General features: G+C 48.1%; 6 protein-coding genes across 12 annotated transcripts in view; 4 read left to right on the forward strand and 2 right to left on the reverse strand.

The window, feature by feature from the left end:
- Positions 1-913, forward strand: part of kcnj16a (potassium inwardly rectifying channel subfamily J member 16a) — a 7,513-nt gene extending 6,600 nt beyond the window's left edge. For all 3 annotated transcript variants that reach the window (XM_029849666.1, XM_003961096.3, XM_029849683.1), the window contains exon 2: positions 1-913. This exon is cut by the window's left edge and continues 761 nt beyond it. In XM_029849666.1, coding sequence (XP_029705526.1) covers positions 1-461 — 461 coding nt within the window. In that variant the 3' untranslated portion in view covers positions 462-913.
- Positions 914-2,263: 1,350 nt separating this feature from the next.
- Positions 2,264-7,107, forward strand: kcnj2a (potassium inwardly rectifying channel subfamily J member 2a). Of its 2 annotated transcripts, none has more exons than XM_011607331.2 (2): positions 2,264-2,472; positions 4,178-7,107. In XM_011607331.2, exon 2 carries the CDS (start codon positions 4,407-4,409, stop codon positions 5,688-5,690), a length of 1,284 nt encoding a protein of 427 aa, XP_011605633.1. In that variant the 5' UTR covers positions 2,264-2,472; positions 4,178-4,406; the 3' UTR covers positions 5,691-7,107. The 2 variants fall into 2 exon arrangements, with proteins under 2 accessions (XP_011605633.1, XP_029704583.1); XM_029848723.1 differs by having other exon boundaries at positions 4,181-7,107.
- A 17,722-nt stretch (positions 7,108-24,829) lies between these two features.
- map2k6 (mitogen-activated protein kinase kinase 6) lies at positions 24,830-34,948 on the reverse strand. The gene is made up of 12 exons (XM_029843458.1): positions 34,581-34,948; positions 30,931-30,994; positions 30,587-30,635; positions 29,911-30,024; positions 29,716-29,835; positions 28,138-28,254; positions 28,014-28,065; positions 27,805-27,932; positions 27,535-27,612; positions 27,312-27,451; positions 27,177-27,222; positions 24,830-26,814 (listed from the first exon to the last, which is right to left on the reverse strand). Exons 1-12 carry the CDS (start codon positions 34,663-34,665, stop codon positions 26,737-26,739), a joined length of 1,071 nt encoding a protein of 356 aa, XP_029699318.1. The 5' UTR covers positions 34,666-34,948; the 3' UTR covers positions 24,830-26,736.
- Positions 34,949-35,355: 407 nt separating this feature from the next.
- Positions 35,356-38,450, reverse strand: btbd17a (BTB (POZ) domain containing 17a). Its single transcript, XM_029843436.1, has 3 exons — positions 38,349-38,450; positions 37,531-37,828; positions 35,356-37,373 (listed from the first exon to the last, which is right to left on the reverse strand). The coding sequence occupies exons 1-3, from the start codon at positions 38,416-38,418 to the stop codon at positions 36,299-36,301; spliced, it is 1,443 nt and encodes a 480-aa protein (XP_029699296.1). The 5' UTR covers positions 38,419-38,450; the 3' UTR covers positions 35,356-36,298.
- Positions 38,451-41,638: 3,188 nt separating this feature from the next.
- gpr142 (G protein-coupled receptor 142) lies at positions 41,639-46,038 on the forward strand. Of its 3 annotated transcripts, XM_029843444.1 has the most exons (4): positions 41,639-42,177; positions 42,378-43,019; positions 44,200-44,425; positions 44,838-46,038. In XM_029843444.1, the coding sequence occupies exons 3-4, from the start codon at positions 44,200-44,202 to the stop codon at positions 45,791-45,793; spliced, it is 1,182 nt and encodes a 393-aa protein (XP_029699304.1). In that variant the 5' UTR covers positions 41,639-42,177; positions 42,378-43,019; the 3' UTR covers positions 45,794-46,038. The 3 variants fall into 3 exon arrangements, with proteins under 3 accessions (XP_029699304.1, XP_029699300.1, XP_029699308.1); XM_029843440.1 differs by having other exon boundaries at positions 41,639-43,019; XM_029843448.1 differs by having other exon boundaries at positions 41,694-43,019; positions 44,271-44,425.
- Positions 46,039-48,044: 2,006 nt separating this feature from the next.
- Positions 48,045-53,704, forward strand: gprc5c (G protein-coupled receptor, class C, group 5, member C). Of its 2 annotated transcripts, none has more exons than XM_029843763.1 (5): positions 48,045-48,413; positions 49,730-50,752; positions 51,565-51,710; positions 51,943-52,074; positions 52,629-53,704. In XM_029843763.1, exons 2-5 carry the CDS (start codon positions 49,765-49,767, stop codon positions 52,653-52,655), a joined length of 1,293 nt encoding a protein of 430 aa, XP_029699623.1. In that variant the 5' UTR covers positions 48,045-48,413; positions 49,730-49,764; the 3' UTR covers positions 52,656-53,704. The 2 variants fall into 2 exon arrangements, with proteins under 2 accessions (XP_029699623.1, XP_011605518.1); XM_011607216.2 differs by having other exon boundaries at positions 51,565-51,665.
- Positions 53,705-61,366: the final 7,662 nt, after the last annotated feature.

A 61,366-nucleotide genomic window follows, 5' to 3' on the forward strand; every position in this document is an offset into this window, starting at 1 on the left:
CTGGCAGCCCTTTTTACAAGATGAGGTTAGTGGATCTACGGAAAGAGGACTTTGAGCTGGTGGTGTCGTTCACCTACACAGACGATTACACGGGTACGCTGCATCAGACCCGGACTTCCTACACTCCCAGTGACATTCTCTGGGGTCAGCTGTTCCAGGAGATGATCCGAACCAGCAGGAGGTACTATCGGGTGGATTACGCCTTGTTCAATCACACCGCCAGAGTGCTGGTGCCCGAGGGCAGCGCTGAGGAATACGAACTGAAGAAGCAAGTACGGGCCACTCCGAGACAATCGCCACGACATTCACTGAGAGCTTCTCCGCGCCCGTCTCCAAGACCGCAAAAAAAAGATCATCACGGGAACCTTCTGAAGTCCCCCACAATTACTGTGGAGCTCATGAAGGACAGTCGCCCAGAACCAACAAATGAGCAACGGTCTGCCAGCCAAAGAGAAGAATAATAGGTGGAACATCAGAAGCTGCGCACTCGACCACTTCAGCTAAAGTCAGACGCTGACAGAGCAGGGGAGCTCCAGCTGAAGATGAAGGGCAGAGATGGGGGCGGAGCTAAATTAGCATAGAAGTAGACTGATTAAATAGACTGCGATTGCACAACCAACCATCTGAAAAAAAACAAAAAACGCCGCCAACAGTATGACAGAAGTCTCACGGCTGATTAAACAAAAGTATAAAGATAATATTACACATTTTGTGATGCTTCTGGTGGTGGAATCCTTTCTTTCCTTCTTTTCTATGACCAGGTTGTTTTCAAGCATGTTTCAGGTTGTTTTGCAGTGATTATGATATTACTATTATTGAGAGATGTAACAAAGATAGTAGTTAAAAACAATAAAGTTATGTCTGACTGTCAAGTTGACACTCAGATTATTATTTCACAAATTCTTCAAACAGATTCAGGTTTCAATGCTTCGATTTCTGTGTTTAAAGATGTGGCTGGGAAAAAAAATGAGAAGAATCCAAAGAAGAAAATGGAGGGTTGACAGAAATAAGAGTGTTTGTCTTTCAGTGGGATTAAGACAAATTGCAACATGGATATGGATGAAAAGGTCTTGACTCATAAGATCCTGGATCCAAGGACTTTTAAAGGATCCTTTAACATTTGGCTTCATTTTGATCATCTGGCTTCTGTGATGTTTAAAGATCGTAAAACTAAACGTAAAGTTACATACAACATCTCCCTAAAAATAGTGTAAGGTTGACAGTTCCACCATTTAATGAAAGTCAGGTCTGCAGGTCTCTGATGTTGACCAACAGTAACAGCAGGGAGCTGCGATGAGCCTTAAATGTCCCGGAACACTGCACACACTTTTCCTCCAGAGGCTGCAGTCAGACAAGTTTAACCAGCACTTCAGATTCACTGAACTCCTCCTTTTCCCTCGGCTGCTTGCCGTGCGTGCGTGCGTGCGTGTTGCTTATTCCTGTCAGCAGCTACCACGCAGCATGCAACACACTTATTGCTGGAAATTGGGCATGGAAAAGCAAACACACACACACACACAGGTGGTTCAGTCTAAATATATGTGCAGCTATAAATATTCAACACTAAAAATAAAAGCCGGCGCAGTTTGATGGGCAGACTAAGAAACGTGCAGCCGGAGGTTCATGTTTGTCACGCAGGAAGATGATTTAGTCAAGAGGTTTTAGGGACCCGAGCATGACCTAAAATTATAGAGCAACAGATGCATAGTCCAAACATCCGAAGCAACCTGATAGCTCAGTGGAGAAAGACAGTCATATCATAATACAGGCATGTCGGGCTCTTACCGAGTGAGTCATTTTTTCCGATAGAACACATTTTCCATACCCACATAAAAAATAATAATAATAACATGTATAAAAACAACAAACATCTCTATACATGGCAGAGGGCGCAGGTGATGAAGAGCACAAAATTGGTGTTATTAAAAAAAGTTAATTTCAACCTACATATTCCAGAGTTGTTCATTTCTTCACCCCTCCTGACATTTGCAATCAAACCCCACGTGGTCCAGAGTGAATATTTCTGATAGGTTTGCATCTGAATTTTGGGAACTCTTTGACCCCCAACAGCACTATTTTTACGCGTCCCTCCTGTGAACACCCTATGGATGAAACGCGTAGACACAATGCGGCCGCCGTCCCGTTGTGTCTACTTGACACGCGCTCCCCCCTCCTCCCACTATTGGCCAGAGGCGGAGGGCGTGGGCGGGGCGTGCCGGCGCGTAACCTTTTAAAGTGGTTTGCGAGGAGCCAGCGCGCGGCACATGAGCGAGACCGGTCCGCCGGAGCGCGAGGGAAGTTTCTCACCTGAACCCGATCCGTCAAAACAAATAAAAGTGACGAATAATTACAAGAGACACGCGCGTGGAAAGGACGCGGAGAGTAACGGAGGTCAAAAACAAAAAAAAAAACAACAAACCGGCTGGATTATATTTGATGAGCTGAACTCAACAAGTCACAGATGAGCAACAGGTACAAGAGCAGCAGACACCTCTTTTCCAGCCTCCTCTCACGCTTTAACCCGCGCTTGCTTCACGCATGTCGGAGCTGTTTTAACAAAGATGCGGGATGATTTGTGCTCCGTTGCGCGCAGATGTCCTGGTCCTTTTACGCACGACTTTCCCCCCTCTCTCTCTCTCTCTTTTTTTTTATAGGAAAACCACCTTTCATCGCAATTCTGCTTTCAGGAATTTCTGATAATTCCTCATTTTGGAAAGCACGTTTCTTTCATTCTGTGGCGGGTGTGTGCGTGTGCGATTGCATCAGAAGTCAGGCTTTTTTCCCCCTCCTCTCCCGCACCTGTTAACATTTGTCGCAGGCATTTGCTTCATTGTGAGCAGATCTGTTCTTCTGTCCACAGACAGTTTGAAAACCAAACCATGTGTGTGATATAATCATGTTACAACCCTTTCGACCACTGTTTTGTTGTTTTTTAAAAAAAAAAAGAAATTGCATCTACTCCCCACATTTGGTGGTGTTTATGGACTTTTGTTCCTGCAGCATCTGTGTAAAAGATGGATGCACGGTTTGACTTTGAACTTCTAAGTGATAAAGTTGCAGACACGTTGCATCAGCCAGATTTACTTACTACAGCAGCTCTGCAGCAGCAGGTTGACTCAGTCTGTGTTGCTAGGACGGTCAAAACTAATGAGAAGTGCTGCGCTAGTTGGGGAGAATCCACCGAGGACGGCCATTACTGCAACCCCCAGAGGTTTCTGTCAGAGTCAACAAGCTGCTCGACTCTGCTGGTGAAAGATTCTGTCCTGAACCAGCCCGACCAGGCCCGTGCAGCTCCTCTACTGCCCAAAACTAATTTAATGCAGAGGATGCCACAAAAACTCTGCACAAGCTTCTAATTCAAATAAAGGATTAATATGTTATAAAATATCATAACAGGGGCCCAGAAGAGACATTTAAAACGGTCTAAAATAGTGACATGAGTGACAGCAGTGTTTAAGCCTGGGGGGAAACATGTACAGACAAAGAGAAATTTAAATAAAAGTACATTTGCCTCCAGACTGGAGTGCAGTGGAGTTTTTTTTTTTTTTTTTTTTTTTAAATGAAACTGTAGTGGAGTACTTGAGAAAGTGCTTCCAGTCACTGATCGATCAGACTGATCAATGCTGGCAGCCGAATTGTGAGAACTGAAGGATTCTTGCAAACAAACAGTAATAATAATAATAATAATTTGCTTAACAATAACTGCAATAATAATAGTAGGATTACATGTTCAATGTGACGCAAAAGAACTCAGAACTTTCGGTGCACAGTCAGTTTGTTGCGGCGGAGATTCTCAGTTGGGTTTTTTAACGGATCCATCAGTTCATGGGATCCTGTAGAAGCGCTGAAACCCACAGTCCTTCATGAACTGATGGAGCCAATGCGGGGCAGCCAAAGAAAACAAATGGACTTTGTATGTGACCGACGACGGGAGCTGAGAGCAATTACAGGGTGGCCTCTCCCAGTGAAGGCTGAAATGTTAGAGGAGGGTTAAATATCACTGCTGGCACAGGACCGGTTCTGTTGACGCTGGGTTTGCAGTGTTTGATGGGTTTTCTCAGGCTGCATTCACATCTCCGCTTCATTGGAGATCTCCGCTTCAGAAGCTAAACTGCTGGGTTTGTGTGCGTGCTTCTGGAATCCCTTCGGCTCAGACTTCGTCTCTTTTGTCTCCCAGCAGATGGACTTCATGAGGTCCAGTCCGCCGGCGAAAGAAGAGTGAGGTCTTCGTTCTGATCTTCACAAGAGAGGCTGAAGAGCTCCTTCAGCCCCGCCTCCATCTCGTCACCATTTCCTCTCAGAGCTGGTCCCCGAAAAGCGTTTCGAAACTGTTTCTCCAACGCTTCTTCCAGAAACTTGGGCTGTTTTCCAAAGCAGAAGCAGCACAGCCCTCCCAGACTGAGGTGATGGGAAGTGTGCGAGACAGCCACTACAGCATTGTGTCATCAGAGGAGGACGGCATGAAGCTAGCCACAATGGCGGTGCCCAACGGCTACGGTAACGGCAAAGGTAAGGTGCACACGAGGCACCAACCGCAGAGCAGATTTGTGAAGAAAGACGGCCACTGCAACGTGCAGTTCATCAACGTTAGTGAGAAGGGCCAGCGCTACCTGGCAGACATCTTTACTACCTGTGTTGACATCCGCTGGCGGTTTATGTTGATTATCTTCTCCCTGGCCTTCCTCCTGTCGTGGCTGTTCTTCGGCTGCATCTTCTGGCTGGTGGCCATCTTTCACGGGGATTTGGAAAACAACACTCAGAAATGCATCTCCAATGTCAGCAGCTTCACCGCCGCCTTCCTGTTCTCCATCGAGACCCAAACCACCATAGGCTACGGCTACAGATACGTGACGGACGAGTGCCCGGTGGCCGTCTTTGTGGTGGTTTTCCAAAGCATCGTGGGCTGTATAATTGACGCCTTCATCATCGGTGCCGTCATGGCCAAGATGGCAAAGCCCAAGAAGAGGAACGAAACTCTGGTTTTCAGCCATAACGCCACCGTAGCTATGAGGGACAACAAGCTGTGCCTGATGTGGCGTGTGGGCAACCTCAGGAAGAGCCACCTGGTGGAGGCACACGTCAGAGCGCAGCTCCTGAAATCCAGAACGACGGCGGAGGGGGAGTACATCCCCCTCGATCAAATGGACATAGACGTGGGCTTCGACAGCGGAGTCGACCGCATCTTCCTGGTCTCGCCCATCACCATCGTCCACGAGATCAACGAGGACAGTCCCTTCTACAACATGAGCAAACAGGACCTGGACAGCTCAGAGTTTGAAATCGTGGTCATCCTGGAGGGCATGGTGGAGGCCACAGCCATGACCACGCAGTGCCGCAGCTCCTACGTCGCCGACGAGATCCTCTGGGGCCATCGGTTCGAGCCGGTGCTCTTCGAGGAGAAGAACTACTACAAGGTGGACTATTCCCGCTTCCATAAGACATACGAGGTGCCGAGCACACCTCTCTGCAGCGCCAGAGACCTGGCGGAGAAAAAATACATTCTCTCGAACTCAAACTCTTTCTGCTACGAAAACGAGATGGCGCTGGACAATAAAGAGGATACGGACGAGGGAAACGGGGGCAGCGTGGGGCCCGACGGCACTCAGACGGACAACATCTCAGAGAACGAGCACACCCAGGCAACGGTGCTGCTAGAACCCAGATCGCTGAGACGGGAGTCCGAAATATGACCGGTCAGGCCTCACTCGAGAGATTTTCTGGGGGGAAAAAAAAAAAAAAAATCGTATCTCATCTCTGCTCCAGAAGGGCCCGACGGGCCCCGAGGGGCCTGGGTGGGAAGGCCAGCTGAATGGTACTGCTGTGATGAGGTTTAGAACTTTGTGTGTAGGCAACAGTCTGAAACCCACAAAACAGCAACGTGAACCACATTGTAGGAAGAATTCTCCGTCACGTCCCCGCGAGCGTGCGCTCGGCGTCCGGCGACTGCGAGGCCACGAAGAGGGCAGGGGTCACGGCGTGTCCCCGGGCCCCTCCGAATCGGGTGTTTTCTTTGAAGAATACGTTTTTGTGCTGCTAGAAAATAGTGTGCTCTCTCAAGTACATGTAACACGGATGTCTGGAACACAGGTACAAGTATCTGTTCAGGAGCTGGTCTCACAGCAGACATCTCACTAGTCCAAGCAATCGCACCGGTAACATTCTGCAAATGTCTCGTAAGAACCTGGCGCGACAGCACTGATTTCCCCAACTTTTTGCTTTTATCTTTGGAGTTGCTGATCCATATCTGTGATTCAGTGCCGGCCTGGTCGATAGGAACACGTCGAGAGGTAGAGAAGAGTAGTTAATTACAGCATCGGTTAACTTAAAGCGACTGTGGAAACAGGAGATTCTGAATGTTCTTACAAGTGCTGCTGCTTCTTTGTTTTTAACGGTTGATTAAAAAGAAAAAAAAACGCCAAAGAGTATTATTATCATAGATATGTCTGTAAAAACATGAGCTTTGGTACAGCGAGCTAGAATGTTTTAATAAGGTTTGTCATTCATGAATGTGTGCACAACTTTTTTTTTTTTTTTTTTTTAAACAGTTAATCTGTCATCTTGAGCCGCTTCATCAAGCCTAAATTTGAAAGAAAAAAAAGAAAAAAGGGTTAAAAGTGAAGGGATGTAAATCGGCAGGGTGACTTTAACCAGAATGGGTTTTTTTTGGGTTTTTTTTTAAAAGCTCAACCTGCTTTAAAAAAAGGTTATAAAACAAGAAGTGGCGTAGATCTACAGTGTTACGTTCGGAGACGCTAAAAACCTCGAGTCTCCTGATGAAACATGCTTCTTTTTTTTTTTTTTTAAAAATCACCCTTCTAGTTTTTCCACACTACTTGAGCTTTTTTTTTTTTTTTTTTTACATGAGGTTTGAAACTGTGTAGCTCAGAAGGCCGACTGTACCGAGTCTGCATCCAAGCAAACTTATATCCTGCATCGTTTTATTCTCTAAAGGAAAACAGATCCCACACGTGTACATACCCCCCCCCCCACACACACACAGATAGTTTGTCTTCCGAATGTACTGCAAAAACACAGAATGTACAGTTTTTGTATTAATATTGATATTGTATATTGTTCTTTTCAATAAAATGTCAGTTGACAGTCTGATTCCTGTCAGTTGTCTGTGGTATCTAAATATTTCCACATCAGACCATGTTTATTCAGATCTAATATTTGATTTTTAACGCCAAACGGGACACTAAAGAGGCGATATTTTAGTTCTCATGGGTCCTGTGGAGGATTTTAATTGCCCTTTTTGCTATATACAGACAGCCATAATTACAATAAATTACAGTCATTTATTAATGCCAGAAACTGTTTTCCTGTAGCCTCATAACTGCAATTATCTCTCCAGGACACACACACACACACACACACACACACAGTCCAATAAAGTCAAACGCTAAGACAAGTGTTAACTGCTCCAGTCCAGTTTTAGATAGCTGAAAATAATAAAAGTGTAATTAAATGTGTTCCAGGGTGATCTGCTTTTATTTTAAAAGCCCCCCCCCCCCCCCCCAAAGCCTTTAGAGGGGAGAACAACACCTCTCGGGCTCGTTCTCATCTATCAAGTGTCGTTCTAACACAAACCACCTGCTGGTTCGACACCCTGGTCCCCAACCAGTTCACTCATCCGTCACCCTCCAGCTCTGTCGCACCACTTTCTACAGATATGACGTCATTTGTAAGGTTTTATTTAGATTAGTTGGAAAATGTTTTGGCTGTAGTTGCTCATTAGCAGCATCGTGGTGCTAATTCGTGCTAGCATTTAACTGTAAATTTGACATGCATGTTCCTCGGCTAACCCCCCCTGTCCAGAGAGAACCCTTTTACCCCTTTTTGACTTCCACCACTGGACGTCTTCCTGTCAACCGCTCAGAAGAACCGTGGTTGTGAACCAAGCTGAATGGAAAATTCCTCAGTTCACCATCAAGGAAAACTGACGTTAATGTCAACTTGCGGAGTGGAGCTGCAGTCAGAACACGAGCTCCGGCTTCTGCGTGTGTGTTCCGTCCATCTGACATTAAGCAGTTACGGTAGTTGATTCATCCCGGTTATTTCGGAAAAGGGGAAGAGAGGGAATGAGTCAGAGTGCGTTGTTTCGGGTGCTTATTATAATCAGGGTGAGTACTTCATATTTCCTCGATGAGAAATAATTTCAAAATCACATTTCAACCGCAAACTAAATCATGCATCCAGAAAAATACAATGGAAGAAAATCAACGTATTTATTTATTCTTCGCTAAACAAAACTCTTTTTTTTTTTTTTTCCACGGCATAAGAGGGGGCACCGGTTTGTCCCCATGGGCGAAACTGGTGGGAAACTAAGGAGTTCCTTTCCGGTCACACCATTTAAATTACTTTTATTTATTGGGTTATTAATTTAAAGCTGAAGCAGGAAAGGCACAATGAGGCTACTTCCTGTCTGAGAGGAAAAGTAGTGCCACATTGTGAGGCTGTGCGCGGTGTTGCAGCGCTGTAGGTGAACGACTGTGTTTCTATTGTGCCGCTCGTCTTGCTGGCTGTTTATGAAAACAATAACACCGTATCAGCAGAGTAAACATCCAAAGGTAAATGTTAGGCCGGCCTCCATTATTCCCAAATAAACCCCTCATATATCCAGTGTCCAAACTGTTTATCTTTTATCACTATTTATTTGTGTTTTATACATCACGCTGCACAGCTGACTGAACCGCGTCTAAACCGTAGCGGGACCGCAACCTGGAAACAACAATGTTGGGGTGAAAAGCTTGGACCCGCAACACAAACACGGCCGCCGCTCCCGGACTATGACCGGAACCGCTGGCTTTTATCGGAGCTGCTGGGAACCGAACCGACAAAACCTTCAAACGCGCCGGGGCCCTCGTCAGACCTGTGATCCTCCGGCTGTTTTGTCTTTGGGTCAAGCCCAAGTCTTCCTGTTTCACACGGCCCCCCGCGAACGCAGACAAAACCAAAAGCTGCTCAGAAACATCGACGCGGCAAACGCCACCGACCGCATGAACCGCCTGAAAGCTTCTGTCAGGACGAGGAATCGGGCGACCAAGAACCAACCCAGCGTGTCCCGGGTATCCGATGACTGTGGTGGTCCTGCTGGGTGTCAAAGAACCGGTGTATCATGGCTGGAGTCACTAGCTAGGAAGAGCGTGAGTTCTAAACCTGAAACGATGAGCCTAAATGGTTCTAATGGGTCCAAAAGTTTGAGCGGAGCCTTCAGCCTCAGTGCAACAGAACCAGAATCAACAGCAGGTTGGTTCGTATTGCTGGTGCCTGGAGCGTCTCCTGTCAAACCTCTTTTTATGAATCGCTGGATCATCTGCTAAGCTTTTTCGGTGTTTGCCACGGTAACACGACCCATTTTGCTTCCTGCCACGTCTGGAACACTCCTGGCCTGCAGGCTCACTTGAGACTATAAACTGTTTGCTCACTACACACCAGTTGGTTTTAAATGGGAATATTTGCATCAACGTGTTTGCGGTTCTCAAAAAAAAGGGCTTTAAACTCCTCATTTGTTAGAGTAAATATCCCCGCAGCGTGGATTCGGGTCCTGGGACCCAACATGAACTTGAACTCAACCCCCTATTTTGAATTTGTGGATTTGCAGAGTACAAAAATGCTTCCGACTCATTAAAAGAAACAATTTAGAGAAAATAATCCTAATTTTGCTGAAGGCACTATGACATCAGGCATGTAAATACAGCAGAGACTCCAATATGATGGCTGGGTTCACGTCAGGGTAGCCAGACCTTGACCCGCATGCACTCGAGGGCCGGACCAGATGGTAGCACATGTGTAATGAGTGGCAGATTTTTGTATTAAACAAGTTAAACAAAAAGTAAAAGTCAAAAAGTAAACAGCGCTCTGTTGCCGTGCGCTAAGTGACTCATCAGAAATTCTGAAAGAAAGAATGAGAGCTGCCGTGCAAACTGAACGGATGAATCATCCCCCCGAAGAGAATCCTGCATCTGCTCCCTGGGAGGAAACCCGCATGCCGACAGAAACTTTCACATTTGACGTCACGCACGGTAGAAAAACCCAAACTCAAAACACAGTTGCTCAGTTGCTCTGGCGTCAACATCGGGATTAAGCTGAAAATAGTCCAGTTCTTGTCCCCCAACGCATCAGCGCGTGGCACTACTTTACAGACGGGGTATGTTGACCTGAGGTGAGCAGGGATACACTGACCGTAAGGGAGGTGGAACATGCTCGTGTGCAGGGTGTCACGTCAGAGAAACCCGACTCTTTGACAGATGGGGCTTTCCTCTTATTTACTTTGGAACCGCCAGGGGAGGTTGGACCGCAGGAGGCGCTCATAAACACGCTGGACGCTAACACGACAATCAACCGCCAGGAAAAGACGTCGAGAGGAAGCGGCCGTGACGTTAGCGTCTCAAGCCGAGGCCGCGGCCCCACACAGGTAAATCAAACATGTAAATTTAAAACGTAAACTGGGTTATTTAGCCGGATGTAAGACGTTATTTAGCCAGATGTAAGACGTGCAACGATAACCTGCAGCTAACTGATATGCTAGCACAGAGGCCTCGTCTTTGTGTGTATTTATCATATTATGTAATCCTAGAGTCAAGAACATACAGAGGGAGGAAGAAGTGGGGTTTTTTTTTTATTTGTTTTCGCTTTTTTCATGATTTTTGTGAAAATAGCTGTGCTACTCGCCAACCCATAGCGACTAGCACAGCCCCGACCTCGGATTCAAGTACCCTAGGATCATGGGTGCCGCATGGCTTGAAACATTTTTTGTTCACTTTCATGTTTTCGCACAACAGATGAGAAATTTTTGTCAAAAGAAAAATAAAAAATTCCTTTTGGTTCTCCTGGTTGGGAAAAAAAAAGCGGCATTACCAACTCCACAGACTGACAATAACAGGTTCCAAAGTCAAAGGGCTACAGTTTGTTCAACAAATTCCAGTTGTGATCCTCCTATTATCCGTCTATAAAATACCCACAAGAATGTCAGGTTGGCAGAAAAGCAAAAGAATGCGAGCAATGCGAGCGGCAGCACGGTGTCGCTCCATTGCATCACAGTCGTTAGGCCTTTTGTGGCCGACCACAACAGGATGACAAAGCTTCCACAGAGGGTGACACGGACACGTGAAGGGTTAACGGACCCCTGCTGCCTCGTGCACCCCCCCCACACACACACACACATTAATGACCAGGACACACTCCCATCAGCACCAACATCATTACCAGGCTAAATCATTTTGTCAATTAAATCTTGACGTTTTATAGACTACCATACAAATTAAATAAAAACTAAAAAAAAGAGGGCGGGCCCGGGGTGGGGGCGGGGGCGGGGGTGGTGAGGCCATAGACTCGACAGTAATTACTGTTGGATTTATGGTGTCACAAACGTCGGAGGGATCATAAACAAGTGTGTCACCAGCAGCAGGAACCACCGCGCGTCACATGATCCCGCCAATTAAAAGACCATTCAGACAAATGTGGATGCGCGAGCGGGTGACCCAGAGAAACCCTCCTGCTCTCGTTGTTCTGGATGTCACTTGTGTGTCACCTGTATTTATTACCCGCGCCAGCAGTGACTGGTCGGCCAAGTCCACACCCGCTGCCCTTAAACGTCCATAAACGTAAATAATTGACAGACTGGCTTATGTAACAAAGAACATTTTCACTTTCCCCTCTTAGGGCACCGACCTATTGAGCAACAGCTCAGCTCCTAATCATAAACGACGGTTTCCAATATTAACCTATATAACCAACTATAAACATTGGACCGCGGCGGCGGCGTGCGGGACGGCTGCATGTGCGCCAATTTGACTGTGTGTGTTTTACAGCAGCTGCAGGGCGGTTAAATCATATTGTGTAATATTAGAAAGCAGGAACAGCGGTTGGAGGAGGCCTTGGCACGGACGCGGCTCATCATGACCAGGCTGCCAACGACGCGGCGCTGGAACGTAGATGTTGATCATATTTTTAAACCGGTGACGTCAAACCCTGAAACTGGGCTGACAGAACAAACGTCTCTTCCCCGAAGCTCAGATTCCTGTTTTTGATTGTGCTGCACAGAATATTCATCAAAAAAAAAAGAGAGAGAAAAAACATTCCCCTCTAATGAAGTCTATAAGATTTATGAATGCAGCGTAAACATCTGTCACAGCGTGAACAGAACAACCGCTGCCGAGCACAACTGGCTGATCGGACAGGGCCGCCCTCGCATCATTCGTGACGCCTCACCCCTGGCTTGTTGCTTTTAGCATCGAGCTAACATTAGCACCGACTGATGCTTAAACTGAATCACTGTCACTCAACAGCAGTCACTTTTTATTTAGCAAATTATTTTTGCAGACTGTTCAGCAGTCTGGCAGGAAGTCCTCTGTGCCCTATAGGGGCTCCATCACAGGTGTGTCAATGTTCCCACATCAGTAACAGGTGGGATTACTCATGTAATCTAACCACTGTTTATGCAGACTGCAGATTACCTGGGACTGTTCCTCCTGCCGGTGGTCGAGCAACAAATCGGACGTGATCATAGCGTCTGGTTAGCATCACGCTGGCTTTTTTACGCTAGGTTATGCCACGCTAAAAATATGGCTCTCCAGATTTGGGTGGTGAAGTCAGACTTGACGGGTTCACAGGGTCAGTTTTTCACATTTTTCTCACTCAAGATTTGAAGTGAGATTGTGGGAATAAAAAAAAAATTAAAAAAAACGTTTTCAAAAGAAAAAACAAAGATGTAAAAGATGTTTGAGCTTGGTGCCAAAAAAATAAAAGCAGATATTTATGATATACTAACAACAAAATAGTTTTACAATTGAGGAAATCTATGATTACTGTACATTATTTTAGCCAACACTGTTGAAGTTCCAACAGTAAAATGCTGATTTCCTGGAAATAAATCAATTTCTTCAGCTACTGACGATCTCTTCGGTGGGATTTTTGTCAACAACTCCAACCACTCTCATTATTGCACACTTGCTTATTTCATTTTGATTAAATGTTTTTGGTTATATGTGACCAAAGACAAAATTGTTTAATGGGACGGCGATTAAATGGGGTTAAGACCCTGGGTCCCTCACCTGCATCGCGAGCTTTACCTCCTTTCTCGATGTCTAACTTTAGCTTAAAAGTTAAATTCGGTCTAGACATCTCTATGACGACCAAAGCAACATGGGCCTTTAATGTGGAGAAAGTGTTTCAACCAGAGTTATGAAGAGCACAAAAACAGTGAGCACAGCCTGCACAGAGGAACAAGATACACTCTTCACCCACCCCCAACCCCACCTTTGTTGTTGCCATGAGGACCCAGTCAGGAGAGGACAACGCTAACAACCAACAACGTCAGCTCTGCATCGAAACTCCCCTGAGGGAGGTTTGGAGCAGCGACAGTGTTCAAGTATTATGTTTGTGTAGGACTCAATAACCCCACCGTGCAACTCCCTAGAAGGTGCGTTTACCGAACTGCCGCACGCCTTACAATTATGACCCTTTCGGTAACCACAGTAACCTGTCACTTGCTGATGTCAGTGTGTCTGTCAAACCGCCCGTCTAGCATGTATGTAAATTGTCCATCATACTGAAGACAGTGGAGTTTTTGACACCGTTGAGGAGGCATTGCCAGGCCCTGATGTCCGCCTCCACCAGACGGGGCAGCTTGTCCTCAATCACATCACAGATATCCAGCTTCTACGGCACATTCCCCTGGCTAACAGGCTTGCGCCTACTGAACAGTTCCAGGAACCAGTCGGGCCAGGAGGCGACGACATGGGGCAATACCCATGGCAAGGAACAAGTCCTCAGAGTGGTGCACATTGCTGCTTCTATCCGACAGAGAGGATTGTTCAGGGTTGACATGTTGGCCCCTGTGGCCATGAGGAGGGGTTGAGAGCTGTGACCACGCAGCATGTGTAGAGCTTGAATGAAGAGAGGAACGACAGCAGAACACAGTCTGGCTCTGGTGAAACGCTCTCCCCGAGTTGGTTACGTGATGTTTTCTCTATTAACTGGACAACTGGTCCCTCCAAACCCCCGAAATCACACAGCCTCGCCAGCTCACGTAATGCTGATACACAGTCTGACCCTGTTCCAGGTCCTCTTACAAAACTCGACAGTGCATCTGCCGGCTTCTTCCGGAGCTGAAGTTAGCCTTCGTGGCTGTGACACTTATCCGAGAAAGTGAGCAGGGCGAAGATTTACTATCCCTTCTGCTTGGGACAATGACACCAGAGCCTCCGCTAGGCCCGTGTGCACCAAAGCCAGCAAGTAATTCTCAAACAATGCCGGCCACCGATCCCAGGGAACAACTGGATCACCAGTAACAGGCAGAAGAGGAGCGCAGACATCCTCAATTGTTTGTGTAGGAATCAACAACCACATCCTGTGGCTTCCTTGAAGTTGCGTGCACTTTACATTTACAACCTCTGCTGTGAACCAATTAGCAAGAAAGTCAAAGTAACCTTCCCCGTCGTGGATAACATGACAGGGTCCAACAGGACATAAACAACACAAAACTGAACAGTTCAGACCCAGGGTCAAGATTAAAGAAGACAATACAGCCACCAAAACAGAGAGGAGACTCCAACTTGGCTCCTTTCAAACCAGCTACTGTTAGCAGAGTTAGCAAAAATCAGGTGTCCGGATATTTAATAGGATTATGAGTATGTGTGGAAAAAAATTGATAAACATGCTGTGTTGAGCAGGTGCTGGAACTACAAGCTACAAGTAAAACTGGTTGAAACTGTTCTTTTCCAGAAACGTGTTGTGGACACATGGTGTTGGGAAAAAAGCCGCTGTTGGATGTTCACGTACACTTCTGCTAAGGTTCACAATAACAGGCCGGGGGTGATTGATGCTGACAAGCCCTGGCTTTTTATGGATGCTAATGGTGCTGCGTGTGTTTGCCGCTGCCACCTGGCCCCATGCCCCTGCTGTCGCTGCTGCCTTGGTCCATAGTCACAGGCTCTGTGTCTCTGTCTCCGTAGCAACCAGAGGCCTGTTTAACCAGGTAAACACATCTTAGAAAATCTTGTTTAATGTTGAGATCATTTACTGATGGTTAGATTTTAACCACATTAGCTTTTGCGGCCGCTGCAACATCTGAATTAAAGCTAGTTAGCTTCATTAGCCGTTTTTCACAGCCCGACTGGCAGGACTACCCTTGTTTATTTCAGGCTGCATGTAAACAGAGCATATCTGTATGGCTCCTTGATTAAATGCCGACTCCCAGGACACCCATTCAGGTCCCCTGCAGGTCTCACCCAGGACCACAATCCAGGGAGTCCTTTAGAAGCTCCTTTAGAGTGGGAGGCATCCCAAAGGCGGTAGCTATAGTAAACATGCTGGTCTGAGCAACACGCAGGCTCATCAGTGTGTTTACCGCAGAACCTAAAGACAGACAAGTGTCGCCGAGATACCACATTAGTTTGTAGTTCTGTCCCTGCAGAGTTCTGGAGGTTCTCTTGGTGAGAAGACACAGGAGAGGAACCAGCAAAACTTTAGATGTTGGTGATTTTAACTTACTAAACTTGTAGAGACCGTGATGCTAAGACTAGCGCTGCAGTCCTGCTAAAGCTATTTAGTCCTGGATCTTCTCTGGCGTTGGTGCCTCAAATCTCTAAATTCGCCAACGCCTGATCTCCAAAGACAAATCAAAGAAGTAATTTAATCTGAAAGCGATGGAGCTGGATGATGCGATTAAAGGAGGAAGGAGGACACGGAGCTTTTCATGCACATCTAATCAGGATGGCCGTTATCGGGAGCGGCCCGAGATGCATCCTGAGATAAGGGGGAGAGGAAAGAGCTCCTCTTATTCTGCCATCAATAGAGCCGTTTGTTTCTTCAGCTGAGAACCCACTTCCATGTGCCGTTCACACACTCGGGGAGCGTCCAGGCTTCGTGTGGCCTCAGATTATATAATCTGCGAAGGGCTCCAGATCAGCCGCTCAAATGTTCTCCCAGTAATCACCGGTTTGGATCCAGCTGCCAGGGTGTTTCAGACAATCGTTAAAAATGATAAAGGTCATCATCGTGAGGGCACCGTCTGCATTTTTGCCACCTTCTGCCACTTTAATCAAACAATCTGGATAATCCAATCAGAATAAAGCCCAATAAGTGATCGGCAGTGGGCCCGGTCGGACCGCCACAGAGGTCCGTGTGGGCTGACGCGTGGACAGTTCCTGGTGCTGCCGCCGGCTCATTCACAAATGGATGAACGCGTGGAGAACTTGATGTAAACTGGTTTCCTGTGTCTTTCACCGGAGCGGAGGCGCCGCTGTGACCCCTTTTAAAACACAAACACCTTTTTCCTCCGTCAGGTTGGAAACTATTTTGGATTGAATGTTCTTTGCGAGCAGGCAGCTATTTCAGCATGTTTATGGAAATTACCCAGCAGGCATCTGTCATCCTTTTGTCCAGTCTGACACAGGCTGGTTGTACTTTTCCACTGGTCCTGACACCGCTCCGTAACCGTGGAGACAGACCTCAAAAACCACCTGATGCGAAATCTCTTAATCTGAGCATTAGGTGGACATCAGGATCATCGGTGCAGCTTCTCAGCTGCCCGATGGAAGACTTACATTTAGAGAATTTATTTATTTATTTATTTTATTTATTTATTTATTTCCTGACCTTTACCTAAATTCAGAGAGAAACACATCCAGCACAAGTTGGGTTGTTCATGGAAACCTGATCCAAAAGGCTGTAATCCAACAAAATTTGGCCATAAATCATAAAAATATCCTCATTAAGGAAAAAAAACAAAACAATTACACACATTTTGAATGTACAGAATAGAAACTTTACTCCACTTTAATGCCTTGACGGCCTTTTTTGAGGCCTTTCAGGAGCAAAACAAAAGGCTTCTTATCTTTTAATTTCACTCAAAAAGGTGTTAATAATTGGATTTAAACATTTAATATCCTGCTGCTCCTACCCTTGCTAGACAACCACACTCTGAATCAGTCTGAATTCACATTGACGTTTCTTCTGTTAAACGAGAACAGAGAAACTCCCGAACTCCCGGCACCACCCGGACCTCCTGAACCATGACCGCCTGTGAACTGCCGAGCCTCTCAGCCTGAAGACGCCTTTCTTTCCTTTTTAATCGATGAGAAACTCGATCTTTCCTCCATCTGTGGCCTGCACTTATGTGACATGCGATAGTTACCCCGGACACGCCCTCGCGGCTCGGTCAAAGCGGCGACGGCGGTGGGAGGCTTTGGGAAAATGTGGGCTCGCACAACGCTTCTCAGTTTAGGAATGACCCCGAGAGCCCCCAGGGGCGCGCACGTGAAGGCTCTCGTGTGCATGATTCCGCAACAGCAGAAGCATCGGTGCTTAAGAACATTCCAACGATAACCACGAGATGCACGGACAGAAGCTACGAGCTCCCTGTGGCGAACACAGCAGCAGCTATTACACCTGTTATAAACACGGCATCGTGTTATTACGCCCCACAGCGGGACCCAGAGAGCTGCGGCGACTTATGCCATGACGAGAAGCAGGAAACGTGCGTTAGCGCCGCGCTCTGCGTGTGAAACGGCTCCAGCAGGACACAAAGTGTATTTCGGAACGCCGCGACGGGGTCTCGGGTTGCAGCGCAGTTGTCCTGCCCTTCCTGCAGCAACAGCGGTTAAAATATTCCTCTGGAATCTTTGGACGACACTGGAAACGGGTCAGAGGACTCTAAAAACAGACCCAGGCCCGAAAGTCATTGTCTCCCGAATGTCACACCCATTTTTTCCCCTCGGCCACAGCTGTTTCACACGGGCAGCTTGACAACTGGCCGGAGGGGAACGTGGATGTTGCGGAGGTCAGGGCAGCGCTGAAGAAGTGTGGGAAATCCCAGGGCGGGATGCTCTGGAAGTGACAAGCCAGAGAAAAAGAACCTGTTAACGCGGGCGGGAATAATGGGAATTTGGGTCCTCTTATCTGCACACGCTTTATTTTAAAAGAAGGGTGTTAAGAGTGGGGGGAAACCAAAGGAATTCTTTAAAACACTTCCACACGCAACAGTTCCCCTCCTGCCTCGCGAGGTGGAGGTTCAGCAGAAGAGAAACCAGGGCGGTGAAGAGGGGGCAGCACGCGCCCCCGCCGCCACGTTTGTTTGGGCCGCTCGTCCGTCGACCGCCCGGGGCCTTGACTCTTCCCGACTGTTTCCGCGGTGAACAGCTGGGATCTAAATATACACGCCGGGACTTCCTAACTTCAGGAAAAAGTCAGCAGCGAGCTCACGACTCCGATCCTCCCGCACGTTTCCTGAAAGAGCAAAACCCCCAAAACAGCAGCAGCATGTGGAGGTCAAACGGGGTCAAAACCATTTGGCTTCACCGGTTCGTTTCCATATTATCAATTAAGTGGCATCTTAAAAACACACTGGAGACCCCCCTGCCGACCCCCCCGCCCCCGCAGCGATACATGCAGCTGTCTGACCGACATTCCCACGCACAATTAACTCTTCCACACAGACAGATAATAAACGGACTCATTTGTATTATATTACATTTATTTTTTTCACTACAGAAACATTTCTGATGCCGGTAAAAGAATTTCTGCAGCGTCAGGATGTAAAGGGATTAAACGGCGACGGAGAGCCGGATTACGTTGGACCAGCCCGGGTTCTGATGCATTTAAGATCATTTATCGTTAGATTTATCGTTAATTATACTGTACGTGCACTCGCTCGCCAGGTGTCCGTTATTGCCGCGGTGTCAGCCCAGAGACCCCTGGAGAGGTGTCACTGCGACGTGTTCTCCGGGACCAGAGAACAATAGGCGGAACCGGCTGCCGTGGGAGCTGCTGTAACTCAGCGGTCGGGCTGTTTACAGGCGGCCGGACGGACGCCGCTCTGCGTCAGCGTTTACGGGTCGACCTTCGCGCCAGGTTTCAGCATAAGATTAATTAAAGGGTCCAAATTTCCTGATCTCATTCGCCAGCTCAGCTTATTTGTTCTGGATTCCTCCAAGAGTTCCGCTGACAATAGGACACTTTCGGATTCTGCGGCTCTTCTCAGAAGCCCCGGGCGTCATTGCGAAACTCCCATGATTCATAGCGGCTCGACCTCTGTGTTGGGGTACAAGCGTGAGGATGCAGCTGTCCCCGTTTAAATAATAAATATTGTTCCACCTTTGTCCCCGCAGGGTCGTCGCAAATAGAGTTTCTTTAAAAACAGTCTCGTCTTCTGCAGCTCCGGTTACCGTCGCTACCGTAGCCGCCGCTCGGATGCCGATACGGGGATTTGTGACACATTTTTTCGACGTCTGCAGGAACCTTTTGGGGGCGGCAACACGCCAGCGGGATCAGATTTAAACGCTTCACCCCTCGTGCCTCTGTTTTTATGTGGGGACGTCGACAAATGTCACGTCAGCCACGCGGAGGTGATTACGAGCACCGATCTCAGCCGCGATCCGCTTTCAGGCTGTGAGCGTAAACAAGGCCGCGGCGGACACAACAACATCCGACCATTGAGACGGGAACAATCAGAGTCGGATCATGTCATCGCAATAAACATCTACTGTGGGCTCAGGATCAGGCCTGATTTTGAATATTTAATTGGAAATGCTAAGTCATTTAGCGTAGCAGTGCCCAAATCCAATCCTCAAAGGCCGCAGGAGAGCCGGGTTTTCCGTCCTACCAGGTAGACATCGCTTTTACCTGGGATCCCTCTTTCCTTGGCCTGGTAGGACAGAAAACCCGGCTCACTAAACCCTGTTCATGGTTGTGTTGCTAATGGCGTGCGTCAGACCAGCGTCTCGCCCTGAAAACTAGGCTGATTTGTTACCGGAGGGAGGACACGTCCTGTTGAAATCTGTGGACATTCTCTCTAAAAATAAAGCAACAGCGGATCCGTCCTGCCACTGAACTGGTCGTGAGAGGATGTTGCAAAAGTATTGCAGCGACATTTGTGCCGACCGTTCGCACCAACGACCACGTTCGGCTCAGTTTAATGACATATCCTGAAAATGTTTACACCAAAGCTACACTCAAACTCACAATTCAGACTTTTGACTCCTTAAAAACGCGTCGATTAAACTGTTTTTAGTCATTCTTGATTTTTTTTTTCCTGCTTGCAGAAACACTCGGATGAGACAACAGGAAAGAGTCAAAAGTAGAAATTGTTCTGGTGTTTCCAGTAATAAATTTCATAATTGGGGGGAAAAAAACAAAAACGTTAATTCACCAGCGAATTACATCCGGCACACGTTCAAGTACAAATGTCTAAAGTCCAACTGTAATTTATGCTCGGCCCCCCAGAACTGCCACCCTTCAGAGTTATACCAGTATGACCCAGACTTTAATGGCTTCTGGGGCAGTTTATCCCGGTGGGGGTCTCCCGGGGTGACCAGGTCAAAAGTCAGGAAGTGGGACAATAGGGAAGGGGGACAAACAAGGACCCTGGATCATCTGCCATGTAATGTAGCACCATTGTCTCCGTAATAATAAGGACATTTAATTCATATGGTACAAATATTGTGCGTCAGGAACCTGCTGTCACGGGCCGAAACATTGACACTTGCTAGGAAACTGTGATCGCAAAGCTTCGGTTTTAACTGCGGATTAAAGCGGACAAAGATGGACTCATCTTTCATTGTTGCAGTTCGCAGGGATACGAGCGCGGGCAGAGGCATGATGGGATGCCCTCTCCAGGGTCTAAATTTAAAGGTTCTATTTTATCTCGGACAACGGGAAAATAAAAAAAAACGCGGCAACATGATCAGCTAGCATTTTCCACGTGGAAAAAATTTCGCAGACCCAAATTAGCGACGGGGAGGGAAAAAAATACGCAATCTGCTTTTCATCGGGAACGTCCCTTTGATGACCCGGTTTTACGCCCCGGTGCAATTGTGCAGTGTTGAGTTACAGGAGCAGAAGGACGGGTGGAAAGAGGGATAAGCCCTCGACATCGATCCACTTGTTCACCACAAGCTACATAATTCCATCTTTTCTCACTTCAACCAAACAATTCGGTCCTTAATCTGGACTAAAAGGGCCAATCAGAGATCAGAATGTTTCTTTTCTTTGATGTTCTGGTCACTCCAGGCCTCTGAATATTAACCCTCTTTTAATCTACAGCAGTTAGCATGCGGGGGAAGAGGGCATGGGGGGGTGGGAGGGACGTGCGGTCACGCTTCTATATGAATCCTACAAAGGAAAACTCGTGCAGACAACTCGTGCGCACATCAACACTTAAGTATAGAATCGGACTTTTAACGGGAGCCCGGCGACCCACTTCAGCAGGTGTCACGCTGTTACCGGGTAGAGTTCCAGCCTCAAAACAAAGCGATTTGATGGGCAGTTGTGCAGCCGAGTTAATCCCCACATTCTGCAGGAGCGGCCCCACAGCCAGCGTGTGTGTGTGGGGGGGGGGGCCACTTGTAAACGTGTCCACGTGAAGGTCAACAATGCTGACGATGCCGGACCGTCGGCCAGCTGTACGGTATTAAAGGAGCGCTAACATATTTGTGACATTCAGACAGGGTCCTGACTGGAAACCAGCGGGGAACACTTTCGCTGCATTTTGGAGATTAACAACCAGAGTCTATTTTATACACTGATAAATCGCTACCGTGTGGGGGCGGTGTGACATTTTTCTGCTGATCCTATCGTGGCGATATTTCACTGATATTGAACAGATGCTTGAAATCCAACACTTACAGTAGATTACAACTTAATCTGCTCATTGTTGGGTAGCAGAGTTGACAGAGCGGAACTGCACTACCACGTTTTACCACTAGAGGCTCAAAACAACCAATTAAGTCATTTAAAATAATAACACAGATTTTATTATGTTGAAGTTAATCCTTCATATAATGTCAAGCCACGCGCATGATATTAAATAGTAAAGTTATGTGAGAACTCGTCTTTTTTAGGTCATTTAGTTCAATTTAGTTTAAAAGTGATGACCTTGCAGCAATAAGTATATAAATATTTAATCTTATACAAATTTGCCCATCTGCAACATTAGAAGTTATTATTAAATTATCCCTAATGGGGAACTAAACAGGATAATCGGATTTATGCTGCAGATGCGCGCAAATTGTCAAATATTAGAAGCCGACTATTAACTGAGCTGTTTCCGGTGGAGACTTTGGCGTCTCCCGTCACTTCCGGAAGTCTTTGGGCCACGGAAGAGCAGCAGCAGCCGGTCGGAGTGTCGGACAGGCGGCGCGAAGCAGGAAGCTCCGAAAACTATACATTCTTCCCCCATAAATCGGGTAAATAGTGAAAGTAGCATCAACTTTCCCAGGTATCTACCTGTCAATAAACCATAAAGGGGGCGGGGCAGACGCAGTTAAAAAGCCCGCCAGTCCAAAGGGTGCGTTTGATTAGCTTCACAGCGTCTCCAGGCGGAGAGGAGCCGATAATTTGAGACCTTGTACTAAAAACAAACCAAAACATAAATCTTGGGCTCGTGTGACTGCGACTTTGACGAGTTAGAATGATTTTAAAATGGGAGCAGTTTTTAATTTGCTATTATTTTAATAATAACAGTGGTCTTGCCCAGGTATTGCCCCGGCTGTCCCTACTGAACGATGAGGAATAGTGGAAGAGATGGCAGCTGGAACGAAGCCTGTTATCAACAGTTGACCCACTCTGCCAAACAGCCATGTGGTTGTCAACGGCGACGTTGGGCGTCACGTGAAGGGCGACATCCGCCTGCACATGTCTGACCCACTGAAAGTAACTCTGTGGTATCCAAAAATGTGAAGGCAAATCCCCTGTTCAGCCCCTTGCTGTCAGACTGCAGTAGCGCTCATAAGCCCCTCCCCCACCGCAATGATATAAAGTGATGCTTAAAGTTGGATGTTCCTCCGATGTGTCTCACCTGGGGAGGTCCCACCATCCTGCAGGACTAATATTCATGCTACACGGGCCCCTATTGTGTGTGTGTGTGTGTGTGTGTGTGTGTGTTGAAAGACATGTTTTCCACAGACGGGCCTCGTCACTGTGAATCAGAACGACTGTTTTCCTGGAGGCAACTTTAGTTTCCACCTGTTTGTAGCTGCAGGTTCACATGTCAGGAGGCCTCAGTTTCCCTTCATGCTTTGCTCCGCTCGTCTTTCCTTTCTTCTTTGTTGGATCGGGGGTCCGAACAAGGAAGCTTTAGTTGTTGCACCGGATGACCCTGAATGCACCGCTCCCACTTGGCTTATAACTTTAACACTTCTTCTTCCCCTTGACCACAAACGGGACTTGGTGGCTTCCTCTTTGACTTCCTGTGTGTGTGTTTGTGTGTGTGTGTGTGATCAGAGTTCTTATGCAAGCCATCTCTTTAGGGAAACACAGTCCTTGTATTTGGAAAGTGTTTTTATTGAAGGTTTTTGTTAAATATATGAGATTTCTGGCATGCATGATTATTTTTTAATGAGCACCATCCTGCTTCGGATGTAAATCAGGATGTGTTTAATTGTTTTTGGTCATTTTCTTTAGGATCCTTAACAAAAGACAGTTATCATCACACAGTGTGATTGTAGCTGTGTTTGTCACTTCGCTGACCTCATGATTGTTTCCCGACCCCCTCTGTCATGGACGCATGAGGCCGAAGAAGAGCAGGAAATGGGGCATATTCTCGGATTTTATCACTTATTACAGGGAATTCCCTCTTCCATAACTTCCCAATGTGAGTCAGATGACAGCTGACCTCAGATTTTTGATTCAAAAAGACAACAGGAATATTCCTCAGCCTGATTCACGGCTTTCTGGAGCAGGAAAACACCTCTGGGATTGGAGGGGGGGTCAAGAGGATGTTGTTGGAGTGTTGGATCCTGTTTTCTTCCTTTTTCCTGACAAGTTGCAGGTGCAAAAGCAGCCCCCCCCTACCCACACACACACACACACCACCCCCTCTGCCCCCAACTAAACCAGTTCATTGTCACAGACTGAACCATTGTCAGCCACAGGGGTGAAGGACAACAGAAGAGATTAAAATTTAAAGTTCAGGCAGGTTTGTGGGGAAATAAAGGGTCACTACACCTTTTCAGCCGACGCCACGGTTACCGCATCGCTGAATTTGTCTTTAAAGAAAAGTGGTACCTTTAAATCATCACAATAGGTGTGCGTGTCCCAGCAGACAGCATCAGCAGTAAACGTTGATCTAGTTAGCATGCTAGGCTAATGTGCACAAAGTTCCCACCTAAAAGTCTGTGGGAGCCTCTTGACTTCTGTCAACACGTGTTAAAACGCAGGGCGGCGGGGAGGCCCGATGAGAAGAACAACAACGCGTGACGTCGCAGCATTTTCCACTTTCTAAGAACGCAGGATGAAGTTTTCCAAAATGGAGGACGAAGAGTCTTGAGAGGTGACAGGAAGGAAGTGGAAGAGCAGCAAAACTAAAAATAATCACCTCCAAACTTGAAAGTCTGGGCGGAGGAAGTCACATCATGGTTGCTGGGATGTGCGTCAAAACACACGGAGCAGGTGGTGTGTGTGTGTGTGTGTTGTGACCAGACAGTTTATGTTTTGCCTCTTTTGTTTTGCCCGACACTCTCTCATCTTCCGCCTGTGTCCAGTAGATGTTGTCGTTTTATTTTTATCTTTTTTTCCCCCGCAACATCCTCAAACGGTACGTGTCCGGAAGTTCGGCGGGTCCACTTCCCTAAGCTAGCTGCCTCGTAGCGGCTGAGCTACGCGACTGTCCCCAGTCAACCTTCTGTGAGTGTTCAAATCAATCAAGTTTAAGTTAGTCGAGTTAAGCTTATTAAGCTAGTGATAAATCCTGACCGATTATCAGGATAATAGCCACCCAGTTAGCGTAAAGGGACGATTCCCGGTTACACGTGAGGCCTCTCGTGTTACCTGCTGTTCGCTATAGAGACCGGAGAAGCTGTAGGATTAAAAAATGGAGGCTGAGCATGTGTAAAAATACATTTTTGTTTATTTCCATCATGAATTGCGCACGATCAGTTTGAGCAACCTTTTTTTTTTTTTTAATAGAAATTCACTGAGCTCTACGTGAACAGTCATCAGTCTTTAGCAGAGGCTTTACAGATGTGTTAATGCAGAGACACCCCCCCAACACACACACACACACACACGCACACAACCAGTGAAAACAGGTGAACTCAGCAGGTGAGACGTAAACATACTGGCAGACGGGAAGTCCAAAACAAAGGCCGTCACATCAGAGGCTGATGCAGCACGGAGGGCAACGGTCAAGGTCATCATTTCCCCGGGAAGAGCGGAGCAAAGACAGGCGCTCTTTCCCGATTAATTTTTTTTTTTTTTTTTTAAAGAACGGATGAGTCATGTGACAGGAAGAAACAATCTGAAAATATCAAATGCAAAAGTGACACGTCCAGATTTAGTGGGACAGGACGCGTGAAGGGCTCCCGGCACAGCTGGACAGGAACCAAGTCATTGTCGCGTTACTGTTGAGTTTCATCATCATTTGTTCTGCTGTAAATGAAATAAATATTAAATGGCGACGCGGCTTCGCAGAGGCGTCACGTGTCTGTTAAGAACTCTCCGAGTTGGAAAAGAGTTTTGGACAGAATCTCATTCTGTAGAAATTCTTGTCCTTATCAAGACTTTTCACCAGCGTCGCTATTTCCATTCCTCTGCTGCCCCCCTGTGGAGGAAAAAATAAATACAACAAGCGACGCCTTCACGGGAATCCGGATTACGTGACACTCCCGCCGGATTACGTTTTAGAATCCAAAAGTAAGGAGATGATGAAACCCCGCCCTCCCGCCACAGGTCAGACCGTGAAGGCAACACGGGAGAGCAACAAACAGGAAACAGCAAGCTCAAACAGGAAGCGGGACACCTGCGTCATTCCTGCTCCAACGTGTTTCATCTCACAGAGGCACAAAGAAGGCAAACACACACACTGACACACACCTCTCTGCTGATCGATCAAGTTTTCTGAGAGAAAACAGCAGTTTGAAATAAATAAGAAATAAACTGCAAAAAAAATCTGATCGTGAATTATAATAATTACAATAATCTTAATAATAATAATAATAATATCCAGTCCTTTTCATGATAAACAGTGAGTAAAGAGGCTCCTGATTGGCTCAGAACGAATTCACCGCTGTACAACGTGACATGGACACACACACTCACACACACACACCTTGCACTCATGTGTGTGTGCGTGTGTGTGATGCTGGGCTGCGCGACTGATCTGTTTCATTTCCATTTTTGCTAATTCGTTCACGCAGCAGGAAAATCACAGCTTTTATTTTTAATCCAGGGGAAAAAAATGCCCATAAGGGGAAAATAAAAGTCTGATTCTGGGGAAAACCCGGGCCGCTGCGGGAACCCGAATTTGCTTAGCATCCGCTCCGGATCACATGTTTGAAGCCGTTTACGGCCTGAAAATGTTCTGGTCGGGTTGGATCAGCAGCCCAACACGCACGCTCGCACGCACACGTGCGCGCAGAGCCCAGAAACCTCAGATTCGATGGGTTTAAACAGCTGTAGGCGGCGGATCACCTGTGCATGCAGTCACTGGATAAATGTACATGGAGATTACACAGCGCTCGTTTAGTCGCGCACGTCTATAGAATCTGAACCTTCTGAGTTTCAACATAATAACTTCTTTAAAAACTTCTGTGAACCCACGCGGTCACCTGATGCATCGAAGCCGAGGTCGCGTTTTCTGCATCCGACTTCCTAAATTATCCCAGGTCCGGTGTGGACGCCTCCCCCTCCTGCTTCCTCACCCTCTGGAGGAGAGGGAGGGAGGGGGCGCGGAGTCCTGCGGGTCGGATTGGTGAATCTGTTTGGCTCCTCCCTCCCCTCGTGTCCTCTGGCGGGCCCTCAGTCCCCCAGGATGACCTGGACAAAGCTCGCCACGTCCGTTTCTTTGGTGTCGTGGGAGGTGAAGAAAGGATGTTGCTGCGGAGGAGACGGATCGGTTCAGAAAGTTCTCCAATATCCTGGTAGGCCTAACAAATCTGTGCTCCTGTTTCATAAATATTTGATACAATATCCCAGTAGTGACATTAAAGCCCCATTTCTAAAAACAAGCGCGCATTTAACGTTCTTATCTGATGTTTTCAGGCGGAAACTTCGCCAGTAACTGTGCTTCTGCTGCCCCCTATCGGTCACTAACATCATTACACCAACGTTATTGATTTCTTTACTGAGCTACTTTATATTTCTATTGTATGTTTTTAAAAACATTTTAAATGGTCCTTTCTTTCATTAATGCTCAATTTCCCCCCTGTTTAAAGCTGCCAGACATCAAAGCCACTCACCATCAGTTCTGTGTAAGTCGGACGCTCTTTGGAAACTTTCTTCAAACTGCAAAAAACGCAGAAAAGCGAACAGAAACTTAAACCTTTCCGGAGATTTTCCGGGTGAAAAAGCAGCAGGAGGATAGAAAGGCCCACCACTGAGAGCTGAAGTCCACAAACTCGGGGGAGAACTGGCCGGCGGGAAGTTGAGGCGAAGGCTCCTCCACCACCTGCTTCAGCTGCTGGAACGGCGTCCCCCACGAGTCGTACGGGAAACGCAGGATGGCGAGCTCGATCTGGGACGAGAAGAGGGAGAACAACTCACTGGTTAAAGGGACTTTTACCGTGAGCGACAGCGACGGGACGACGCTTCATTCACCATGGTGATTCCTAAACTCCAGATGTCGGATTTGACGTTGTAGCCTTTCTGGTTCGTCTCCGGGTTGATTCTCTCCGGCTGTGGGACACGCGGACGAGGTGGCGTCAAAGGTCTTACACACAAATGCAACTTTACTCCGTCAATGCTAACAGGCTAGCCTGTTTCTACTCTCTTAGCATCGTCTACGGCCCCTGAAGCTAACGCCTCTGCTGCCCCCTGGTGGCTGCAGCGCCGCTCAATTCTGCCGACCTGGACGGAACGATTGGTTACCGCCATGTAGGGTTTGCAGCCAGCGTCCATGGTCTTCGCCACCGAGTCCACCAGGTAGCCGCTGATGCCGAAGTCGCACATCTTCACCTGACCCTGAGTGTTGATCAGCACGTTGGACGGTTTCACATCTGTGGCGACAGAGACGGGAGAAGCTCGTCAGCAGCTGAAGGAGCCGTCGCAGAGGCGGAAGCGAGCCGCGGCGCCGTCACCTCGATGGATGACCTGCAGGTTGCTGTGCAGATGCTCCAGAGCTTTGACGATCTGTAAACAAGAGGAACATTGTTAAGGCGCCGCCAGCTGACGGGAAACGCTGCTTCCGAGTGCCACGCCCACCGAAACGGCGATCTTTCCTAGGATGTCCTCGGGGATGGTCAGGCCCTTCTCAATCACCTGCTTGTAGAACTTGTCCAGGGACGTGTCCATCAGCTCCATGCAGATCCACACATCGCCCTGGCAACGCAGATTTTGGAAGAGGTCAGGCCAGAAAAGACGGCCGAAAAAAAAACAACCCCGGAATAACCAGGATGCCTGGCAGACAGACAGGAAGTAGCTGATTTTCTCCAGTTTAGTCGGGACTGAGTGTCTCAGGATGTCAGACGGACCCTCAAATACCAACTCAGCTGAGCTTCACCGGCAGAAATACCACAAATACCCAAGTAAACACAGTTTACTACTGTAGCATCACCTATAAACCAGCGGCTATAGATTATAAGCCTCATTTTTACTGTGTCACACATTTGAATCAAGAGATTTGTAGTCTGCAACTTCTAAAATCTTCCATCAGAGGCTATCAACTGCCATCAGAAGCTAACAGCTGCCATCAGAAGCTACCGGCTGCCATTAGAAGCTACCAACTGCCATCAGAAGCTACCAACTGCCATCAGAAGCTACCAGCTGCCATTAGAAGCTACCAACTGCCATCAGAAGCTACCGGCTGCCATCAGAAGCTACCGGCTGCCATCAGAAGCTACCGGCTGCCATCAGAAGCTACCGGCTGCCATCAGAAGCTACCGGCTGCCATCAGAAGCTACCGGCTGCCATCAGAAGCTACCAACTGCCATCAGAAGCTACCAGCTGCCATCAGAAGCTACCAACTGCCATCAGAAGCTACCAGCTGCCATCAGAAGCTATCGGCTGCCATCAGAAGCTACCAGCTGCCATCAGAAGCTACCAACTGCCATCAGAAGCTACCAACTGCCATCAGAAGCTATCGGCTGCCATCAGAAGCTACCGGCTGCCATCAGAAGCTATCGGCTGCCATCAGAAGCTACCGGCTGCCATCAGAAGCTACCAACTGCCATCAGAAGCTATCGGCTGCCATCAGAAGCTACCGGCTGCCATCAGAAGCTATCGGCTGCCATCAGAAGCTACCAGCTGCCATCAGAAGCTACCAACTGCCATCAGAAGCTACCAACTGCCATCAGAAGCTATCGGCTGCCATCAGAAGCTACCAACTGCCATCAGAAGCTATCGGCTGCCATCAGAAGCTACCAGCTGCCATCAGAAGCTACCAACTGCCATCAGAAGCTATCGGCTGCCATCAGAAGCTACCAACTGCCATCAGAAGCTATCGGCTGCCATCAGAAGCTACCAGCTGCCATTAGAAGCTACCAACTGCCATCAGAAGCTACCGGCTGCCATCAGAAGCTACCAACTGCCATCAGAAGCTATCGGCTGCCATCAGAAGCTACCAGCTGCCATTAGAAGCTACCAACTGCCATCAGAAGCTACCGGCTGCCATCAGAAGCTACCAACTGCCATCAGAAGCTATCGGCTGCCATCAGAAGCTACCAGCTGCCATTAGAAGCTACCAACTGCCATCAGAAGCTACCAGCTGCCATCAGAAGCTATCGGCTGCCATCAGAAGCTACCAGCTGCCATTAGAAGCTACCAGCTGCCACCATCAGTTACCTCTCTGAAAAGGGCTCCGTAGAAGGTGACGGTGTAGAAACAGTCCACCGTCCTCATGGAGATGTCCAGGTCCATCAGCAGCCTCTTCTGCTCCTGCGTGTTCACCGTCGCCCGGATACGCTGCCGGACGAGAGTCCAGCCGGTTCAGGAGAGTCCAGAACGTTTGAAGCAAACTAGACCCGACCGCCGGCTCACCTTCACCGCCATGATCAGGCTGCTGGGCACGTGCCTCATCTTGTCCACCACCCCGTACGCTCCCCGGCCGAGCTCGGCGATCCGCTCCAGGTCGTCGGCCTTCACCTCGAAATTCTGCTCCACACACAACAGAGGTCGAAAGGTCGTCAGACGCCGCCGAATACATCGCTTTCCTTCCTGTCTCCTCAGAGACCAGGGGGAGCTAACTGGACCAGTGGCGCCCTCTAAAGGCCCGGCGACGCCACTGAGGGCGATTCTGATAACCCGACGTCCTGGGAACGTCTCGGATTAAAGGAGGAAACGCGTTCTCATGGCCGCCGTCGGGGAGACGCCTGAACTCTGATGTTTATCTTCTTCTGGGCTCGAGCTCGGCGGCGTCTCTGCCAACGGAAAATACCACCTATTTGATGAGTTTTAAACAAATATTTTTACAGCCTGCTGGGCAATAAAAGACATTCCAGTCTGTCCACAATCAGAAACATTCAATTCACCCACAACGTGGGGGGGGGGGCAAAGACAGAGAGAGAGAGAGAGAGGGCGAGCGTGGGACTGTACCAAACCAAAAGCAGACGGACGCAAGAGTAAACAGTGAGCAGTTACATAAGAGCGCAGAGAAAACAGGTTTAATCCTTGAATGGGACTGGAAGGGGGGGGCAGGAAAACCAGGTGAGGGTACCTTCTCTCCGATGGTCACACACGCCTTGGAGTCCAGATCCCTGGGGGGTCTGAAACACACAAAGGTGAAAAGCTCCAGCACAAACGGTTCTCAACATTTCTGCAGTGGTTTGATCCACGTTTGACGAAGAGGAAAAAATAATCTGGTTTGTGGCGGCGAAACTGGCGTCGGGTCAGAACGCCCCCTCTGCCGCTGCCGAGCGCCTCCGGACGAAGGCGGGAACGTCGAACGCTTCCGCTTTTGTCCCCCGTTAGCATTCGCATTAGCGACAGTCGGTCCCAACGCCCCTTCGGGAGGCGGCGGGCGGCAGCGGCAGAGGTGACGCAGGTCGGCGGCAGACCTACACGGGGGCCGGGGGCGGCTGCTCGAAGACCTCCTTCGGGAGCTTGAGCGCCGGCTTCTTCTTGGCTGTAAACACACAGAAAAAAAAGAAGCTAGTTATCCTCCCGGCGCTAAACGATACAGCGATCCAACAATATCGATAAACGCATCCGGGTGAGAGACGAATGGACGGGTCGTGATGTTAGCATCTGTATCCAGCCGCTGTGCTAGCAGCTGCGCTAGCTAAAGACCTTCCTAAAAGACCTTCGTCCCCAGACCATTGACCTGATGACCTGACCTGGCCCACGGGTGCAGAAAGTAAGTAAAGAGACAGGTAGCTGCGCTCCGTCGCACGAAACACTGACCCGAGGCCATGCTTCACGCACATGCGCGTGCATGTGCACGCACGCGGCGCTTCCCATGTTTGAACAGTGCAGGGCGTGACGCGTGACGCCTTTTGCTCCCTGCGTCGCCGCTCTGCAAAGCCGCATTGTTGTGCTGAAATGTCAGTTGGAGCCCCTCCCACACGCGCTCACTCGGGCAACAATGGTAATTGGAAACCGGCGCTCTGCTAACAGGTTAACGCTAACAACACGCCGATAAAACGCGGGCCCCCCCACCCCCCCTTCCTCGGTGGCTGAAGCCACGGGGGAGTAGATGTGGCAAAACAAACCCAAGCATGAAGTGTTTCCTGATACTTGTGAGTTTCTTGCACAACTAGAAGCTCCTGGTGAACACACCCAGACTGGGATGACTGGTGACAGCCTGACAGCTGATGGAGACTAGCTTAAGCGCGGTGGATCTCTCCCCCCCCCCCACCCAACAGCCTGTGTCTAACAGCAGCAGCAGCAGGATTCAACATGTGGCTCTTACAAAAACGTTAGCAGCTGCGCTAACATTGCTGTTAGCTCCTGAACCACATTTATGCTATGCTGATATCAGCATTGTTTTCTCCGGGGGCACAGGAGGGACTGTAGAAACACTGCCCCACCCCGACACCGGGGACCAGTTCCACCCTGGAGAAAATAGTCGATGCTCCCGCTGGTTCGTCGCTAGTCGCGATGACTCAGCAAAGTCACGTTAGCCGTTTTTTTTTTTTAAGCTGGTTTATTAAAGTGGCGCTGCTAGCGTTAGCTTTGAGCTTAACTAGCAGGATTACACCTACACAAGCGTCTTTAGCAATGTCAACAATACTATTGAGAGGTTTGCTTCTTTAGCTTTGCCGCGCTGTGGCTAGCCGGCTACCTGGACACTCCCAGACAACAAAGCTTTCTTTTCTCTTTTCAAAGGCCTCATCAAAGGGAACAGGAGCAACGTGATTTTCCTGCTGGGTCTCGTGATTTCTCTGGCGCACGCAAATCTAAAAGAGCCCGAAATGAGAGCGAAGAAACCTGCTGCCGCCGACCGAGACCACGAAACCAGTACAGAGACGAGCCGCTCGGGGGGGGGGGGGGGGGGCGGTGATTATGTAATCACTCCGGATCACCTAATGTTCTGTTCCGAGCGTAAAAAACAAGAACGCGAGCTGTTAGGTCTACCTGCTCCGGGGGTCTAACCTATCCCACACACCCACACGAGGAACCAGTTTGGTACAGACTGGCTCCATCCTGGTAACTGGTTCCAGAGCTCGTTAAGTGTCTCAAGGAGAACCGGGCCGGGAGCAGAACCCTCCGATTCAGGGAACCAGAAACGGAGCAGCAGGGGTTCCACGTTCTCCCCGGACTCTTGTTTTGGTGGAAAATCTCTGGAAGATACCACTGTGGTCCGGGATGGGGGGGGTGTGTTAGAGCTTGATGTTATGGTTCTGGTCCCAGTCCAGGGTTCTGGTTCTGGTTCCTGGCTCATGGCAGATGGTAAGACAGAAGCAGGACCAGGGTGCGTTTGTGCGTCCCAAAAAAGTATCAAAGAACATCTCTTTGATCTTGTTTAAAGCTGGGATCTGCGTTCTGACACGGATCTTGTCAGCGTTCCCGGCGCCCTCCGGCAGAACCGCTCGAACGCACACGTTCCCCCTCGCCGGGGCGGCTGAAGAGACTCGGGTCGGAACGCGTCGTTCCCAGCGTCCTCCGGATCGAGTTGCGCAAGTCGACAACGCAATTCCTTCCTCTATTTCTGCCGAGCTAAGCATCGGACCACGGCGGCCTAACTGGGACCAGCAACGTGCCTCATTCCTGCTGGTGTTCAGCACCAGAATGTTGTAGCCCCCCCTGCCCCCCCAACACCCCCTTGCCCCCCCCCCCCCCCAGGTCCTCAGCAGGCATTTCAGGGGGTTTTAAAAGGGAACAAATCGCTGCAGCACACCAAGGGTTAAACACGCCGCGAGCAGCCACACGAATCCAAACTATTCTGGGGGGGGGGCAGCAAATAAAAAAGTACCCCCCCCCACCCCTCCCAAAGATGGCAGCGTCTCTAAGTTACAGCTGTCAGGAGCTCCTTTGGGAAGCATGGTGTCACCAGCTCACCCTGCACTTCCTGTCACTGCGCCAGTGTCAGACTGCCCCCCCCCCCCCCCCCAGAACAAGAATAACCCCCCCAAGAACAAGAACCACCCCCACAGAGCCTTCGGCTCCAGCTCGTGTGTCCGTCCGCACGTCTGTAGGCAGGACAGATGTTTCCAGCACCTCCCGGCCTTCGCCCCCCCCCCCCCCACGAATGTGGCGTAGCCGAGGCAACAGGAAGTGCTGAGATTCTGGCTGTGGTCAGGATGAGCCAGAAGGTTGTGGGTTCAGCCCCCGGTTAGCACCAACTGTGGTGTCCGTGTGGGGTTCCCCTTCCATTAATACCCCCCACCCACCTCCAGGTCATAGCTCATATGAACAAATTAATTGCCCCACAGGGGCAAATAAAGCTGTTCTTTCTTTTAACAAAACAATGAATCAGTTTGTGTGAACAATTAAGGGAAAATCCTTTACTGGTTCACTGTAAACTGGATGTCTGGTCCACATCCAGGTGCTTGTTCTGCGCACGTGCGCGTGCACGAGGATGACAGCTCGTTATTCGTAAGAACATCGTCGACTGCAGCAACAATTTCTGTTGTCTCTTTCTAATAAAGGAAGGTTCGAGTTGATCCAAAACAGGAAGTTCCTCCATGTTGCCAGGTGAGCTCTCCACTCAGCTCGTGTGTGCGCGTGCTCCGCCACACCGGTGATTAAAAAAAAGTTGGGGTCAAAGTGTGGCGTCCGCGAGCCGCGCCAACATTGGCGCTTCAGCGGAACTGAGTGGAGAACTGTCACATGTTAAAGTCACATTTCTGCCCGAAAACTCCCAACGTGCCGCGAGCAACATTAAAAGTGCCATTTGCACGTCGTCGCTGCACGCGACCTGACGGCCGTCGTTCACCTTTGCGTGACGAACCGGAGCCTCACGCGCTGAACTCGTGCAGGAGTTCGTTACAAAGTGTCCTTGTCGGTCTCGTGACTCCTAAAAGACGCCCCTCGCGCTTAACATCACTGCCCGCAACCGTGCGCGAGTGAGCGCGCGCGCGCAGCATCGCCTTACCAGGAACTGTGCAAAAGGGGGAAGATCTGAAACAGGAAATGCAACTGACCCTCACAAAAGCGTGTTAACTTTAAAAATGCACGGGCCGTGCGCGAGCTGCAGGGGTGCACGCGGCGCCCCGTGCAGCACTGATTGCATGGCGGTAGTTGTGCACGGATCGGTGTGGTTCTCTTACCTCCTCTCGGCTGAGACATTTCCCCTTTGCTTTGATGGGGGGGAGGGGAAGCACAAAAGCCTTCTTTCTCGCTCCCTCCCTCCATCGCCGTCGCGCCGGAGCTTCAGCCGCTCGCCCTTTTTGCAACAAAGATGCAAAAACGAGCCTCGATCTTCATGCACTTGGAGCCCTTTTGCGTTCAAAGCGTGCGCGTCGGCACCCGCGGCCGCGGTACCAATGCACGGCGTCCGCGGCGTCGGGGAAAGCGCGATTTCTGCAAATACACTGCAAAAAAAATCCTCCGCAGCACTTACATGATGGGCCAAGAGCTGGCAGCTGAAAGCTCTTAACTTGGATCAGAGCGAGACCCTGCGAGAGTGCGTTCTTCCTGCTTGGAGCGCAAAGGATACTGGGAAATGTAGTACCAGCAGCCAACGCGCTCGGCTCTTGCTTATCTGCACGCGAGACTAAAATAACTTTGGACGAAAATCAGGAACTAATTGGTGGTTTCGATACCTAGCGGCGCCTGAAAGAGCTAACCTAAAACCAAATTACCGTCATTTCCAGCTGCCAAAGTCATTTTCATTGTGGAGAATTTATATTTGTATAGATGTGTTTAAATTTACTGCAACAATGTTAATAATTGTACCTGCAAAGTGCAAAGTAGTGTTTTTATTTGTTTATTTTAGTTTACTTTGTATTTCATCTTGACCATTTAAAAACAAACAAACACTGTGTTGTTATACTGTATTAGTAAAATGAACATTAATGCAGCCTTTGTATTTAAATACCAATTCAGGTGTGTTTGAAGAGAAACACACCAAAATTTCTAGTTTATATCTGCTACAAATTAAATTCAGCCATTAAAATCAGGAATCAATATGGCAGCATGACATTAATTTCATGAACAAATGCCCTTTAATGTTTTTATTTTACAACATTTTAGCAAAATGTCTGATTCTGTGATCTGCAAAAATAACAAATTACTTTATAATCACAGTTTACACAGCCAACCAAAAATGTCAGGAGAGTTTATGACAGTTTATTGGCACATTTGTTGGTTTTTCTTTTTGCATTTTTCACTCATCTTCATCAACAGACAAAAACCACCTTCGAAAAATCGGCTGAAACATTTCTGTAGGACAATTTTAAAACTTAAAAAAACCCCAACTTTATTAGGAATTCTATTGTTCAACACATCAGACATCGACTAATGAGGGGATCTACTCTGGTGTGAACTACAGCCTAAATGACTGAAATAAAAAATGACTTTTTCAGGTGTTTATTTACACCAGAGAACAAATGTTGCCTCACTTGAGGCTAAACTTCAGGATAAAACAACATGGAATCTAAACATCTATAAATGTGCATTTACTTCTATCGCAAATCTTGATCCTTGAAACAGCCTGTTGGTGTGATGACCTCTGACCTCTCTACTGTAAACGGGTAAAAAAATAGCACCAAAAAAAACCAAAATCAGTATTTCTGGATTTCAGCTCCAAGCGGAGGAGTCGATGAGGATAAAGGTGGAAATAAATATGTTTTTCTGACCAAGATCACAAAGAATATAAAAATATGGGGGGGGGGGGGTTGATGGGTTTGATGGCGTTTAGGTGACGATTGAGGAGGAGCCAGTGTGGCCCCTGGTTCAGTCCCGAGTACGTCACCGTTGTCCCCAACAACAGCGGCTCCACGTTACGCCACCAGTGGTGGAAGCAGCCTGGAGGACGATGGAACGCTCAGTTCTTGGTGGTTATGAGGGTTTGGTACAACGGTTTCACCACAATATGAAGGAAGAGCGAGCCGTCGATGAGGTAGTCGGACGTGCGGCGGTACAGGTCGGCCTGGGCCAAGAAGTCGCCGTTTTCCTCTGTGCTCTGGTGGAAGTTGTAGACGTGCTTCACCACCAGCTTCCCCTGCTGTTGGGCCATCACCAGCACCGTCTTCTGGAAATTCACCCCTGCAAAATCCGCGCTGGACGTGGCCGGCGTGATGATGATGCGCGGGCGCCCGCCATCCACCCGGGTCGGCTGCATGGCGCCCGTCTCGGTGTATATGGGTCTCATGCTGAGGGGCAGCCAGCGTGGCGAGAAGAGAGCGTTCCATGTGACACGCTTGCCGGAGTCGTGGCCGCTGGGCCCCAGCTGGGTCTGGAAGCTGGTGCTGCGGTCATCACGCGTCGGGGTGCTGATGATCCAGGATGAGCCCCACGAGGGCGACAGGTAGTTCCTGGGCACGAAGAGGCTGCAGTTCACGTCGAAGAACTTGGCCATGTGCAGAGGTGACGCAGAGTGGAACTGGTAGGACATGTAGAGCAGGTCCCGCACCGACTCCTGATAGCGAGCCAGCACGGGCGACTGCGTCTGCAGCCGGAAGAGCTCCCGCGGGGGCATCATGGCGTAGCGCACGGCCCTCAGGGCGTTCTCTGCCGTCAGACCGTCGGGCCCATTCTGAAGAATCCACGTCTCCAGAGCAGCAAAGAGCTCCATCTCGCTCTGCAGGATGAGATCGGAGCGCTGCAGCAGGGTCATGAGAAGCTGGCTGCTGATGCTCACCCACTCGCCGCTCTGCAGCAGCGCCGACAGGTTCCACGCCATGTACCGGAGGCAGCTCTCCTGCAGCGTCACGTCCCCAGCCTGCAGGGCGTAGTCATACCAGCCCGCCACGTGGCCCGATGGTGAGTCCCGAGCCAGGTTCTGGGTCATGTACTGAGTGATGCCCTGCTGGAGACCCATCACCTGATATTTGGTGGCCAGCTTGTGGAGCGGTGTGGCCTGGTCCAATCGAAGGGAGATGTCTCCACAGTACAGGTACCTGAGGAGGGCGGATGGAAGGACATCATGAACCCGTGTTCTACTGCTGTTGACCTCTAGGGGCAGTATGAGTCCATGAGTGACTGCATGGGGCCAGCAGAGGTGAATCTGAAGGACAAACATCGTGGTGCGTGATAGCGTGCGGTCGGTAGGCTCACCTGATGAACTTGTCGAAGACGGCGGCGCAGTCGGCGCTCTCTTTCAGGACGAGCAGGCTGCCGTTACGGCCCAGCAGCATCTCTTCGAAGGTGGGGCTCTGCAGGGAGAGCACCAGGGAGTGGACCTGGATCACCTTCACCTCGTCGGCGCTGGGCGTCTCCACCCGGAGCGACACGTCGCTGCCGTTGCCCTGGAGCAGCAGGGCTTCCAGACGCTGGACCACCGTCAGAGAGTGGCTGATGGCGTCCCCACCGCCACCGGCAGCCCCTTCCTGCACCCCACCGACCCCCATCACACCTGCCCGAGGAGAAGGTGAAGTTATCCAGGCAGATGAAGCTCATGGGACATTGTTTTCCTTTGTCAGTTGTTTGGGATCAGTAAACCTCGGCCTAACCCTACACCAGTTTCTCTGATCTGACCGATAGATGAGGTTACTGGGCCGACAGTGGGTCAGAATCGATCGTTCCAGCTGAGGGATTGTGGGTCACCATTAATTAAAACTGTCTCAACTGAGCCCCCCCCCCCCCCCCAGCCCCCCACCCCCCACGTCTGCATGGCCCAAGTGAAAAGTCCCATTGTGACCTAATTAAATGATTACATTTTTCAGTCGAGGTGACATCACAAACTTTAATTAACGGTGATCTAGGATTTAGAATTACTGGATTAAAACTCCTCTACGCTAATTCTAGCAACCAGTTCTCAGGTTCTATCTAGATCAAAGACCAACACCAGGGTGGAGAGTTCGCATTCATTCTTGGTGAAGGTCTCCACACATTTGATCTCCGTGTTCTTCTCTTCCCGTCATCGCCTGACCTACCTGCAGCGGCGGCCCAGGGCAGCAGCCAGAGGGTCAGCCTCATCTGGACCTGAACAGCTCGGTTCATCATCTCGCCACCACGATGCCGTCTGGACGTCTGGGCAGGACCGGTGCTCGTTACCCTCCCCACCCCCAGACCCTCGTCCATCGATCGATGGATGGAAACAGACCCAGGATGGTTTTCATCTTTTCAAATTAATCTCCTGTACTGATTGGGTCGGAGTTGTGGTGGGCGTGGTTTTGACAGTGATAGCGTGTTTGTGTGTGTGTGTGTGTGTGTGTGTGTGTGTGTGTGTGTGTGTGTGTGAAAATACTCGTTCTACTAGCAAAATGAGGACATTTTGAGACGTGCGGACATCAACAGTACTCACAACTTCAAAGGACTATTTAACAGTTAAGACGTGGTTTTAAGGTTGAGTTTAGGATTGAGTTTTGGTCAGAGATGAGGGTTGGTTGGGATGGTCAAGGTAAGGAGCTGGAGAATGTCCATGAAAGTCCTCACAGGGATTGAAGAACAGGAATGTGTGTGTGTGTGTGTGTGTGGGGGGGGTGTTGCTAAGAGAATAGCAGACAGCTGCAGAGTTGTGACTGTTACAAATGTAATAAAAGGAATAAAAGTGATTATGCAGCATTGACACAGGTTATTTTCATCACCATGACAACGAGTAAACAACAGAATTGTCTGGGCTGAACTTTCTTTTGCAAGAGTGCACATCCATATTTGTGTCAGTGAGTTCACCCACTTTAGTTTGTGCCCGACACGAGTACGTTAATCACAGCCGCAGGCTATCACGCGCCTCATGTGTGGCGGTGGGGGGTAAATGACGCGATCAATATTCATCTGTCCTTGATATATTAATCATCTCTTTTCACGTTTACAGCACGGATGTTTTCAGGCTCCTCCCACTCTGTGCATTTTGCTATGCTGTTATGTGTATTTACTAAAGATAAAAGTTAAAATATTTCAAGGAGAAGATTACAAAAACAGTTCTGCTGCTCTGAAGGTTCCCCAGAGCACAGTGACCTCCACAGGAGCAGAGATCCTGTGTGCTGAGGGGAGAAAGTTCCAGAAGGTCAACCATCACCAACCTGAGCTTCATGGCAGCTTGTCCACACAGAAGCTAAAGGCACCTGAAGGAACCAAGTTTTTGTTTTTAACTTATCGTGATTGGAGGAACCCAACTCATCATCTGGACAAGAGCGTCCCTAGAGTGAAGCACAGAGGGGCAGCATCATCTGATCAGCATCTCTGGAGACACCTGAACATATCTGTCCACCAACATCTACCCGATCAGACTGTTGACCACAGGTGTGTGTAAGTGTGACACTACCACCACCACCACCACCACCACCACCACCACCACCACCACCATCATCATCATCATCATCATCATCATCATCATCATCATCATCATCATCATCATCATCATCAGCTGCACGTTTAAACAGCGGCCCTCCAGATGCAAAACAGACAACATGTGTTTCCCCGACGCTTCCAGCAGAGGGAGCACGAGCACCACGTCATCCAAATAAAGGTGAAAACAAACTTCACGACAGACAGACAGAAAGGCAGACAGGCAGACAGACAGACAGGCAGGCAGGCAGGCAGGCAGGCAGGCAGGCCGGCAGACAGGCAGGCAGGCAGACAGACAGGCAGGCAGGCAGGCAGGCAGACAGGCAGGCAGGCAGGCAGGCAGACAGGCAGGCAGGCAGACAGACAGGCAGGCAGGCAGACAGTCAGGCAGACAGGCAGGCAGACAGGCAGACAGACAGACAGGCAGACAGGCAGGCAGGCAGGCAGGCAGGCAGACAGACAGACAGACAGACAGGAAGGCAGGCAGGCAGACAGACAGGCAGACAGACAGACAGACAGACAGACAGACAGACAGACAGACAGGCAGACAGACAGGAAGGCAGGCAGACAGGCAGGCAGACAAAAAGGCAACTGTTGAAGTGCAGAAAAGAAAAAGAACAGATGAAAGAAGCAGGTCAACCAAGTGCGTTGCATAAAAAAATGTAGCATTTAGGGCAGTTATGTCACAAATGTGTGTTTGTTTTGCTAAATAAAAAAAGGGAAAGACTCATATTTAACATCATAACTGAGTGAAATGTTAAAGTCACTGCTTTGGTATTTCTGAGTCTGCGATGTCAGTTTGCCAGTCAGCCTTTGGAAAATTGTTAGATTATTTTGATTATTGCGGTCGTACCAAGGGAAGTTAGCATTAGCATACACAATGACTTCACAGTGCTCTGCTGGACTTGGAATCACCTGTCTGCTGTAAGCTACGATTAGCACGAGCTAACTGCGGCAAACGTGACAACAGTGCTGAAAATTGGGGAAAGTGTGTGACCTAGTGAGGATTCACAGACAGTTCAGGCCGTCACGGAAGACACAGGCGTACTGAGCTTATATGTGAGCGGGGATAAGATGACAGTGCTTGTCTCACATTTCTGCCCTTTGGAAAGTGCAGCCTGACAGTTTGGAGAGCCGAGAATGTGGCCGGCGCTCAGGCAGAGGTGACCTTCGACGGCGCTGGGGCTCCTTTTCCTGTTTCTGCTCCATCTCTGCGGAGATTCATTCATTCACCGTTACAGGAAACTGTCATTTAAGCAAAGAGTAGGCAGGAATTCTATCTGATGCCTGGAGATGATGCTCGAACTCCCTAGAAATAACGTTCAGAAATAAATAATAAGCCCCTGACTGACTATGATCTATGTATTTTTACTTCTTGTTGTCAAATCCCATGGCGGTGTTACTTCAGTGTTTGTCTTAGATAACGCTGACATGAATAAACATGGCCGACAGCCACGCGATGTTGACATCATTGGAAGATGGTCATCGGATCGCGGGGAACAGATTTGGTTTGATTGTTACAGGACCCTAACACCTGAAGGACGTCCCTGGACCCTAACACCTGAAGGACGTCCCTGGACCCTAACACCTGAAGGACGTCCCTGGACCCTAACACCTGAAGGACTCTCAACACATCTGTGGTTCTCATTTAGGGTTAGGTGCAAGTTCAACTATTTCCTGAAACCGCTAGGGGGCACTAGACCCAGACCGTTTCTGCTGTATCTGACTTGTATTTCTGAGGATTTTGTGTCCATAAAAGGAAGATTTGTTGTCGGTGATCTTCATGAGGAATATGAGCTGCTGCAGCAGGAAACATTAGCCTTCAAATACAGCTGTAATTGTTCGGCGTGCGAAAACCAAGGGCTCTGATCAATAACGACTCGTGTCTGTGCATGATTATCAGCTCTGTCGAGGTTCATCAGCATGAGTGACCCCCCCACCCCCCTACCAAACCCCCGTTCACAGAAAAAATCAGACACGTTTGTTGTCAGGCCCAGCTGATGGATGAATTTGTTCCTCTTATCAAATCTATTCTTTTAATGAGCTGTTTGCTTTGGATTTTTACTGTTATCAGCGGAGCCAAATTTGCTTTCTCGGAGGATTTAGTGGAAAAATTTGGTTTCTGAGGTTCATGTCAACTTTAGAGTCAAGAGTTCTACATGTTGCGTGGACACATGTACATTTTACGACGACAACGATCTGAAGTTTAAAAATAGAATAAAATCACAACCCAGCTGTATTTGTGCATTTATTCCCCACACAGGCGGCCACTAGAGGGCGATAGAGATGGTTTGGTTTAGCTAGGCTGTGTTTAGATTAACTATAGTTATTCATGGTCCATGTTGAATCAAAACAGGAAGTGTTTCTGTCCCTTCGGCCGTGATGCTGCAGCAGCAGAAAAGAGCGCCCCCCTGCTGGGATGTTGTTTGATCGGTGGTTGTTGGATCGCCTTCACATGCTCGGGGGGGCCTGATGGTATGCCTGCCGTTCACCCCGACGTGATGTAAGAACCGACCCTCAGGTCGCGTCGCCTCTTCCTTCCGACATATTTGCTTATTAATTTTGTCTGTTTTTCACTTTTTTGGAACACAGCCTTCCAAAACATGGCTTTTTCTTCACTGCCTGATTTAACCGCGTCGTTGCTTCTTATCCCTCCCTCATTCACCTCTTTCCAGATCCGCCCCCCCCCTCCCCTCTCGCCCTCCCTGACGGTTCTCCTCTCCTCTTCCTCGGTTCGCTCACTGCAGCGATGCATCGGCTGCCTGGACTCGCAGAAGACGTGGAGTCCCAAAGGTTCCGATCACAGGAAAATAACTTCTGTGAGGGCCAAGACGACAAGGATGGAGACGGGAATCTGGAGTCCCTCGCTTGAACTGACATCTGGAACTTTTTTATATTCTATTGAGTGTTTCACCTCCGTCTGAAATAGGAGACCTTCTTACATGTTATTGCAGGTCTGGGTTAGGGCTCTCCATCCAACCCTCTTTGGGGTAAACCTTGTGCTCCTGCAGTTAGGCGTGCATGCGCCTCCTGCAGCATGTTTGCAGTGCTGAGACCCCCCCCCCCCCGCCCCTCCTTCCCAACTGCATTGTTGGTACAGGTGCACCGTTGCTTGATGAATAATTGAGAGGAGCCAGTGGAGCAGAGAAAGACCAGTTTAGCTTCTGGGTCATTGAAACCACCGCAGAGGCAGATCCTCCAGCCAGGGAGGATCGTCTGAAATCAGAAAACATGCGTCTACCTGGAGACCGGTGACCATAAGCTGGACGTTCGTCAGGACATCGTCAAGACAGAAGGTGGCTTCAGAGAGACTGTCGGTCAGTATTTGCTTTAGTTTGTTGTCCTTTGTCGTGCTCGTGATGTCAGGAGACGTCTTTCAAAGTATCAGAACCGTTCCAGAAATCAAATGCCATCCATCTTGGTGATGAACAACTGGTTACTTTATTATGATTTAAAAGAATTATTTTACTGCAAAGACAAGTCATCCGGGAAAGTGTTGAAATTTTGTATTTAAAAGCAGAGATATGTGTGTTCTTGATATGTGTGTTCTTCTATGAGCAAAGTGGGGAAATGTATGATCCTCGCATCGTCAAAGGATTGGATTTAGGGTCAGGGTCAGGGTTGGGGGGTTGGGGGGTTGGGGGGTTGGTTGTGATGCTTAAAGTTAGGAGCTGGGAAGTGCATTATGTCTCACAAAGATAGAAATGCATGGGTGTGTGTGTGTGTGTGTGTGTGAGTCTCAGTCAGTTAAGACCAAACAGGAAATCGTCAGCAGGAAGTTACATCACAGTGTGACTCTATAACCTGCATGATCTGAATTCCAGGTGATTTTCACCTTTCGACCCTCACGTTCGACTGTTTCTCATGCTGATTGGCCCGTCGTGCTCACTAGACTCCGCCTACTCCGCCAATCAAAGCAAAACTCCCCAAAAAAGTATTAAAATTCATCATCCAGTGCCGCAATAGACAAGTTCTGATCTACACAGCCACACCTAATTACATTATTGATCCCCCCGATAGCTGTTCGATCACCGTCTCTCAAAGCGAAAACGCGAATTAAGATATCTGACATGATTCAATTTTACGATCACATTCCCGCCACAGGGCCATAAAAAACGCCAGTCAGATAACAAACACGCAGGTTTTTGGCACCAAAATGGTCTTTATAATGCCATTAACCAAATACGGCCAACTGTGTCTGCTCGCACGGGGACGCTTCCACCAATCGGGCGGCTCCAACGGGATGTTTGCGCCGCCTCGCCGAATGACTGAAAGATAACATGGTTCGAAGAAAGTAAACGGAGAGAAGAGACAGCTGGAGAAAACAGGATGATGACTCCCGGGTGGGAAGAGGAGAAGGAATGACGGAACGATAATGACACAGGGGAGGGTGGAGGGCGCCGGGGTCTTCGCCGCCAGTCCATCTGTTGTTGTCCAGCAGCAGTTTAATTGACTGAGGTCAAACTCACTGGTGTTTCCGCTGTTTATCCTGGTTAGATGGTGGACACCTCCGCGGCGGGGCCAGCGCGCAACAGCAATCACGCCAATCCTTTTCCCTCATCTTTTAGGGAAAGGTCAGAGGTCATGGGCGACTGGCCCAACGCGACAGCGTCCAGTCGCTGGGAGCTGGACTTGAAGCCGGAGGACCTTCAGAAGTCCGCGTGTGTGCTGGGCTTCATCCCCGTCATCTACTACAGCGTTCTGCTCTGCGTGGGAGTACCAGGTGAGTCAGAAATGGTCCAGTTGTGGGCTACATAGCAACAAGCTAACGCTAACAAGCCAGCATACCTGACTGTTGACACCTGTAAATGCTTTGGTTGGATTTTTGGGGGGTTTTATTGGCAAACAAACTGCACCGTTAGTTTGATACCAGGTGATTTGTGTCTGACTTGGAATTAAACGGGTCACACAGCGCTTCGACTGGTCAAACTGGGATTCATCGCAGTCGGACGAGGGCGCATGTGACGGACCGCTACAGCCTTTTCATTAGTCGGCGTTTCCTTCCCCTCTGCGAACGATCGGATCAAGTGGCGTTTAAAAAAACAGCTGATGTGACACCAGAGAAAACACAAAGAGCAGCGAAGCGGCAGCTCCGGGTCGGACCCCATCAGTTTGATGCCTCTACTGTGTTTCAGTGAACATCCTGACCGCGGTGGCGCTGACCCGCCTGGCGTCCCGCACCAGGAAGGCGCTGTACTACTACCTGCTGGCAGTGACGGGCTCAGACATCCTCTCTCAGCTCTTCATCATCTTCGTGGGGTTCCTGTTGGAGACGGCGGTTTTCCACCGCGAGGTCCCCGCGCTCCTCTTGCGCTCGGTCAGCGCCGCCGAGTTTGCAGCCAACCACGCCTCCATCTGGTCCGCCGTCCCCCTCACCGTCGACCGCTACGTGGCGCTGTGCCACCCCCTCCTCCACCGGCAGATCAGCTACCCGGCCCGGACCAGGAGGATCATAGCTATGGTCCTGGTGCTGTCGCTGGCATCGGGCCTGCCGTTCTTCTGGTGGTCAGACATGTGGAGGAACAGCCACCCGCCAACAGCGTTGGACGCCATCCTCATCTGGACCCATGTGACCATCATCTACTTCCTGCCCTGCAGCATCTTCTTGGTTCTGAACTCCTTGATCATCCACACGCTGAGGGCCAGGCAGAGGCAGCAGTGCAGCCAGGACGAACGCGGGCCACAGTCGGCGCCGCCTCGCCGTCTGGGGAAAACCACGGCCATGCTGCTGGCCATCACCTCGGTCTTCTCCGTGCTGTGGGCCCCCAGGACGGTCGTGGTCATCTACCACCTCTACGTGTCTTCGGTCCATCGGGACTGGCGGGTCCATTTGGCCTACGACCTGTCCAACATGCTGGCCATGCTCAACACGGCCGTGAACTTCTTCCTCTACTGCTTTGTCAGTAAGCCGTTTCGCGGCGCCGTGCGGGACGTGGTGCTGCTCAGGGGGAACCCGCTGCACCCCCAGTACGCGCTGCGGCAGCAGCAGGCCCACATCAACGCCTCCAACTCCTCCCTGTACAGCGGAAACAAGCGCTCGCAACGAGACTGCACCCCCCTGTCACCTCGCAGGCCCAGCAATCCCTCATGACACCACAAGTCCTCCTCCGTCTCCATCATCCCACGGCCCGCCGGAGGCAGGCAGCACATTCCGGCCACGACCGTGGACGCCTGCCAGGACGGCGGCCTCAGAGGGACGTTTTGATGTACTGAAACGTCGCCGGGTGTTGTTCCTCTGTGCGATGGCGCGTTTGTCTTCATTCACCAGATTTGAAAGTTGTTTTAAATTGGTTTTTTTAAAGATTGTTTGTTTTTTTTAATTAAAGAAACTCACCAAAAGGGATTTTTTTTTTAATTGAAATGATCAGAGACAGAAACGCACACAAACACAACAGCGAATGTTTGTCTTTCGCCAATCACAACTGGACGGAGCTCTAAAGGAAAAGTCACTGTTTGAGACCCCCCCTCTCTTCAAACAGCCCCCCCCCATCGCAACAGCAGCCTTAGCTCTGACTAAACACACACACAAACACACACACACAGACAGTGTACATTTCCATTCGCTGCAACAGGATTTATTCATGTTAATAATTAATGAAGTGATTATTTTCAGCGTTTGCGAAAAAAAAGTAAAACACAAAATTGAAAGACGATACTTTATTTGTCGGGACCGAACGAGCCTGCTGATGTTAAAAGTGCTTTTAAAAACTGGGAAATGTGAGTCGGCCCGTAAAATCTCCTACAGAACAAAACGGCAGAAAAACTTGTTCTGTTTATTTATTTACCCTCCGGATTAACAGGAACAGCTGTCGCCTCAGTTTCATCCGTTTAAGGAAACTCTCGAAGTTTCATGTTCCTGCACCCGGAAATGTTTAGCTATTATTGCGCAATCCCAGATCCTGGCTGGATCACCAGTTACACAGAAAACCCTTCACGATGACCAGAACCTAAAGTATCGCCCTAAATATCAACGTATCCCCAGAGTTTATCCGTAGTCGGGATCGTTTCTTCCTGAGCCTGCCACACCTGTCAGCTCTGGTTCCCATGATCCTCTTCAATTCGCTCATGTAACCTCGTGGTCGTCCCACGTCGAGTTCTGAGGATCTCATGCAGATGTGGAGACGTTTCTTTTGAGACGTCTCCTGCTGTCAGAGGAGGAGGGAGGGGATCCGAGGGCGGCTCTCCCGTTGAGATATGACAGGAGAGGACCGGACAAACAGCCCGGAGCCTAATGAGAGGCTAAGATGGCCGAGCGGCTTTTAATTTAACTTTAATGGAGGTTTCCCGCAGCGGTTTGGGAGGTGGGAGCGAGGACGTCCCTCCACGTGCCCCACAGAAGACGGAACACCAGGGAATGAGGAGGGTAAGTACAGGTCGCGCCGTGTTCCTCTGAGAAAAGCGTAGATTACGATTTCCCTTTAACAGATCCAGGTGGGGACAGGCGAAACACGCATCCGTGCACGCCTCATCCATCTTTACAGGAAGAACATGAAGAGAAACCAACAACTGTGAACGTCGGGCGAAGTTGGTGTCGGGTTTAAATATTTAAGAAAGCTAAATTAAGGACATTGTAACATTATATACCCTCCGGGGGCCAAAGGTCAAATGGCACTGAGCTTTTTCCGAGTTCCTCTGCAGCCTCTCTAACGTCTCCTCAGAGACTTGCTTCATGGATGCAGGTGATGAACCCATCGATGTGAAAATTAAAGGAGATTCCACCAAAACCGATACAGGAGCAAGAAGCACTTAAATCGTCACGAAGCTCAAATATAAAAGCGTGGAGACATTTTTTTTAACGACGTCGAGCTGTCAGAGAGCAGAAAATGTGAAGGAACACAGGCGCCTGTCAGCCTTCTGTGGTCATTTAATGGTTAAACCAAGTCCAAATAGCCAGACTGAGTGTTTAAATGAGTTCACTTCAACGTGGAAGACTATTATTTCAGTTATTATGATTTGTTATTGATCAGTGATTTATGCATCTGTCAGCGTTTTCACCTCTAAGACAAAACATCTTCAGACTTTAGGACTTTATTCGGACAGTCAAAAGAATTCTAGAGTTATAAACAGATAAAGTAACAAATGGCTAACAGGTGACAGGAAGGAAGGGGGTCCAAAACCATCTCAAGTGGAGCCTTCAGCTGTTGTAAAGGAGTGACTCAAAAAAAAAACCCAGCCTTTCCAGATCACATTTTAAACTCTTCAAATTGCCCAAACAAAGGAAGTCAAAATGGATTTGATAGCAGTGTTCCACCTGATTCACGGCTGTGTCCTCTGCTGCCCCCTACAGGAGGGTCCGTGTCACCTGACCGCCTCTGCAGTTACCGCCTTCGCCGCTAGGTGTCAATACACATCACTTAAAAAGTTCAAATGAAAGTGTTGGAAATAAATCAAAACAGTTCCAGTGGCGTGAACCGACACATGAGTTCAGATAAAATGCATTTCACACATTCTGAAAGGTAAACATGTTTATCTGCGCGTCACAAGGAACTCGTAGCACATGAGCGAACACAGAAAGAGAGAGAGAGATGGAGAGGGAGTGAGACAGAGAGAGAGAGAGAGAGAGAGAGAGAGATGGAAAACGCTTCAGTGAAGGTCGTCAAACATTGACGTTGGTGGATAAACTAAGGTGAGGTGTTCATTTCCGGTTTTCTATGATTTTGAGGGACCCTGCAGAAACTTTTGCGAAGCTCGAGGATTCCCCGCCAGTCCAGGTAATCTCTGCGCCACATTTCCTTATGGATGTTTGCGCGTTTGCTCCCTCTCATCTTGAAAGAGTTCAACTTTTAGGGGTTTTGATTAACCTTGGCGTCTGTCCGTCGTGTTTTATGGACACCTGTCGCTGAAGCGCTTCACCCGCAAATGTGCGTTTTCTCAATCCGAATGCGTACAAACAGGCTGCGATCGGTGAATCGGCTGTGATTAAATAAAGAAACAACGAAATGTAGTGCTTTGAAGTGAACTTGAGCTTCCAGTGACCGAACATTTCTTCTAATCTTTTGTTTTCTTTGGTGTTGCGTTTGAGGACCAATCAGAATCCGCTAAGCCTGAGACGCAGTAGAAAACTATTCTGTTCATTGTATTAGTTAAAGTTTATAATAAGTGTTACAATAAGTCTAAAAACATCTGTTGCGAAATTGTTCTAATAAAAATAATAATAAAAAAGGGAACGACTGAACTGTACCATAACCTTTTCCTTCAGATATTAATAAAACTAATTTTCTGTTCCTTTTCCTGTTATGAATTGTCATCTTTCTAATGGGGAGATGGTTCTAAAGGCTTTAAAGGTTCTAATAAAGCTGCAGAAAATATGTGTTACGCTGTCAGTCAATGCAGTTAAAATTCACGAGTTAGTTAATTTAAAAACTGGTTGATCAATATCACCAGAATGTTAATCACAAACTAGCTTTTTTTAAAAACAGGGAATACAAAACAAAAAACACCAAACTCTGCATGAAACTACTGCAGTTTACACAATGCTGGAAATGTTCCACGGTTAAGAGGACTGTTGTTGTTTTCTAACTCGGTTCTTTCCTTGTTTGAGTCCAAAAACAATTTGGATTCAATCCGCAGTTTCCACTTATGTGTTTTTTTTCCTTCAATAGCAGCTTCACATTCTTACCTTGAACAGTAAGAATGACTGAAATCCGACATCAGGAAGATCTGAACACACGGAAACACTAGAATATAAAGCTTAGAAGCACAGGCCGCTACTGAAATGTGCTTCTTTTAAAGCTAAAGGAGACAGTGTGGACAGACCCAGGGGGGTGCAGGTGCAGGATCTCCAGAGCTTCTAATGCACTTTCACCCTATTGATTCAGGTGTAATCGGAATGTACAAAACCAGTATTTGTTGATACATTCCTCTAATCATTAACCACCACGGCCGCATTCCTCTGATATTACAGACTGTGGAGGTTTTGGACCCAATAGCTTGTTACTCATTTGACCGGTTTCTCATCCACGCGTGTGTGAACAGACACGGAACACGGTTCTTTCTCACACCCGCCCTGTGTTTGGGTTTGGAACAGGTGCCATCAGGAGCCAGGAACAACCACCAGGAACCATGGCGGCCAACAACACTCCGCAGGGTTGCGGCGCAAATCTGGACTCGATCTATTACAACCTGTGCGACCTCACCGCCGTCTGGGGCGTTGTGCTGGAGGCCGTCGCAGCGGCGGGCGTCGTCTTCTCGCTCGTCCTCTTCATCTCGCTGCTGGCCGGCGTGCCCTTCATGCGCGACAAGAACCGCAGGAGCTCGGTGGCGCTCCACGCCAGCTTCCTGGTCTGCACCGCCGGCCTCTTTTGTCTGACCTTCGCCTTCATCGTGGGGAAGGACTTCTCCACCTGCGCCTCGCGGAGGTTCCTCTTCGGGGTGTTGTTTGGAGGCTGCTTCGCCTGCCTGCTGATGCAGTGTGTGAGGCTCAACATCCTGGCCAGACGGGACGACGGTCCCCAGGCGTGGCCGCTATGGCTGGGCGCCGTGGGCCTGTGGCTGGTGGAGGTGGTCATCAACACCGAGTGGCTGATCATCACGGTGGTGCGCCACCCTCAAGCGCCGCTCAATGCCACGGTTGACATCGGGAGAGCCGCGGCCACGCCCTGCAAGATCGCCAATGCGGACTTCGCCATGGCGCTGATCTACGTGATGACCCTGATCCTGGCTACGGTGCTTGCCAGTCTGGCAGTCATGGCGGGGAAACACAAAAAGTGGAAGAAGGAAGGAATTTTCATCTCGGTGGCGGCTTTATTATCCGTGGGAATTTGGGTAGCGTGGATCGTCATGTACGTCTACGGAAACGAGAGGAGCGGCGACCCGGCGTGGGACGACCCCACTTTGGCCATCGCCTTGGTGTCAAACGGATGGGTGTTTGTCATCCTTTACAGCATTCCTGAGATCTGCTGCTCATCCGCCGATGATGAGAGCGAGGAAGATTTTGGGAATGACCTCTACCCGAGTCGAGGGGTCGGCTACGAGACGATCCTGAAGGAACAGAGTTCCCAGAACATGTTCATCGAGAACAAGGCGTTCTCTCTGGACGAGCCCAACCAAGGTGTGCACTTCCTGGTCTCATGTTCTCCTCGTGCGAGCGCCGAGGCGTTTCATTGTGTTATGTTTCGCTATATTTATCGACGGTTTCACGACTACGGGAAGCAGGGATTGATTACGCCGCGTTAAAATGTCCTCGGAAGGTTGTTTTTCGTCTGCACGATGAGTCCGCAGAATCGGATATGTTCGTATTTCAGCTCTCAGCCCGACAGGATGTTTCAGGAAAAACTGATCCGGGGACAGTTGCCTGGTGATCACCGACGCTGGGGTCAGAGGTGCTCATGGCGGAGCATCCCTGGCTCAGGTAGAACCTGAGCTAGCTTAGTTAGCCGTCCTCTGGCAGAACATTGAAAGGTCATCGCGGGCGTGACGTCCCTCACTCGATACGTCCGGTTTCACTCAGAGAGAGAGAGAGATGAGCTTTAGTTTGGAAAGAAAAGAAAGTCCAATCAGAAGCCGTGTTACCGGGAGTCTGATATTTAAAACTGCCGTATCGCACTGACTCATTGCACCCTGCGGTTACGCCGTCTCCATGGACACCGAGGTGTGGCAACACTTTTATCTGTTAAATCACAAAGTGGGACTAAGAACTCCCCTACATCCGTCTCTACAGAATAGATCCCTGATCACACACTCACACACACACACACACACACACACGGGATGCAACTGTGAGTAGCTGCTGCTCATCTGTGATGTAAAGACTGTGTTGGCTGTTGCCAGGCAGCAGCAGCAGCACTGAGGCCTGGTTGCATTAGCGGGGAGTATTTGTGGCGAGAGTTAATCTCATTTCCTGTCTCCGTGTGTCCATCACAGCCTCCAAACCCGTGTCTCCATACAGCGGCTACACTGGGCAGCTGCGCAGTTCGGTGTACCAGCCCACTGAGCTGGCTCTCATCACCAAAGCCGTGTCCAACGTGAGTGGAACTTGTAGCACTTCCCAACAGAACAGCACAGACCAGGTACGACTGAAACGCCTTTTTGAGAACCACGAGTGTCTCCTCCAACTGTAAACAAGACGCAAAATGAAGAGAGCTGGTTCTAGAACCGTGCTAAAGCTGACTGAGCTGAACTGAACGCGACATCAGATTCTGACGGCTGGAGAGGCCTGAAGTGTAGGAACAGGTTCAGAAGTGTTTCCAGGTGCTCCTGACAACCCCTCCACCTCCTCGTGTCATCCTTTTGTGACTCCAGGCCTCGGAGCCGTCCTTCGACATGGTCATTCCCAGAGCGTCGGCCAACTCTGTAGCCACCAGCGGGAGCAGCACGCCCTCCACGCACCCCGACTACAGGAACGCCACGCACGTGCAGACTAACGGCAACAGCGTAGGTCACCGTCCAACACCTTCGTCTCCTCCTGTCAACCGGCTGAGACGTGTCTGTCTACCAGCTGGGCACGTCGGCCTCCTGCCGTAACCATAGCAACCCCTTTTAAGGGCTGAATGAATCGCATCTTTGTCTTTTCTTCCTTCCCTTCGTTTCCCCCTCGTGTCTGTTACTTTGGTTGAGATGCTGCTGGACTGAAAACTGACCCACTTGTCTGTCCTTTTGTCTCTGTCTCTTTAAGTCTTTCGGGGAGAAATGTCCACCAGCGCTGTCCGTTTCTACACCTACATTTGAATAAAACGATCGTGGGAGAAATAAAGTATTTTTTAGGATTTCCACCAATGTTCATATGAAGATAATCCTCCTCACACGTTTTCAACCATTCCTTTGCTCAGATTTCAGATCCTTAAAAGTATCATTTCCTCTTTTTAAGCCAAACCAGTTCCCGTGCAGGAACCAGTTCTTGGCACATTGTCACCTGGGAAGGGGGTGGGGCTTATCAGGGAAGCAGGGAAACAAGCCTTTTTGGTTGACACGTGTATTTTCTTCTGCAGGGTCTGCAAAGGACGTCGCAGTGGTGAAGGCGCTGCTCTCGTCCACAACCTCGCCAAAACTCCAGTTCATGTCCGTGCGTGTGTGTGTGTCCCGACTGCGTCTTTGCTGGTTCTAAAAGGAGCCACGCCAGCAGTGAGAAACATTCCCGGAGGGTGTCGGACGGCGCGCAGCCTCGCGTGGTTGCGGCTGAATCCGCGACGGTGCTTCACAACAAACACTTTTTGCTGCGTTCGCCATTTCCCGACTGGCGCCGGCCGCACCGGCCGCGAAGGGCTGGGAATTCAATACCATCGGCAGATCCACCTAAATCCATAAACATGGATTTATAACAGGGCAGAAGGATGGAAGAATCATATTTACCTATTTAATCTTTGTGCCTGATATAGTCTCATTATAGGAGCCTGATTTATGAATATTGTCCAGATGTTAAACAGCTGCTGAATTAATGTCGTGTGTCGTTTAGGCGTCCTCGCCTGTATTTAATGTTGCTTTTAAGCACCCCCGCATGCGAATTTACCCGTTTTTTTCCACCATCTGTAGTTTAGAGAGAGGTGAATCCCTGCCTGTGATCAGGCTGTCTTTGATGGCGTCACGGTTAACGCAGAGCGAGAGGTCAGAGGTCGGGGACGACGTGGATGTCGCCATTTGATGCTGGAGCTCGTTTCAGAAATGATATCATGGAAAATAAAAAAGTTCCCGAACAAAGCTCCTCCGACAAAGGCCGTGTCATTTTTAACCGTTTTGACCCAGAACCTGGGGAACCAGAACTGGAGTTGCAGCCTCAGCTCAGGTCTCCCCTCCTGTTAGTAAAGCCCTCATCTCTGGATCAGAAGGAGCCTGGGTCCAATCCTGTCCGAGACGTGTTCCTAACTCGGAAGTAGTTTACAGGTGCTGTCACGTGCATTTCAGAGGATCAGTTTAGTAACAAAAATCCAACAAAACTTCCAGGAAAGTGTTTCATATTAAGAGCACCAGTGCTCAGACCAAACCTATGATTTATGTTTAGAAGAACTCTCTTTCTCACCGTGACCTAATTCAATATTTTGTTTTAAAATAAACACCTTTCACGTCTTCATCGGAGCCGTTGTCATTCTTTAGTGTTTACAGGAAGTGATGAAAGCATCCAGGATCTGACAGGAAACAGACGCAAAACCTTAAATTCCATTTGATTCACCTCCAGCGTTTGGATTTAGCTTCCACAGAACAGGACTTCCTGTGTTGATGTCCACAGTGAATTTCCTCTCCCCTGTTTCCTTCTCATTTCCTGACCGACATGGAAAAACAGATCAAATACAAGAAGAGAAACAAACAGACGACCAGTTAAGGACCCGCAAATTCTTCCCCCACCAAGTATAAAAAAGGCTTTTTATAATCAAGCAGGTTGTCATTGAATTGCAACTGTGAGTCCTGAGTTTATTCAGGTTCTCACCATCAGTGGAAGTGTGCGCGCGCGTGTGTCTGTGTGTGTGTGCGTCATCTCCCCCATAACATAATGAGGAGAGATAAGAGCTGATTATCAGGAGCTGCTTTTGATAGCGTGCCATCCGAATCGCTCCGATATCGTTGAGGGTAAAACACGTCTGTTCTATCATGTCAGTTAACTGTGTTTGGATCTTTACCCTGCAGTCACACACACACACACACGTGCTCGCCCACGCACACGCCTTTAATGAGAGGCAGCAGATGGGCTGTGATTTACAGGCGATCCGGCTGCTGCGTCCTGATAACCTCCGTGTCTCCTGAGTTGGCGGGCGAGGTCACGTCTGCCGGTTTCGCTGCCGCACGACAGATAAGACACGAGGACGTGGTCGTCTCCACGTCTGGTAAAAAGGCATCAGAGCAAACAGAAGCGCCGCTTCGATGAAGGTCGCAGGGGTCAGAGAGAGGCCACAGCGCTTCAGCTGCAAATAAAATTCAGCATGAGGAAAATCTTAATGTAAAGAAAATATATAGAAAAGATCAAAGCCAGAAGGAAAATCCCTGCTTTGTTATTTAAGGCACTTTATCATTTTATTTGAAGGGTGACGTATTGATGTCCACACACCTTTCTGGACAGAAACCCAGAACCCCGAAGACAAGCGCTGCCCCAGGAGCTCGCTCACAACCTTCTGCTTGTTGGAGCCGTGAAGGCGTTTGAGGCCCCGGGCCCTGAGGTCCAGGACCCCTGGTGGGTCCAGGTAGGCGCTGTGAACACGCATGCTGTTGCTCAGACCTTCATGTGACCTCGCCAGGAAACTGAAGAATGATTTACCAGCAGCCGACCTGAAGTGAACGCAGAGCAAACAGATGGACGGCTGTTGGTTACAACGCTACAGAACCCTGTAAACACACCAGAGTCGGGTCCAGCTGACCTGTCGCCTGCTTTTCTAAATACAAACTGCTCCACAGGAGGAGCCGACAGGGGATTTAGTGTCTTGAGATCATATGAAATTCATTTTATTGCTAAAGTCAGAAGTTGGTGACTCATAAATAATGTTTTTGAAGCTTTTACAGTTTAAAATGTAGACTTATAGAAGTAGTTCTAAACAAATGTATTCTACTTATTAGCAGCTGTCTATGAAAGAGTTTTTTAAAAGTATAATTGCAGCTTAAACAACCTACATATTTACACTGAGTGATTTGATGTGTAATTTAAGAACATTACAGTTTGACTGATGTGACTTTTGCGTCCCACAAAGAGTCAATGTGGCTCTTTTACAACCAGATGTGCTCTGAAGCTTTTTTGCATCCTGAATTTGACATCTTGTGATTAGAATGAGCAGTTTTTCAGGTGAGCCATGTGATCAGCAGGTCTCACCTTTGACCCAAAGCTCGAGTCCTCACAGCCTCGAAGTGTCAGAATCACCTTCATCATTTTGTTTCTTGGTCATCGTCCACGCTGGGTAACCAAACAGTGCACTCTTTGTACGCTCCAGACAAAGATGGCGCTGTGAGTCCACCACCAAGACCTTGATGAAGGACACCTGAGCACCAAAACTCTCTCTGTGAACAGTTTCAAAGAATTTACAGGCAGAACCACGGAATCCAGATGACCAGGCCTCTGCAGGTCTCCCAGAACAGAAGTTCTACATTCAACACAAACTGAAATTCCATTTTCCTGCCCTTGTTTGGGTGGCATTCCTGGCTAACCATTCCCAAATGCAGCGCCGCAGCTGATCCCTGTACAATGCAGGAGCTTTTGTGTCTGCCGAGCAGGATTATCAGACACATTAATCCTTCACATGCAGCCACAGAGGGGCTGCGTTGGTCCTCTACAGTGCACAACCCTCAAATTCAAACAGAAGCCACTCTCAAATTTAGATATTCCCTATAGCCTCATCAGGCTGCAGCCTGCTGCTCTACAGCCAGATGATTGGATTAGAATTAGATTTGTTCAATTCAACTGTTGACCACTTCTGACCACTGACCGCTTTGTTGCCGCTAACAAAGCGTGAATCCTGCTAGCTGAACACTGTCTGCTGCTGCAACAGATTCTTAATCAGAGTTGACAGAGAATTCCAAGAGCTCGTGGTTGTTAGATCGAAGGGAAATGCAACACAGATTAGCCCGAGGAGACAAATTCAAGTTGAAAGTAAGAAATAAATCCCCAGATGCTAAACTCAGAAACTGTAGTCAGCCAACAGCCTTGTAGCTTAAAATGCTCATTACTAACTACTATTAACCTGATCATGTTTAATTCGCAGTTCTTAATAATAAGTTAGCCTTTTTACCAGTTTTTACATTTTTCAGTATATATTTTTGAAATTTTATTGAGTAGTGAATATTTTCATCCCTTCATCAAGACTCCAAATATAGAATAGGACCCATTTAGGCTCCCAAAAATAGGATCTGAGTAATCTGAGTAGTGTGTCATTGTCTTCATCGCACCAAAACTTTGTCGCTCACTTGCACTTTTGGAAACACTGCCCCTTGTGTATATTCGTGGCACTACACCATGCACAAACTACAGTACAAATAAATAAAAAGTATAAACAATGTAGAGCATAAAAGAGCATTCAGAGCTCTTTGTAGTCATCAGAACTTGTCATTTGTTCTGTAGTCAGGGTGTTCTCCAAAAGAAACAAATAAAAAAAATCTCAACCCCTCGAGTATTGTCGAGGAAAAAGCCAAAATGTGCTGACAGAACTGACACGGTGTCGGGTGGGGCTGAGGTCTGGTGGGCCTCACATAGCCGAAATCCTTCAGAGCTTCTCTGAACTGGCGAACACAACCTGAAACCAAAACTGTCTGATCGTCTTAGACGGGACCTATAAATATCCCCCACTGAACGACAAGAGCGGTCAGCAGGCCGGACGATGAGCTGCTGGGCTGTTGTCGAGCTGCTGTTCTGTCAGATTTATGTTCTAATGTTTTACAGATAACACAACTACTCTTTCTATGTCCATTTTCAAAGCCAACTTTATGTTGAAGACACATCTTCTTTTGTTGCTACACAACAGTTTCTATTCTTTTCACAGTAACCACAAAAACATTCACTCAGTCAGAGGACACAGCATCCATGAAAAAAAAAAAAGCCTTCATGTGATCAGTAGACAAACACGTCCTTTTATTAAACTGTGTACACAGTCCGCTGCTCTTCAGATCTGAGTTTTCAGTATCATCTCAGCCGCCTTTTAACTCTGTGTCTATTTTCATCTGAATCAAGCTTTGTGCAAAGCATGGCAGAGTGCAGGGTGTGGTGATTGGGGGCCTCTGGTGAGATAACATGCCTCACCACACACCAGGTATCTCGTGCCAGGCCGAGCGGCTGCTGTGTTTTCACAACACGTTGCCATGGACACAACTTGCAAACATTCAGGTCTGTGGGGACCACATAATCGCTCCCTCTCTTCCAGAAACTGATCACGCACTCACGCGTCAGCTGATTTTAAAGAGTTAAGAAACTGGAAACCACAATTTCATGTTTAGGATGTATGATTTCACAAATCTGCTTTATTATAGCTGTAATAATCAGGACAGGTGACATAAAAGTGTCAGTGCCTGAAGGCACCACGGGAAGTAACATTTATTATTCAGCCTTCAATAAAAGGTTTGGCTTACATCATTTAAACAACAATAAATCTGAGTCTAGCTTGTACAGGCGTGGGAATTCTGGATAATGCGGGTTCTACATCACTGTCTCGAATGTTTCAGAGCAGTATATTAATAAAACTACTCCAGTATATTCAACATCATTATTGCTGAGGGTCAGTGCTCAAATGAACTCATTACAGATGGAAATTTTCGCCGCTGGATGCCTTGCTGAAAATATTCAATTACTGGTAACAGCCCTGGGTCTGGTTGCTATGATACACAACTTCCACTGTCATTATTGTGTTGATGGAGGAACTTAATGGAAAAACATGTTGGCCTTCTTAATGGTTCCCTCATTTGGTCAAATAAAATACATACAGTAAATTTAGCAATTATTGCAGCGGCACATATAAATACATACTCAGTATGTAAAAGTGGTATTTTTTCAGATTTTAATGATATAAAAGACTTAATATGTATGTTGATATTATCTTTCAGGAAATATGTAAAATACTGCCACCTGCTGGACACTAACCAAAAGTGAATCCCGCTGTTAGTGGAACCGCCCATAACTGTCCGAGACCTTTCATTGGTTTAAATTTAGAATCTACGATCTGATTGGCCAGATAATGTTCCGGAAGCCAATCAACTTTTGTAACCATCGTCACGAGGCCACATACCGGGAAAACAAGGAAGTGATGTAAAAATCCGACTCTTTAGCAGATGCTCAAACTACGCGGATAAAATGTTGTTTGACAGTTAAAAGAGGAACAATAACACTGATACATTAAAAAATGTTGTGAATCTTCCGACCATGTTGAGTATGTCTGCGATTAGACAGTCGGTGTCTTTACAAAAGGTGGGTGACTGAGCTAACGGCCCTTAGCATGAAGGGCAGGGAGCTAACGTCCACTTCGATTTTGATCTTAATCTTTTGAATTTGTTTACGTTTATCTTTGCTTTACTTCAGATTAGGCAAATACTGTTGTATTAAAAACTCCGTCTTTTGGCTTTTATCTCCACAGACACACAAAATTCTGCTATTGCTTATTTATTTCTGTCTGAGAATGTCAGATAATTGTCGGTAAAAGGTAAAGACAGGTGATTGAAATGAGGGTCTGCAGATGATCACAGATTACTTCCTGGACTTTGATTACAGATCTGTGATTTTTCAGATGGTTCACATGAGCCCTCGCCCTCTCTGGCTGTGGAGGAAAAGCCCACACAAGGTTTCGACCTGCTGCTTCTCTGATGGTCCAGTTTCTCCTGCTCCCTCCACTCCTCCCAAGTGCTCTGAAGCCGATCCAGGACCCGGAGCCCCCGCTTGGTCTCCTGACCAGGGGCCACCACCTGCTCCCGCTCACTGCTGCATGAGCGGCTGTCATAACTGTGTGTGGATCGAACACGCGGAGCATCTGCTGGCGTATTACCACGATGGAGGGGACCGGGCCCTTGCTGCTATTGAAGAGAACGTCCTGGATGAAAACCTGAAGACCTACTTAAAGATGGAGCTCAGTCTCTTAAAGAAGACCGATCGGTGATAATAATGACCAGTTTTATCTGCCAAGATTAAATTTCAAAACCTATGAATTCTTCCTCCAAATTGACCAGGCAGGTGAAGGCAAGGAGCTTCTAGTATTTCGGACAGTATTTTGGTGAAATCTCCATGGCAACAGTGTTTCAAGACAGTTTGAGATAAGGGCATTAGGTCACCGTGGTAACAACACAAAGGACCAGAGGAGGCTACGGTCAGTCAGGTGCACTTTAATTCTAACCCTAAGCAGAACACAAACTGCCAGGATGTGATTTCCTATTTTTTTAAAGATTCAGACAGTAAAATATTTATTTTGACTTCATTTTACTAAGTGGAAAAAAAAATCACCGCATGTCATTATTGTCGATGTGTCTATTGAGTCTGTTCCTTCATGAAGAGACATTATTTAACATAACTCAATGAGTGTATTATTCTGTTAAGCTATACTAAAAAAATCATATTTAGAAAATATTGTGTGCAATTGTTCTTTAAATATTAAAACCAAACCGAATTGACCGTTTAGTTCCGTGTTAAACACTAGGGGGCGCCACATTTTATTTAATCAATATGACAGGAGCGAAATTAACTGATTTAACAAAAACCAAATGTGACCAAAGGGAAGGCAAAAATTCCAAGAGATTTTACAAAAACTGAAATTTGTTTGGTCACTAGAGTAAGGTAATTCACATTTTGTGGTAAAGTAAATTAATAAAATGAGTGAACTGTGGGCTATTTTCCTCTTCGCTTAAAAAAACAGTATTTTAATCGCAGTAAATGTTCAAAGCCTTTAGATCGCCACACGCTCGAGGCTAAGGGTTAATGACAGGCACAGCTGGGTGTCATTTGCATAGCAGTGATATAAAATAAAACCCAGTGTGAATGATTAGCCCCAGTGAGGCCGTGTGCATACCACTGAGCTTCATCATTTTCCTTCCGTGTCCAGGGTGGACCCGGTGGGAATGGCTCTGTGAGCATTAATGGAAGGACGTTTAATGGCCACACTAAATAATTCTGCGGAAAAAAAGACTTTTTAGCACCTAGATGATGCAGAAGCGAAGCTGCACCGTAACAAACCTTCACAGGAAGCGTGATAACGTGATTGTTGTGAAATGATACTCAGATGGTTTTATTTGGCTTTATTCAATGTTAATCTCGTAGCTGCTGTCAAAACAGCATTGTAAAGATGACCTTGGATCTTTAGCGCCCCCGTCTGGAAGCATGACGCCAGTCAAATGATCTAACGTACAGCTGATTTAGGAATTGCACCTTTTAAGAGATTTCATGTGTTGCAGAGTAAAAAAAACTTGGGAGTAAAAAAAACCCACCAAATTAAAAAAAAAAAGTTTTAACCCTTTGATGCACAACATGGGTCAAAAATGACCCACATTCATTTTCTATGTGTTTTCAGGCTGGGTGAGTGTTTCTTTGCTGTATTTTTTAAAATCAATTTATTTTATTATTAAATGTCCCAATTATAATTTTAATATCTTGTTTTTGATTAGTACAAGGTCAATGCTTCCATTGTCTGTTTATTATTTTAGGAATAAAAATAGATTTTGGATTACTACACCACATGGATCAAAAATGACCCATTTATCCAAGTGTGATTTTGAATTAAATTACTTCAAACTGTAACAATAATTTGCTTCAAATAATCATTTTAGCAATGCTTTGGGCCAAATAATCATACATTTTATATTTGAAATGTGTTTATTTGTCATACTTAAACATGAACATTCTGTAGAATGTTCTTGTCCTTGTCGATGCTCTCCCACTCTTTCCCTTTTGCTGCGGCTGCTCTGTGTCCCTCTAAGTTGGTGCATCATAGAACCTCCTCAATGATCTTGTCACTGATGAATTTATCCAGGTGTAGGTCCTGGGCAGCTCCTCAGAATGTTATGGCTTCTTATTCTGCTGTGAGTGGGGGGATTGTCATTACAGTAAGACCCTTTTTTACTAAATCTATTTGACTGGGTCTGAATTTCCTCTTCAGAAGACTCATCAGATGAGCCCTCTTTGTCATCAGAAGAGTCTTCTTCATTCAGGAGAGACACACCCATAACTCCAGCTTGACCCTGAGGCACATAGGCTGGGTCATTATCATCATCTGAGATTTCAGACTCAGAATCAGGACCAATTCCATCCTCATCTTCCTGATCTAGTCCCTTCTGCAGCATCCCCACAACCATT

Source organism: Takifugu rubripes, chromosome 1, assembly GCF_901000725.2.
Source record: "Takifugu rubripes chromosome 1, fTakRub1.2, whole genome shotgun sequence".
Lineage (NCBI taxonomy): Eukaryota > Metazoa > Chordata > Actinopteri > Tetraodontiformes > Tetraodontidae > Takifugu > Takifugu rubripes.

Bases quoted from the DNA above. Each gene is read 5' to 3' on its own strand.
- gprc5c (XM_029843763.1), top strand. From the start codon at position 49,765: ATGGCGGCCAACAACACTCCGCAGGGTTGCGGCGCAAATCTGGACTCG. The intron at 50,753-51,564 runs GTGTGCACTTCC...TGTCCATCACAG, and splicing joins TCTGGACGAGCCCAACCAAG to CCTCCAAACCCGTGTCTCCA. The intron at 52,075-52,628 runs GTAGGTCACCGT...TTTCTTCTGCAG, and splicing joins TGCAGACTAACGGCAACAGC to GGTCTGCAAAGGACGTCGCA.
- kcnj2a (XM_011607331.2), top strand. From the start codon at position 4,407: ATGGGAAGTGTGCGAGACAGCCACTACAGCATTGTGTCATCAGAGGAG.
- btbd17a (XM_029843436.1), bottom strand. From the start codon at position 38,418: ATGATGAACCGAGCTGTTCAGGTCCAGATGAGGCTGACCCTCTGGCTG. The intron at 37,829-38,348 runs GTAGGTCAGGCG...CTCCTCGGGCAG, and splicing joins GCCCTGGGCCGCCGCTGCAG to GTGTGATGGGGGTCGGTGGG. The intron at 37,374-37,530 runs GTGAGCCTACCG...CGCCCTCCTCAG, and splicing joins GTCTTCGACAAGTTCATCAG to GTACCTGTACTGTGGAGACA.
- gpr142 (XM_029843440.1), top strand. From the start codon at position 44,200: ATGGTGGACACCTCCGCGGCGGGGCCAGCGCGCAACAGCAATCACGCC. The intron at 44,426-44,837 runs GTGAGTCAGAAA...ACTGTGTTTCAG, and splicing joins GCTCTGCGTGGGAGTACCAG to TGAACATCCTGACCGCGGTG.
- map2k6 (XM_029843458.1), bottom strand. From the start codon at position 34,665: ATGGAGGGAGGGAGCGAGAAAGAAGGCTTTTGTGCTTCCCCTCCCCCC. The intron at 30,995-34,580 runs GTAAGAGAACCA...GTGTGTTTACAG, and splicing joins AATGTCTCAGCCGAGAGGAG to CCAAGAAGAAGCCGGCGCTC. The intron at 28,066-28,137 runs GTGGGCGTGGCA...TCTTGTTTACAG, and splicing joins TAGGAAAGATCGCCGTTTCG to ATCGTCAAAGCTCTGGAGCA.